Source organism: Rhamphochromis sp. 'chilingali', assembly GCF_963969265.1.
Source record: "Rhamphochromis sp. 'chilingali' genome assembly, chromosome: 22".
Classification (NCBI taxonomy): Eukaryota; Metazoa; Chordata; class Actinopteri; order Cichliformes; family Cichlidae; genus Rhamphochromis; species Rhamphochromis sp. 'chilingali'.
The window spans coordinates 27,749,623-27,819,993 of record NC_137950.1 but is presented as its reverse complement, the minus strand read 5'-3'; the positions used below and the strand labels follow the sequence as shown (position 1 = coordinate 27,819,993).

Sequence of the window (70,371 nt, the reverse complement as noted above, 5' to 3'; positions counted from 1 at the left end):
AAACACCCTTTTAACAGGGAGAAACACAGGGCAGAACCAGGCTTACGGAGGGGCAGCTGTGACCAGCTACATAATGAGTAAGGCTACTTTTGCATGGTCAGTGATGCGGGGGGTTGCCAGACTCACCGGGCTGTTCTTCTTGTGGCTCTGGATGGTGAAATCTGGACAGAAGAGCAGGTCAGCAATGGCCAGCAGCAGGGACTCAGCCAGAGGCCGACCTTCGTCATCAGCATCGTGGTCCAAGTGCTGGAGGGAGAAGAGCTGAGGCTGTGACTCTTATGGTACTTTTACTGTATCGTTGCTGGTAAGTCAATTTGTTGTTTTTGTGCCGCTCTGGATCCATTTCAGAGTTGGTTTTTATGTCACTTAAGTCCCAATTAGTTGCTTTAAATCACAGACTGTATATAGAAAGTAACATGTAGCGTAAAGCCAATGGCCCATCAACTTAAAGTTGATTCTTTATTATGGCCAGCAGGGGGCGTATACTCCGGTCAAGTCTAGTCCTATAGAAACCTTTGGGAAAATTACCCTCATTTCCTTTGCTATATCAACTCAGCGATATTATTCCTGATGACATTATAGGGTTAATTGCTTGCTTTACATTTTATTGACTACAGCACAATGATTATCTTTGAAATTATGGTCCCCATAAGAACAGGACAGTAAAGCTTTTCTGTGTGACAGACAGCTCATCACCCCGTGAGTGTAGTGTGTCAAAAAAGGTCTAATTCTTTTGTTTATTTGGTGGACCAGCTTCCAAAAATGTGCTTTTTTTCTCTCATGTCTTGAGTTAAAAGATGAGTACTGCTATTGGTTAACTCAAGTCACTGGCTGACTCAGCAGGATCCCTGAAAATGGAGGAAACACCTGGAGTGTAGCTGCTGTCACTCCAAAAAGCATGCATAATCTACATAACCCAAATAAACCAAAAGTCATTCTTATTACGTCTAACTTTGTGTCCTGGAAAGATCAATTATGAGTTAAACTGACATTTTATGCTATACTTTATTCAAGGCTAAGCTACCTAGCTGCTGGTTTTAGCTTCATGTTGAGCAAACAGACAAGAAAATGATGGATGGGTCATCACATTTAACTCTAAACCACATACACAGGTTTTTCCAAACACTGTCCACTTGTATCTTTCCACAGCATAAATCCATAATCAAATATAAGAGTTCAACCATCCGTTAGCCACACAGAGTCGTTTCATTCATACAATACTGAGTAATCAGCCTGCTCCAACCAGCAGCTGCTCTGCACTTTATTTCAGTCTCCCACTTTCATTAAGAGACATTCAATCCCTTCTAAATTCAACCGCTGGCCAGAAAGAGCAGGAGACACAATATGGGCAGTGTTTGGACGCAGTCCCCTGCCGACCGGGTAACCAGAGACCCAGCAGCCCTAGGTGGGAAACGGGGGGAAGGCAGGGAGAGGAGGGATTTGGACAGACACGTCAAAGCATCAGCAATCTCATCTCACACTGCAGAGTCTGTTCTGAAAATCAGATGGACCCATCGCTTTGAACCGGCGCAGATTATTAAAGGTGGAGATATCAGAGAGGCTCAAGTCCTCAGATATCCGCAGAGCCGACAGATTAAACCTAACAAACTGTCTGCAAGCTAAAAGATTTCCTCCAAATGCTTTTTCTGAGACGTGGCAGGAGTTCTTAAATAACTTTCTCCCTTTTCCCCTCTTCCTCTTCTTCTTTTGCAAAGATCAGTTTTATGAACTATAGATTCTGACTTTTCTGTCTCTACTTTTGTTTGAAAAGTTACTAAAAGCATTTAATCAGCTACCAAACTAATACCTGCAAAATATATAAATATCATCATTTCAATGATATGTGACAATAAAGCTGCAAATATTTGGTGTTTTTACTTGGAATAAATAAAATGGCCAGTATAGGTAAGACTAAAAACAGCCACGTAGATGAATACATTAAAAGATGTCAGTGCCGTACCCCCGCTCGGCCGGGGATGGTGGACCAGAAGAAGCCCCTCCAGTCGGCATCCTCGAAGATGTAGGGCAGGATGCGGGTGAGCAGGCGCGTGCAGTTCAACACGGTCTGGCGCTCCTTCTCAGAGGGGCAGCCGGAGTCTGCTCCCCGGACCAGCCTCTCCACCGCCTGGGAAAAACCAACACAAGTATCGTGCAAATATGAGATGAAATAACCAAGACAGACAAAAGTCTACTCTTATTTATTCACCCGAGGTGCCTGTTTTACCTGTCAATCATCATTTTATTTAAAGGCCACAAAAAGTGTTGGAAAATTCTATTTTCACCAGGCGACTGAAGCATCAAGCTTCTGATTGGTGAGTGGACTCATTAGTTTGAGCTTGTTTTTATTACAGCGACTCATTCTTCTAAACTCTACGTGACTTCATCGTACTTGTAAGTGTAAAACTATGTCAGCAAATTGGGTTCGGACCCCAACCCCAATCAGTGTGACCATCATGCATGACAAATAAATGCAGAAAATCTTCAATAGCATATCTTCTGACCAGCTAGCCTTTGTAGCTGCACTAAAATACATTAATACTTGCAGCTGTTTCTGTCCAGCAGCTACTTCTTTGAGGTTATGGTGAAAAGCATGGGTCGTTCCACATGAACCAAATAAAACCTCAGGAGTTTTTAAAAGCACATCTTTTTGTCACATGACCTTCAACCAGTCACCAAAGCAGCTGTCTGCCCTTTAAAACCTTAAACTACCAAATGATCTTCAGACTTAGTTTCTCTGTTTTTCTGCATTTCTATAAATGACGTTTGACCTTTGCCATCAAACTGTGGGAACAACAAACAGCTGCATTCCTTTGTCTCCGACTGTATCCAGGATGGACAAAAGCTGCTCTAAAGCAACGTACAGAAGTCCTCGCAGCTGGTGGCAACAAAGATCAGACAGAAGATGTCCTAAGAAGCCTTAAACATGTGAGAGAGGGCTGACACAGGGCAGAGTGTTTAAGGTTTCATTCCATGTGGGAGTAAAACTGATTTATACAGCAGTTTAAGACTGAAAGTAAGTCTGTGCAAAAAACTCTAAACTGACTCAGAAACAAGACGATTACACCCTCAGTCCTGATACTGAGTCACGCTTGCCCCAGTCCTGAGGATGTCAGGTTACCTTGTAGCAGAGGGTTGCCAGGTTTGACGGAGACTCCTCTCTGACGGCTCTGATCTCTGCCGCAGGAACCAGAGCAAAAACATCCTGAACCGTGGTGGAGGAGTCCACCCAGAACTGATCCCAGAACACGTCGTCTGAGGCTTCGACGGGCTGCAGGAGAGGAAACGCACACTAACATCAGTGTGTGTGTGTGTGTGTGTGTGTGTGTGTGTGTGTGTGTGTGTGTGTGTGGCTCATCTGCTGCTAAATACATTGTGTTGATGAGGAGGTACGATCTTTCCTTTTTGCTTCATGGCCGACAGAAAACATAACCAAGGATCAACAAGCTTATCCAAATTATTCACATAGAGTAACACATTTAATTCTCTGTCAATCAACTGATTGAATTAACAACATTTACATTATTGATAACTTAGTGATTTTATTTTCCCATTAACTAATTAACCATTTCAAAGCTAAATAAAAAAAAGCTGGACATAAAAAGATCTCAAACGTTTTGAGTCACCCTTCATTTCTTCATAATTTCCATAGGAAATAGGAGCAGTGACCTATGGAAACATCTGCAAACATGTTATAAGAGGCAAAAACAGAGTTTGACAGTAAATATTTGGTGTTACTGGCTTTATTCCTCAGCACAGCCTGAACTCTCTGAGGCAGCTTTCTGTAATTTATTTCAGGAACAGCTCTCTAAGCCTCTTGCATCCCAAAAGCTCTTCTTTTGTTCCATCCTCTGTCAAGTTTTCCAAGCTCTGGGGAGGCTACTCCATCACTGATAGTCTAGCCAATCAGAATGTACTTTTCTGTGTTCATAATCTCATAAATTCTCAGTTCTCAGTGTACAACACCACAGAGGGATGTAGCTGATGAGCTGTAGCATGAAGATATGGGACAGAGTTGTTGAAGCTAGGTTAAGAAGAGAGGTGACGATCAGTGAGCAGCAGTAATGCCGAGAAAGAGCCCAGCAGAGTGCACTTCGAGAGTATTGATGGAGAAGTAAAGAGAAGTTCACAAGGAGCTTGGCTGTGTCTTTGTGGATCAGAGAAAGGATAAGGATAAGCGAGGAACTGTGGTGCTGAATGAGGAAGTCATGTGAGACAGCGGTGAGGTGTGCTGAAGGAGCCAGAGATGGGATCGAGGTGGGACGACATCACAGATGTGCTCTGAGCCCCAGGCTGACAGACGAGGTCAGGCAGGAGTGTCTGTGGACTCTGATGTCTAAGCAAACAGTTGATTAATCAGACAAAGTCAGTTCTTTAAAGATCTCCTTCAGTCTGACCAACACTGAAAAATAAAGACGATGCAGGTTTAACCCAGGATAAATATACTTGAAAATTGATTCTTTTTTGTCTATTTTAGCTAATCAACCAATCACTTCTGCTTCGAACACAAGAGACCATATGAGCCCATAAACACCCAGATTCCAGCTTTACCAGCAGCTGACCTAACATCTGTTTCACGCTACAGCAAACCACCACCCACACACCACCTGGATCAGTTTCGATCACTCGACCAATCGATTAACGTTGCAGCTGTCCCGTCCAGCCCTGTTACCTTTAAACACACCTGTCAGCCAGAGAAACAACTGCTGGCCCAAAACTGATGCAATCTTTAATATTCCCATCTGCATATTAAAGCCGTTTAAGGATCACGTCACAGACAAAGTCCAAAATGACTGTTTGGAGTCCCTCAGACTGCATAAGAAAAAGAAGAAAATCCGTATTCTGAGAGGCAAGCTTGCTTTCTGTTTAAAAATCCTCGTTTATGAAATAACTCCAATGATTTTTTTCAGGTTTTTCTCTCCACTTTGTGTGACGTACGCTGCCATCTGGCACTCCAACTTTATCTCCACATCTCCACTAACGCTAAAAGCCAAACGCTCAGCGGAACTTTCCTCATGTCACCTTTTAAAGAAAACAAACCCCGACCTGAGTTTTGGTTGTCAGCTGGACCACCGCTTTCCTGAAGTGAAGTTTGCTGTCTGCGTTTCCCATATTTCTGTCTCCAGCCACCTGCTGCCTGCCTGCCTGGATCCACAGGGAGGATAATCTGCCTCATCCACAGCGCTGTGCGGCCACTGCGTTCAGGTGCAGCTCGGAAAAATCACGCTCATGCTGCTTCCAGCGTGTGTTTAATTCAAACACACATTTCATTATTTGTTTGTACTAAAAACAAGTATGAATATTTGTGAAAGTAAATTATACATAAATCCAGAGTAAAAATCAGCCTGTGCAAAACTGGGAGGAAGCTAAAGCCACGTATAAAGCCCCCTCGAAGAAACCCAAGCACAATAAAGTGGAATAAAATAACCTACACTTCAACTTAAATCTTAAATAAAGAAGCGAAGCTGCTTTATGAAGAAACAGGGAGATGCTGTAATATCCGTGTATGCATTTTCGTAGGAATATTGCAATATGGATTTTTTTCTTATAATTTCATGGAAAATTCCCAAACATTTAGTAAACCTCCCAAAAAGAAGAGTTTTTGTAGGACAGACACGAGAAGACAAACTCTTTTATAAGCCGTTTCATAGCAAACTGAACAAATGAATAAAATACTTTATTTAAAAAGTTATTTTAAAAAATTAATAAAATAATAATGAAAAGTTTTGTGGTTAAACACTGAGAGAATTGGAAATGGGAAACATGGAAATTATCCGAATATCTGCGAATGCATTACAAGCACGTTAGCTAAAAAAATGCCACAAAACAAGTAAACAAACAAATAAATAGATTCAGTATTAACGAATTAAAGGCACATTAATAATACCAAATAAACAATAAAACAATAAGGGTTTTATATGCTAACAAATATAAATAGAAATATATGTAGATAAAATAAGAGAAAACCAACCGAATATCACAAAGTAAAATAAAAGATATTCAATACCATTTAACGGATAAAACATGTAAAACCATTCTGGATAAAAATGCACATTTAATACGGTATCAATCAAATTATTGTTTATTATTGCGATATGTAATTAAAATCAGGATTTTCCTAAATTAATAGAATCTTTAATTAGCTCCTCTGTCTCAATAAGAGTTGTAGCGATTACCTCGAGTCCCTGAAGGCAACATCAGCCCAACAGGATCCAAACGAGGCGACTTCCGGGATCCTAATGTACATATTTGCTTTCCTGCTTTTCTCATTCTTCTTCAGTTTGCTTTCGTTTACATATGAGGGACATTCAAGAGACCACAGTCACCTGCATCTTCATGTCACCTGAAGGCAGGAAAGTGATGCTCGTTAACGTGCACCGTTAGCGCGCACAGAGCCCCTTCAGGTCCAGTCAGGATAAATGAGTTCTGGCGTTTATGGAGCAACAGCGACATCCAGTGACTTCACTACAAAAACAGGCCAATCACATACAATTAATGTCAGTACTGTTTATATATATATCGAGTTATTTTAACTTAAGGTTTAAAAGCAAATTATTAAATTTAATAGCAAAAATGCGTATATATTTATTTGTTATAAATTAGCTTCTGCGCAAATACATATGTTATTTTAACTTATATACTTTAGAGAAGCTGTGACAATGAACTCAATGCTGTAAATGACTCAGTGACAAACTAGCTCAAGGCCACTTTAGTTGTGTATGATCCAGTTTTGCAGCTTGGTACAGAGCCCGCCACTGTGTTTTTGTAAATCACTTTGCAGTGATGGTACTCAAGTAAAATTTGATGCTATCATTTATTTTAAATTGAGATAGAGCACCGTGAAATCTGACTTTTTTTTTTTTTTTGGAAAAACGGGTATAGCCCCCTGCTGGGCGTCAGAGGTAGTGCAGGTTTAAGTCTAACTTTGTAACATGGGGCGAATTTGGACATTTTCTAGTTTCAGGTCTTGCTAAATACAGCAGGCCTGTGGTCTGCAACCAGAATGAAAAGAGACAACAACAAATAAACTATAAAACACGACCTGTTTGACCAATGAACCACCAAATAAATTCGTAGTCTTCAGGAATAGTTCTCCAGGCTTCTTGAAGGACATTTAAAGCTCTTCTTGGGACGTTGGTGGTTTTTGTTAATCATCCCATCAAGCTCTAAAACACCACTGGCTGAAATCAACCCATGACAGAGTCTACACCATGTTGAACAGGTTTCACACTGTTGTACTTCTCTTCTGACCTCATCCTTACAAATTTTACTTTTTTTTTGTAAACCAAGAAATGTCAGATTTAGAGTCATCACTCCATAAAACCTGCTGCCACAGGTTTCAGTCCAGTTCTTGTGTAGTTTGGCATAGTCAGCCTTTTTCTCCCAGTTTTTGTTCCTTGGAAGCAAAATGTAAAGAAATGAGGGTTGACTCAAGACTTTAGCACAGCACTGTATACACATATATACATATTTGTGTCAGACCACACCCACTAAAATCCCCAAACCATTTCTTGGTACATCAGTAGTGTGAGTTTCCCAACAGATTATGCTGTATGGAAGCAAACACAGTGCAGTAATGTGATATTCAGACAAATATGAACATGTTTTATTTAATCAAACATCCTGATTCATTTAAATCCAATTATAGTTACCTTCAGCATGTAAACACCTGCAGTTCTAGACTGGCTGACATACCACAGATACTGATATGCTCCCTGAAAACTGATGGTGTGGATTACCAGTGATGACTCATTCACATGTACTGTAAACAGCTATTTCTTCACTCTACATCTAGTGGGTCAGCCAGCCAGCTGTCAGCCAATCAGGACTCCTCCCTCCACTGAACAGAATAAACCCCGAGGAGGCTGCCACTCTGCAAGCACGCTCATGCAAAGCCTTCAAACCGAGCCGAGAAGCATCATGAAAACAATGAGAAGCTTTTTCCTCTGCGCGCTGGCCTTCCTGTCAGCAGCTCAGGCTGTGAGGACAATTATTTTTATCTGTTTTTATTTTTTTATTAACTCCAATTTTATGTTAGTCTTCTTTCACGAGGCTTTATTTAACTTTTTAAAATGTTTTCAGGGCCTGCTGGATGAAAGGAGAAGGCGTGAGTTAGCTTTTTCCCCCCACTCCTCCTCTTCCTCGTCTTCGTTCTCCTCGTCCTCTCAGCGTTCAGGTGAGACGCTTTTATTCATCTCCTGAGCATGAAATGTGTAATTTACTTTGGCAGCAAATAAGCAAAGCTGTATTTAGACAGCACACTTCATTCCAGGTGGAAGCACAAAGTGCTGCTCCTATGATTACCTACAATACTGTGCAAAAGTCTTGAGCCACCTGTATTTATTTATATTTTGCCAGCTTGAAAGTCAATATTTGATGTGACTTCTTGTTTTCCTCAGCACAGCCTGAACTGAATTAGCTCTCCAAGCTTAATGTAGGAGATTCAGCGCTTTTGTGTGGCTGTTGGCTGCCGTCTGTTTCATGATCCCACACTGCTTCAGTAATGTTGCATTCTGGGCTCTGTGGGAGGCCAATCCATGACTGTATGACAGGAAGAATGTGAATGTAGGTCAGTGGCTTAAGGGGCTTAACAAACAACAGCAAACATTGTCAGCTACAAAGACTGGACTGAAAACAAATGAAACAGTAGCTTTAAAATAATTAACAAAAGCAATCACTGAGCCTCCCCCCATCAAAAAAACAAACAAACTAAAATAAATAAAATCACGCAGCAGCAGAAATAAAATGATCATTTGACCCATAAATAGAGTGCTGAAAGGTGAGTCACCTAATGTGAGTCACTGGGTCGTTCCTGTGGTTTGGAGCATACAGCAGCTTCACCTGTACTCACCTGGGAATAACCAGACAGGCTGTTCCAGATTACTTGTGGCTGGTTCACCGCTTACTCACGTATCAGAGAGATAGTGCGTGACCTGGATGTTACTGAGTCAGGTTAGGGTTAGGGTCCAGCCCAGGGTCCAGACTCCCGTTTGCCGTCAGAACTTCCTTCATTTTTGCTGACAAAGATTCAACAAAGCGCTAAAAACATTCCTCAGAGATTTAGTCCATGTCGACATGATATCATCATGGTGCAAATTTCCTGTTCCACCACATCCCAAATTTTATCTACTCGATCTGAGGATTGTGATATGGCTACTTATCCCCCTGGAGGCACTTGTTATAAGATGGGCACACTGTGGTTATAAAGGGATGGACGTGGTCAGGTAGGCGGTGAAACTGCTGTGATTGGCTGATTAGATATTTCTTCTTTCTTCTAATGAACTGGCCTGTCAGTCTTACTGCTATACCTTGTATTATATGACCTCTTATTTTCCAGCCACATTTCATAATCATAAAATATGCTGTCGATGTGGGTCTCAAAAGTGTCGTCAGCTTTCGTCTTATTTTGTAGGTGAGATTTGTCTCAACGGCGGCACCTCGGTCCCAGCGCTGATTTCTGGTTCACACCTGTTCTGTCGCTGCACTGATGGCTTTGAAGGCACACATTGTGAAACAGGTGAGCAGCTCAACAGCAAACCAAACGTTACTGATAGTTTTCAGATTTTCTAATCGCCCTCACCTGTCATACTGTCACTTCAGTAAAAGCGAGTCACTGCTATGAGGGAGTGGGACTGTACTACAAAGGCACAGCATCTAAAACAGTCAGCGGACAAACATGTTTGCAGTGGGACGAGGAGACCAGGAGGCAGTACCTGCATTTGGACATCAACGCCGGGAAGCACAACTACTGCAGGTCTGAGTTTGGATCTTTGAAGTTTCACATTCCTTTTGCAAAATGTTGGATAGTTGGAAGAAAAAAAATATCAGTGTCTCCCACTAATCAGCTGGGCTCCTTCATATTTTTAAGCGAGTGTAAAAACCACAGCACTTTATCTTCAGCTGTTCTAGCAGTCCGGCTCTTTTAATTCAGGCGTTCATCAACCATAATCTTTAATCGAATAATCTAAACACCAAACATTACAGTTCATGCTACAGATTCCAGTTTTGTGACCAACTAGTCTCAGCAATCAGAGACAGTGCTCATATCAAACCTGTCAGTGTTAGCAGAGACGGTTAGAAAATGTTTTCAGGTCTTTCATGGCCAGATTCCATCATTTATACTCCAACCATTTGCATATGTTCGTCAGGCTGGACTGTTTGTTTACTTGGATGGTTTGTTTTTTATTTTTTTTATTCAGAAATCTTCACTACAGACGTCGTCCATGGTGTAACGTTTGGAAAAACCTGCAGCTGGTGTGGGAATACTGCGACATGCCGCTTTGCAATTTCAAGCCACGTAAGTGTGTTCTCTGATAGGACTGTTATTAAAGTCAGTGAAGCATTTTTCATTGATGGTGCATCAGTCACTGGAGCAAAAGGAGCCAAATTTATGGGGACCAGGAGGGAGAATAAAAGTCCAAAATCCACCATGGATTCAAAGTATAGGGGTTTTTCCAAATGCAGATGAAAATGTAACTGAATTCTGGAAAATTGGCAAAGAAAAAAAGCTAAATAATCTCTTATTTTGTTTAGAAGGGCATAAATATATTTTCTCAGCAGTTCTTTAAGTCTCACTCTGCTCTGGTGCTGGAGACTTTGAGACTTAGAGTATATAAAAAATCTCCAATGAGAATTTAAAAAATAACCCAGAATTTAAAGGGTTAAATGTTCTGGGAAAATCAAATCTTTAGCATTAAAAAAACCCATTTCTGTCTTATAGTTCCACCTGTGGCTTCACCTGTCCCCACCCAGCCAGAGCACGGTGAGTCCTCACTAACGCCTGTGAATCCCATTCCTCGCTTCTCTCGGCGACACTTTTAAACTTTTTTTCATTTTCCAGTTGCAGAGATGACGACATGTGGCCAGCGCACCAGAAGAAAGCAGCTGAAGATCGTTGGCGGAACAGTTGCCACTGTGGAATCCCACCCGTGGATCGCTGCCATATTTTGGCGCCCTAAATCCAAAGAGAAAGTTTTCCGCTGCGGGGGCAGTCTGATCTCCGCCTGCTGGGTCCTCACAGCTGCCCACTGCTTCCCCGACGGGTAGGAAGTGAGATCATTTACTGGAAATGCAGCAGGTGCTGAGAAATAGCTGTGACTGGACTTGTTTTGTGAATTTGTGTTTCAGAAATAACACCATAGCAGAGCGCTTCACCGTCACCCTGGGGAAAAACGCCCTGAACGAGAGCAACCCGAGCGTGGAGCAAAAATTCAGGGTGGAAAAAATCTTCATCCACGAAGGGTTTGATAATAACGAGGGGAACTTCAACAACGATATTGGTGTGAACACACAAATTAAAACATCTTTTGAAACTAAGTTTTTAATCAAACAGAGCGTTACTCCAGCCTCACTGCCCACAGTTGCAATGCATCTGCAAGCTGCTTTGCAACCCACTTCCACCCCAGCTGTTGTTCTGTGCGTTTTACTGTCAGGTGCCAAAACAGTCAATCCACCAAATAGAAGTTTCGACAGTTAGAAATAACACTTATCTTTGACTATAATTTAAAATATGGAAAAAATATATATTTATAGCAATACGTGCTGGGGGGGTTTTTCTCAAAAAACTTGAAAAGAATGTTCTGATTTTAGTCTGTTTGCCTCTATCAGTTAATGAAATCTCAACAAAGAGACACTCATCCTTTTTTTAAAAATTGGTTTAGGGGTTAATGTATTTTTAAAATAATACTTGGCTGCTTAACACCGAGGCTGATACTGCTTCAGATCATTTCCCATTAAAAGGGAGTTCTTCCTCCATACTCTCAGCGAGTGCTGCTCAAAGGGAATCATGTGATCAAGTGTCTCAAATGGTTAAAAGTTTGATTCCTGCCTGAGACATAAATTCCAATTGGGGTTGTGTTAGGAAGAACATCTGGTGTAAAAACTCTGCCAAAATCAAACGTGCAGCACTTTGGTGACCCCTTGTGGCTTTATTTACTTTACTATGGAAACGCTCGGACCCTAAGAAGAATCTTAAACCAGCATCCCACATTAGATGGATTTTAGGATCTAGTTACCTGACAAATTTAGTCATTCTGCAATAAGATTTTAGAATTCTCTTGAATTTCAGAGGCCTTTTTCTTAAAGCTGTAATTCAATCAAAGGTGTGATTGTTGATAATTGTCTTGCAGCTCTGGTGAAGCTGAAGACCAAACTTGGTAAATGTGCTAAGGAGAGCAGCGCTGTGAGGACGGTCTGCCTGCCGCCACCTCAGCAGAGCCTGCAGCCAGGATTCACCTGTGACATTGCCGGATATGGGAAAGAAAGTCACGGTGAGGAGAGTCCTCTGAGCATTGTTCTTACATCTGACAGAAACAAACGTATATCAAGTATGTCTACACTAAAATATTACACCTGTAAGTGAAGCCTGAAGCAAATCGAACATTAACTACTTGCAGATTTATGTGTTCGATCCAATAATAACTTTTGTGCTGTTTCAAGTTGAGCTGATCTGTCCACTGAATGTTTGCACACCGGCTACAAAGTCGGGAATCATTGACACACTCTGAACTTTGTGCTCATTTTTCTTTTGTTATGGGAATATTATTGGAAGCCTTACAAAGACAAGTCACCAGCTATCAGTGTAGCAGAACAAGTGAAGGAAACAGAGGCTCATTTAAAATGCCTAATTTCTGTAACTGCAGCACATAATTATAATTATGTTCACCCTTCAGGGCTTTAACACTCCTCTTCTCTCCAGCTTTGTGGTACAGGTCTCAATACCTAAAAGAGGCTCAGGTGAACCTCCTCGCCGACAACGTGTGCCGAGGGAAGGATTATTACGATAACATGATTACTGATAACATGTTTTGTGCCGCTCGTCCCGACTGGAGTCAGGATGCCTGCGAGGTATTTGCACACGTCTGGTCTCGACTTTGATTCCAGAGGTCGGTTTGTCAGTTTCCTTCAGCGCTGCTTGTCTTTTCTTCCCCCGCAGGGAGACTCAGGAGGCCCTCTGGTGTGCGAAGTCGGAAGCAGGCTCTTCCTGTTTGGAATAATCAGCTGGGGCGACGGCTGCGCCAAAGAGCTGCGTCCCGGTGTTTACACCAGAGTGACCAATTACAACAAATGGATAGAAGCGAAGACTCACCTGGGGTCCATCACCGCTGGAGCCATGTTTCCTCAGAAATGACCTTTAAGGCCCGCCCACATGTAGAGGCATTTGCTGGAGAATATTTCAGGTTGTGGTTATGCATGTAAACCTGCATAACCATAACCAGTTTCCACTGGTTGCAGTACAAATTGTTGGTGGTGGTGCTGTTTTTATTGTTCTAGTAGTTGTATAGCAATAATATGTTTATTATTCGTGTGAACAAATCCCAAGACACAACAAAAACTGGCGGTAATTGTAGCCTACGGCCCTATATTTCGGTCTGAGATGTGGGAGTAAGCCACAGTATTAGTACAACATCAAAACATGGAGTCAGAAGACCTGTGAAGCCTTGGACTGAATGCGGTTTTCTAGCCAAGAGATGTTCAGTCAGAAAGAGATCAAACACATTTGTCAAGTGCTGTAGCTGTGGTGTAGCTTTAACACAGCCAGCGTCGGTGTAAATATGTAGCACTCCAGCCAGGTGGCCAGTCAGAGTACTGACACAGAGAGACAACCATTCACACTCAGAAACCTGTGGGAGTAAGCCACAGTATTAGTATCAACATCAAAGGTCAGAAGACCTGTGAAGCCTTGGACTGACTGCGGCTTTCCGGCCAAGAGATGTTCAGTCAGAAAGAGATAATTTGATACGTAATTTGAATGGTAACATCCATCCATCCATCTTCTTCCGCTTATCCGGGGCTGGGTCGTGGGGGCAGCAGCCCAAGCAGAGAAGTTCAGACCTTCCTCTCACCAGCCACCTCCTCTAGCTTCTCTGGGGGAACACCAAGGCGTTCTCAAGCCAACCAAGAGATATAATCTCTCCAGCGTGTCCTGGGTCTGCAGACCCCGGGGCCTCCTCCCAGTGGGACATGCCCGGAAAACGCCCAGAGGCGCCCAGGAGGCATTCTTGTCAGATGCCCGAACCACCTCAACTGGCTCCTTTTGATATGGAGGAGCAGCCGCTCTACTCTGAGCCCCTCCAGAATGGCCAGCCACCCTTCGGAGGAAGCCCATTTCCGCCGTTTGTATCAGCGATCTCATTCTTTCGGTCACTACCCACAGCTCGTGGCCATAAGTGAGGGTAGGGACGTAGATCGACCGGTAAATTGAGAGCTTCGCTTTTACACTCAGCTCTCTCTTCACCACAATGGACCAGTACAGCGTCCGCATCGCTGCGAAACATCTTTCTGAAAATTCGGCCATTTACCATGTGGCTTAAACATAATCCAGTGCTAACCTTGGAACGGTCGCCTGGACTGCAATAACTCAAAATCTTACCAAGTATATTTGTCTTATTTCTCATCAAAATTATCTCATTACACTTAAAATAAGACACAATCAGCTACAGAGCAACATTTCAGTAAGATTTCGAGTTAACTCGAAATTTTGAGTAAAGTAAGTCAAAATTTCGAGCTACTTTTCTCAAAATTTCGAGTTAATAAGTTGAAATTTCAAGTTATAGATGCTTTTTTTGTTGTTGTTTTTTTGTGGCAGAAACGGGCTTCCATACACCTGTGACCTGATGGATGTTAGCATTAAACACAAGAGACACTAAAACACATCATGAAAAACATGATTTAAGCCCTACAACAGAATAAAAGAAACAAATATAAGAATTAACCCTTTCACACATAGTGGTCACTACAGTTACAGCTATTCAAAGGCTGTGTTCTTGTATTTGTGTCAGTGTTGATGGTATACTTGCACATAAACCACTACATTGGACACTGATGTGTCACTGCATACCCTGCTACCCACTGGTCATTTAATGTTACTGTAGATGTGTGACGTGTTTCACTGTAATTATTGTTATTATTGTTATTTTTCTTAAGCATTTTTATTCATCTTTTCATGCCTAAAGATGATTAAAAATACTTAAGTAAAAAATCCTGATTGAGGTCGTCTTAATTCATGCATGAAACGGTTAAAAGACAAATTAAACATTAAGCGGTTAAGTTAGCATAACAACACCACACAAGTACACAAGCTAACACCAGTAAGCAGTGTTACTTGCTTCACTTGTCAGTGGTTTTAATGTTGTGGCTGACTGATGTGTCTCATGAAATAGAGTGAATACACACTCTGAGTCTCCTAATATGAAAACATGTTACTGTTTCACAAACACACGAGTAAGCAATGGGCTTCAGACTGAGTTAATGTTAGTATTAAAATGAGAATTCAACAAGTTCATTCTTATCTTAAGAGCCAGTGTTACCAGTGTTTTTGCTGGTTTTATCATCTTCCAGTCAGGTTTACCTTAGCTCAAAGTTAAGCACTTTAGAAATCACTCCTGTGCTTCTGCTAGTAAAGTGTTTTGTGTGGAAACTTTAAATCTGCTGTGTTTAAATGAAATGCTGATGTTTTTAGAAACAGAGTAATGTGTAATGCTGTGTGATGGTTATTGTGTCTGTATCTAGTCAGGTCCACACCTACTTATTCACTGGTTTCATTGTAGAAGTTAAGAAATCAAAACTATGTAGTCACACAGATACCGATGACAGACCGGGACACTATTGTTGGTGTGTTGCTCAGGTTCATGAGATCATACCTTGAATAATTTGAACACGGCTCTTCCAGTAGCTGAAACCTGTTAAAATTCAGGAATCTAAAATGCTTCATTTACACTTGCTGCAGGCTACATCCATGTGTCATACTATATATATTTTGTAATTCAAAGGTCTTCATCTTTGTTCTACACGAGGCTGAAATAAGCAGGTCTGCCCAAACCTGGTTACTGTATCATCTCGAGACATATTTTTGAATTTTTATGGATTCGTCTGCAGATTTTCTTCAGATATTTTCTTCTTTAAATGAAATAAACTTTATTTTACTGTTTTTCTAACATTATTCACTGGATATTATTGAACTTTGGGAATTTCCCTGTTGATGCAAAAACACAACTTTCTGTCTGTCAAACTTTGTTATCTTTAACATTTTCATAGATTCAATCAAAGAAACTGGAACAAATGCTGTGTTTTTCCAACAGACAGATAGTAACAAAGTGCCTAAAGATGCAATTTAAAACTGGTTCTTTGCAGATGGTGAGGGGTTATCAACCAGCGTACTCCTAGTGCTGGTCTGAAGTCTGATAAATGAGGAGCACTGCACCAAGCAGAGCATCGGCATAAAATCTTTACCAAATTAAACATCTGGATTATCAAGAATGGGATTACCTGATCGATCAGGGACCAAGTTAGCAACAACAACTGCTGGCACCAACAGGGTGCCAGTTGGTCAAAGATACAGGTGGAGGAGAGGGGGATGGCATATTTGGAACTAGTGAAAGAACATGCTGGTAGGCTCTTACATACTGTGTGTGCAAGAGCCTACTGTAGGTAGAAGGAAGTAAGGTAGGGAGTATGGCAAGCACGAAGATGCTAAGATTTGTGATCCTGAACTGCTTATCCTGAAGTGGATAAGCAGTTAAGTAAAAGGAGGTCTCAAAATAAAACAGAGCTATGATTCAGGGAATTTCCTGGACGAGCCCCCACTTATCTTACAAGCCTCTTGCATGTAAAAAGCCTAGGAGACACAGTGAGTGTAAGATAAAGTATAGGCAGTACTAACTATAGACTGAGCCTCCGAACAAACCTAACCATGTGTCAAATGAATTTATTTTACAAATTACGGTGGAGTATTTATAATTATACTACATTATTTAACATAAATAGGCAAGAAAAGAAAAAAGGAAAGAAGTTAAGGCCAGGGTCTCCAAGACCAAAATAAGCAACAAATAACCCGACTCTTTAGAGAGTAAAGAAACATATTTCTAGGTTAAAACCAAAAAATACTAAATACAGATAAACTTCCCAGCTGGCCACAAAACAGGAGAAAAATGCGCATAAACAAAAACGGTAGAGAACTCCTCATCTAGCTGCCACTAACAAGTAAAACACTTTACGGACACTTTTTACTGGGGCTATATACAAAGTTACACACAAAGATCTGAATACTGTTCAGCTGTGGCAGTCAGGTGTGAGAAACCTGGAACAGCAGCTCTCTTTCAAAAAGAGGCCAAAGTGTCAGTGAACCTAACCCAGGGGTCCCCAATCCCAGTCCACGAGGGCCGGTGTCCCTGCAGGTTTTAGATATCACCCTGGATCAACACACCTGAATCACATGATTAGTTCATTACCAGGCCTCTGAAGAACGCCAAGACATGTTGAGAAGGTAATTTATCCATTTAAATCAGTTGTGATGGATCAATATAAACATATTTAAAACCTGCAGGGACACCGGCCCTCGTGGATTGGGACTGGGACCCCTGACGTAACCGATTTAAATTTAAATTGAAACACTGGTTTGAATCAGAGCTCCTGTGGTTGGCGTCGTGGTGCAGTGGGAACGATTTTACACCGGATGATCTTCTGCCACCTTTCCTATATGATCTAGCTTTGAACTGGAATGAGAGTACACTGGTGTGTCCCCCCCCTCCAGTGGATGAATTAATGGATATAGTATAAAGTCATTAAAGTTCATAGAATGAGTGTCAGGAACACTGCAAACATGATCAATTATCATTTAAAAAAACTTCTTACTTCAGGACTTTATACACACAGTGACCACAGGATGGTGCTACACACACACACACACACACACACACACACACACACACACACACACACACACACACACACACACACACACACAAATAAGACTGGCAGCAACGCAATTATCATTTATCAGCCTTCCACCTGCCTTCCTGTGTATTATAATCAAATACATAGCTATGTAACCTCCAACTGCATACAGAGAAACTCAATACAAGTCAGCATTAAAACAACTCTTCTAATACATATCGATTATAGGAACGTTAAAAAAAGACTATTAGTACAGATTTCCTATTATAGAACAATAACCATTTATGAAACTTTTTTCTGGTGAAAGCACTACATGTTCATGTGTCACACCTTATCAGTCATTCAAAGAACGCAACATCTGGGGCTCAAGGTGTCTCCTGAAATCTCCAACAGGCTCATTTTTTAGTTTAGCATTCGCTTCCATATAGCAGACCTGCTATAGGCCTCACCTTCGCTATTTGAAGTCACTGAACTGAACCTCACAACTCTGCTTGTGCTGTGTTTTACTGACAGTTCAATAGATCTGTGCTTCTTTCAGATATTTTAGTTCTAGTTTTAATGTTTTTATTAGTTTGTCCTTTAATTAGGTCACACTTGTCTCGGTGCGCTGCAGTGTTAGTTTAAAATAGTTGATAGGTTCTTTTACTATCTTAAATCCAGTAGTCCCACCAGTGGTGACCGCCCCACTGTCTGTCTGTGGTAGAAAACTTGAGAAAAGACATACATGGTAATCGGAGCACTAGGTGCAGTGACTCCCAAGCTAGGCGAGTGACTCCAACAGATCCCAGGAACAACAAAGGAGATCTCTGTCCAGAAGAGCGCAGTTCTAGGAACATCTAAGATACTGTGCAGGACCCTCAAGCTCCCAGGCCTCTGGTGGAGGAGCTTGAAGGATAGCCTGCCCGCAGGGGTGGGCGGGGAACTTTTTTTAAAAATTGTTTTTACTAAAGCCGCATGTATTTATAGTCCTGTTGCTCTTTTTTTTTTTGTCATTTACCATTTCTTTTTGGTCACTTTGTGCTCCATTTCTATTTGGTTCTCATTGTTTGTCTTATTTGTACTTTTGCATGTTTATGCAGTAATTCTGCTTTTGTATTGTCATTCTGCAATTATTTGTTGGGTCACAGCAATCTGTAATCCCTCTTTGTGTTTTTAGTCATAATATGTCTGAATGTGAACTGCTGGGCTGGTAACTTTTCTGCTTTCTCACTTCCAGTTTTTGCATGTTGGGACAGGCTGCGGATTCAAACATCAAGGACAAACAAATATTTAAACATCCAGACCTTTAAAAAAGGGTGTGTTGAATTCATTTGTGTCCATGAATCATGAAACTGTTGCAAGAATGTTAAATCTCCTGTGAAGAGACAGACTGTGGAAACCCCCCCCAAAGAAAAGCAGAATTTCATGTCAGCTGCAAAGATAGACCGGTTCAGGTGGTTTAAGGATCGTGAGGTTTTGGGTGCAACTCTGCACTCGTTACCAGACTCGCAGGTACATGTGAAGTGATCACATACTGTTTGATTGAAAGCAGAGAGAAAGAGAAAGGCACGCCCACTTAACTGAAGCTCATGTGTTAGGTGTGACAGAGAGGGCGTGACTTTAAACTCATCTCCAAATCGAAGTCCGACCTGTTTTCAGAGGACTCTCTGCCATCCTGTGTGTGTCACCTAACGCGAAGTAAGTGCTCATTTCTGCAGGTGTTTTTGTCAGTTTGTGAAATTAGTGAATACAGATATTTAATAGTGACTTTTTGGCTATATGTAATGTTTCGTGTTTACTTCATCTTCAGTTCATATTCCAGTGTTTATTTCAGCAGGACAGCTAAAACATTTCATGACAGAGCTTTGCTGCACTTTGCACGGCTCACACCTGTTTTTCTTGTAGCCGTTACCAGCAGTCGTCACCATGGCTGAAAATGCAGAGGCCCACTCCACCACTCTTACCACCAATCGCAACTGCACCATGGAAATCACCAACATCACCACCGCCTACTGCCTCGTCAACCCAAAGTAACACAGCCCAAACTATTTCTCTTTTACTCCAGCATAAAGTTTTTGATTTCTTTGCTTATGTAAGAGAGCATTTATTGTTTGCAGTTAAACAAAAAAAAAGACATTTATCTTTTAAAATTTCAATGCCCGTGTGATGCAAAATTATCAAAAGTCAGACAAAAAGACCTGTCTATCACTCTTTAACACAAGTTATTTCTGCCATCCATCATTTGTTACTTTGTATCCTTGTGGTTTCTTGTGTCTGCATTTTAATTGTAACCAATATTTTTTTACTGATGTGTAAAAAATGGCCAGAATGATATTTGCATGTCCTTTGATATTTAAACATTAGTCCTGTTGAGTCTGCAGTTGATGAGCTTGCACCACCTCCAGCAGTGCCAGTGTTAAATGTCTGATGGCATCAACAGTCAGGAGGATATTGCACAGTTGACTGTTTTTACATCGAGGTGCATTAATAAACCTTTGATCGTTTCCTCTGCCCTCCTTCCTTTCAGGGTTCACATGGAAAGTGGCTTCGCCCACAGCCCTCCGCAGCCCACCGTGCGCACCACTAAGACAGAGGTGTGCTCTTTCACCAAGGATGACAACACAGCATCAGGTGCTGCGGGTGTGCTGACCTATGACCTGTTTGACATGCGCAGCCGCCGCTGCGATGGCATTGTGGCCATCATGTTCTCCGTGCCGTTCGACTACAACTTCTACAAGAACTGGCTCGGCGTGGGCGTCCTTGATAAATCGAAAGCTGTCGACAGCAAGTTGTTCAACTACATGTACAACGACAAGAACTGCAGCGACTTTGTCCGCTACGAGGCCAAAGGCTCAGGGCTGGTGTTCAGAGGCAAGACGGTGGATGTGAGGGCATGTATGTCCGATGAGGGCAAAGCTATTGTTAAACTGGAGCTGTATGACAGGATGGGCTAAAGAGTCTGGTTGTATTAGGAGTGAGAATAAAATGTTCGCAAACAAATGTGTCGAGTGTATTTGCTGATATTCCTGAAAACCAAAGTGCAAGTTGTCATCCTTATGGTTTAGAGGTGCTTTAAACAAATAAAAAACAATTCAACTGACTTGTTGTCCTCTGTGTTTCTTTGTTCAATCTAAAAATAAATTGTTGGACATGACTTCAAATGTTTGCATGCAAAAGTGAATAAAAATGTAGCTAATCATTCTCAACCCTTAACCCAGCCTGTGACTTGTCCCACTATTTTCCAGTTATTTACTGAGGAATTTCTTCTAAAGTTAGGGTTTAAGTTCACTGCTGACAACACTTCCTGCTTAGTAATGGTACGACGGAACAAAAGAGTATAAAACTGCAAAAAATACTATAAGTATTTTAAAATAATGAGTGTTTTAAAAGAGAGGAAAAGGGAGTTGGGATCATCATTAGTTCTTCCTCAAATTGTAGTCTTTACTTTTATCTTACTATCTAACTTATTATCTCATCCTTAAGACATCGTTTTCACTGTTGTGAGCCATTGTTATGAAGCTAATATAAAAGTTTTCAAATGATATAGTATTGAATAAGTGTCCTAACCTCCCCAAAAGTATTAAGGATGCATGCTTTATTCTAGAGCATCCTAATCTCTAATCTAAATGCTATTTCCCTGTAAAATCATCAGATGTTCATCTCTGACATGCTGCTCCTGTAATCTGCTCTGGACAGTCACACAAATACAGGCCACTAACATAACCCTGCTGTGGTATTTTGTTTGGTCATTGCATGTAATTTTATTGAGTTATTTAATATATCTTTTTAATAAGTTATGTTTAATGTTTAGTGCCTATGGCCACGGTGTATCACATCTTTTCTTATCTTGACAAGGATGAATAACTCTTCCTGTTCTTCCAATGGGATTACACAGTAATATTAGGAGTGCAGGGTCTATTATAAAGTATTATAACCTCTCCTTATTGGAATTTTTTAAGTTTAAAGTTAATTTTCTTGTTGGTTTGGATTGGGGAATAGGTTATTCATCAACCTTTCAACAGACATGTTTCAAACTGTCTAAGCCCTCTGCAGAGACGAAGCATGTTTGTTTCCTCATGCAGACAATGGAAAAACAAAATCACAGACCCAGAAAGAAAAGGTGTAGTGCAGAAAATCCCACAAACCTCAACAAACCAGTTCGTAGTTTCACAAATTGACAGCAGTGTGAGAACAAAAAGACTACAGTTATCCTGTGCTGTTATTGTTAGCTACACCCTTTGCTTTACACCTCTGCAGACATGCGATGGGAAGCAACATGGGAGGTGGATGCATGCTTATGGGTGGAGACACCTTTGGGTGCAACGCATTCCCCAACGAGACTCATGTAAGAGCTGAACTCAGTGTCTCAAATCTGTCCAAGCACGAGTCAGCTACGTACCAGTGATCCCGACAGGTAAGACGCTTCATTCCTGCTCAGTTATTTGAGGGTTTCAGATGGATTTGCATTTTTATTTCGATTGGTTAAACTCATTCGCAGATCTGCAGTTTACACTTCTGTTCTGTCTGTCACAGCCTTTACAAGCCACACCATGAGTGAATCTGCAGAAGCTTTGGCTGCCGCTGTCGAAAGCCGAAGGAACGTCACCATAGAGATCACTAACCTCACCAACAACTACTGCCTGATTGACCCTAAGTATGTCTAAAATAAATACACTTTTGCTCACTTTGTCTGTACAGATTAAAGTTAGAATATGCTTTACGTGCAGCTTGACAAATATCCAGTTAGGAAAATTCATTTTCAAATTTTGCTTCCTGCTTTCATTTTTTCCTCACTTTTGCTGCTGTTAAAAATTAAAGGCTTTTCCTGGAAAGTGGCAGCTGCCGCAGCCCCCCACAACCGACTGTACGTCCACAAAAGACTGAAGTGTGCAACTTCGGCAAGGGCAAAGCCAAAGCCACTGGGGCAGTGGGCGTGCTGACCTACGACCTGTTCAAGAAGGAGCTCAACAGAGCCGATGAGACACTCGCTATAATGTTCTCTGTGCCATATGACTATAACATGTACAAGAACTGGTTTGCCTTGGGAATCTACAAGAAGGGCAAAGAGTGCAATGAGAGCCTGTTCAAAGAGATGTATTACAACAAAGAGCAGGTGGGATTCGTGCGGGTGGAGGCCAAAGGCTCCGACCTCACCTTTGAGGGCGGGAGCCTGGACATCAAGGGTACCATGTCCCCCCTGGGCAGGGCCATCATGAAGGTGGAGATCTGGGACAAGCTCTTCACTCCCCACATGCAGCAATCTTACTGAGTTGTTGATTCATGTTTGTCAGAGTAAACCTGCTTGAAACACCACCGTGTAGCCAATTGTACACCTGTGCTACTGTATTACCTGTAAATGCAATAAATTCTTACTAGTCTGATGTGATAAAACACAAGTGTCAGTGATCATTTGACATGAAATACACACAACGACACACCAGTTGGGTTTAACTTGTGGAGCAGGTGACTGAGTCTGTTACTCATTACTTTGATTGGGGCATGAAGTACAAACAAAACCAGCAGGTTTGGGAAGTAATTCATTACAGTTACTCAAGTACTGTGTTTGAATATAATTTTAAGAGTCAAGCTTTACATTTTTAATCATCTGTGGAATTTTACAACATTTTGATTCAGACAGTGGAAGCTGATTTAGGACACAAACACTGCAGCAATGAAAATCTTTTCTATATTGATTTATTATAGTTTCTGTCATTTGCAGGTGCACATATTAACACATACTATGTGCTGTTAGATAAATCGGATATACTTTATGCACCCAAAAGGGAAAATTAGGACATTCCAATTTCTCAATAGTAAAAAATAAAAGAATAATACGTAGTAATATAGATGTTGCATGTAAGAGTTGGAGTCATTGCCACTTTTTCCTTTGGGGCAAAGATATAGAAGTTATAGATCAGGTTATGAAAAGTTTTCTTTGATACTTCAAGTATATTTGGCTAACAAAACATCTGTGCTCTACTTTGGTAGGAATGTGCATTGTTGTTTAGTACCTGAGTAGTTCTTACACCACTGATCATTATTAGTTATTTAGTGAATCAGAATCAGAATATGAATTAGTTTGATACATACATACAACTTCAGCCGAAATGTGGAGCTACATGTATTGCACAAGGACACCACCTAGTGGTTTAAAGTGTTTTGTGCATACTTCAACTCAGCGGCAGCGCGTTGTGTATGAGTCATTTCAGTAGTGGTCATTAATATTTGCACTTTGTGTTATTCTCCTCACAGAAATGTGTATATAACAGCATTTATGTATCATTTATGTATTTTCTGTGAGGTCTGATCCGGTGCACTGCTCATAAAACACACTAACAACAGTATTGAATCTGTCCTTCAAGTACATCTCGAGTGTTTCCAGGGACATATTTCTCACATCATATCCCCTGAATTGTTTCTTAACCGTCTTATCAACAGGCACAATCTCCTCGCTGCTGTTGGGGTCGTTGCGTCCGATGCCCGCGTACGTGGGAAAGGCGTTGGTTAGCTCTTTTGGAAGACTTTGGTTGTACTTTGGACAGCAGTAGGCAGACCACATATACTCAGGCACCGCCACGCGGTGATTCTTGAGCCAGTGCTCGTCATTGCGGTAGGGGATGATGCCCGTCACGACGTAGGCATCTCCGAGACAGTAGGTTGCTAAGGTGTGATTCACACTGTGCTCCAGAAGTTCCCAAGGCCCATCATTAGAACCGTTCTTTTGGGGAACCACGTTGGTGAGGGTGAAGGTGGATGAGCGGGTGTCGTGGCTCATGTGGTGGAGGCTGGGGTTCAAGTGGCCACGGGAGTAGGTGGAGTTGATGTAGTCCAGCTGCACTGCCTGGCTCTCCACGATGTTCTGATCCAGAGGGCCTGGGGGGAACTGTTCCATGTTGCCATCTCCCCCTGGGTAGGCTAGCTGTTTATCAGCAAAGGAAGAAACGGGGTTTTATTACAGACTTTACACTTCACTGATTTCACAAATGACTTTAAGCTGTTCGGCTAAAATGTTGTCGACACTCCTAAAGCTGCATTTGTACTATTATCAGCAATGCTTCAATGGAAGTACCAGGACTATGCTTTAAACTTAACCTCCCGGTCATTACCAGTCCACCTACGGTTGAGAGGGATTTGTCCTAGCCTCATGCTAAATAAGCAAATATTCACAAAATAAAAGATGCTAAGTTATGAAGTTTATTTTGGCATTGCCACTTGATACTGCCTTTAGTCCAAGACTATAAACATGTTTTCAGTGTGGCCTTCACTTATATGTCACTTTTTTTTACTCTGGGACTAGACAGGACATCAAGCAAGTGTCCTGTTAAAAATCCTTAAACTGACCAATCTGCAGAAATGAGCAGAAAGCTAAAACTCCACAAGTTGATTCTGTTCATCTGGATGTAGCGTTTTCAGTGAGAGAAATGTTTCTTCACTCATCCAAGTGACTTCTTCAGTCTCAGCTGACTGCAGGTTTCCCCAATCTTATAAACAGTACATTTGCATAATGACTGAAACCAGCCCACTGAAGAAACAATGGGCTGGGAGGTCCAGCCCTTTGTTTCTCCCACTGAAAACGCTACATCCAGATGAACAGAATCAACTTTTGGAGACGCAGAATGCTAAGGGTTTTTGCACAATGTCAGCGTCCTAATTAGAGAAACTACAGAAGCATTGCTTTATATTATTATCATTGCTGTATTTACTAAAGTAAGATCGTTTTTTTCTAGAAGCAGGTGTAAAAACGTATTTTACATGTTTAGCTCCAATTGCTCCTTCTCATTGAGAAGTGCTCTTGCTAGTGCCCCCTGCTGTTTGTCTGGATAAACTGCAGCCCATTTCTGTACATTCAGAAGTGTGAAATGCAAAGCAGATCATCACACTGAAATCAAAAGTGGGGACATAAATTAGGCAAATAGAGTCACAATTTCATTTCCGCCTTTGACTAATCAGAGGAACAGGGGGGTTTCCGTTTAGGGTGGAGGAGTGGGGTATCTCCTGCTGCACATGTGGCGCTTACTATGTTTATCGTCCAAAGAACTTTCAGGCTTTTCGTCATTTTATTAGTTGGGATGAGAAATCTTAACACTTTTATTTATTCATATCACACGGCCTTTAACAGGATGTCGTGGAAAGTTTTCTTGATATAAACAGTCAAAGGGTTACAACCACCACCCCCACTTCCTTACAGTCTCACATATTGAGCCAGTGTTGGATATTTTTGACATTATAAAAGCGAGAAAGTGTCCTACAAGAAATATGCGGCACAAAAAAAGAAAAAAAAGAAGTGTTATATCCCCTTTCAACCTGTTAACTGTACCGTAAAACAGATATGGCCCAAAGGTTTGGAAGTAGCACAAAATTTGAGTTTCAAACACTTTAACACTTCAGTTTTTATTCATTTATTTCTCTTTATTCACGTTTTTAGTATGGCCAGTCCTCAGAAAGCGATCAGTTTGCAGCACTGATTGAGGCAGGATCAATCAGGGTTTACCCTTGACACAGATCTCAGCCGTGCCACTGAAAAGTGTCCTGTTAAAAATCCCTAAACTGACCAATCTGCAGAAATGAGCAGAAAGCTAAAGCTCCACAAGTTGATTCTGTTCATCTGGATGTAGCGTTTTCAGTGGGAGAAACGTTTTGTCACTCATCCAGGTGACTTCTTCAGTCTCAGCTGACTGCAGGTTTCCCCAATCTTATAAACCGTACATTTGCATAATGACTGAAACCAGCCCACTGAAGAAACAAGGAGAAAGGTCAATACTGCAAATGCTGACTGTTTGCATTAATTTGCTTTATTTGTCAGTAAAAGTTTGACTTTTGGCCTTGACTTTGCTGCAAGTGAAAATAGGATTAGATAAGCGTACAAAGAGCTTCACATAACATAACAAAAACAAACTTCACAAGAGGAAGTTGGGAAAAGCAGCATTCAAATGAAATATTTGTTCTTCTGCTTCCCACTCCAACTCTACCAAACCATCACAGTCATTTTATTTTGCCTTCCCCATTTAACTCTTGTGTGACTCTTATATTTTGGGGTTTTACAGTGGAACACACATTTTGTGTGTATTCCAGTAATTTTATCAAATTTCTCCTTGTGGGACAATTAAAGGATTTACCAAGTCATCTTTTATCTCGTTCAAACATGCAGTGTCAAAAATATTGTGTACCAGCCAGCGCTATAGTAATTATGTCAACAGTCAACTTCCTCCCATAAACCAAATTCCTCTTGACTCACATGCTCGACAATCACATGATTTTCGCTGGCATGTCAACACACTTGGAGCGGTTAACAGTTCTGAGACGTGAAGTGTGCGGCGTGTTTGCACGCAGAGCTGACACAGCACAAAGTCTAAGTTCTGCTTAAACTCGGTTTTTTTCTTTTAGTTTAGTTTAATTTTTGTGTTTTGTGTTTTGTTTTTTACTTTGGCCTGTTTCCATTCCAGCTTCAATAATCACCATGATGCATGCTATCTATTACTTTTGTTGTTCTTTTTAATATAAACACACACGGATTATTCAAACTCTCACCTGTGGCTCAAACTTCCAGGATGCTGAGGGTCTCTTTCCCGCAGGTACTGTGTACAAATAGGCGGAAAACCAGGGCGAGCGGCGGGGTCGGCTGTACAGGGTGGCGAACCGATACTTGTTGATAAAACGCTGGCAGATCGGCGTCCCTGCCAGACCCTTAGGGGGCCAAGACCTGTAAAAGAACTGCAGGCACGGAGTGAAGGTCCCGACATCCGCAGCGCACAGCGAGCAGCCTGCAGCAAAGAGCAGGGCGAGCAGAGCGCACAAACGAGGCATTTTACCGGTGGCGAAGCGAGTCTCTTTAACCTCCCAGAGCCTTTTCATACATTCACACAAAGACGCGATGCCCGGAATCCACTCGTGGTTTTTCCCTTTAGATCAACACGTGACCTCCTTAAAGCAGAAACAGTTTCAGTGATAAAAAAAAGAAGTAAATAGGATTACAGAATCTGTCCACCGTGTCAGCGCCATCTCAGTAAATTCCAGCTGATGTAGAACATCTGTTCAACCATGTCAGCGTTTATTTGTGACGTTGTATTTAACAAGAAGTACAAAAAATAAAAATAAAAAACATCCATAAAAGCGTAAATTAAAATAAGAACACGAAACACCTCCTTGCTTTACACAGGTAGAGAATAGTTTTAAGTGTGTCTGGGTTGGAGGTATGGGATGTTGGATTGGCACATCAAAAAAAAAAAAAAAAATTTAGAACAAATTTTAAAGTCTCATTAGAGCCACCATCACACAGTAGAAACAACAGTTAACTTTACTTTGCAAAGAAATCAACAACTCCTCAAGACAGCAAGTGATTGATGTGTAATGATCAGCTCTTCATAGTGATAAACGTAAATATTTTATGGAGTGAGCCCAGTCTGCAGCAGGGACTGCAGGTGTTAAAGAGCAGCTGTATTTGACCCCGTGGGAATCAAAATGGCTCTTGTCATGGCTGACTGAGCACCTTGGGCACTATTCTGTGAAAGTCTGAAAAGAAACCTTAAAAAGTCGGGCCAGGTCTCATTTACATTTCACTTTCAGCAACAGACAAGAGTGGATGGGCACAGATTACCTTGACCTTATTAATGCTGTGAGCTGCTCAGTTATAAGATCATCCAACCAAAGCATCAGCATCAGCATTCACTGTCAAATGAGGACAAAATGATCAACCTTTCCAATGAAGAGCTTCGTTAATTGATAAAATATTTTCAACACAGCACTTCTAAAAATACTAGTTTTCTTTCAAAAACTTCAATAATTTGTATTTATTTATACACAATACCAGAATTATTTCAGAAAAACAAAAACTACCATGATCAATATAATCAGGCCTCAGGAGATTGAACCATGGCAAAAACCACTGCTGTTCAATGATGCGCTTTGACTTGGTAATGTTCAAAGCCAGTCTGAGCGTTACCTAAAAATGTTCTCACAGAATAAAAAACCCACCAAGGGTTTGGGCTATAACATTAAAAAGCTTTATGCCAAAAACAAAAGACATCAGTTTAGACTCAAGAAAAAGAATCGTTGACATCCACAAAGCAGAAAATAGATATATAAAATTATCTCAGTCTTTCCAAGTGTCAAGAACTGAAATAAGATGTATCAAAATCAAGAGCCACATAGTACAGAACACACCTGGCAGCAGTGCTTTAAGTGGGCCGGTACGCGCCGGTACTCAGTACCGCCACTTCTAAATATAGCTCTTGAGAGTACCGCCACCTCTCCATGCGCCCAGAACGTGCTTTTAGCGTACCGGTACTCTCATTTGCACATCTGTTATAATCGTTTGGCTGCGCTGCCGCTTTACAGAGCGCCCTTCACAAGCACGCTTCCTAATTCGTCCCACCGAGAGCAGAGACTACATTACCCATACACCAATGTGTTTTACAAGTGAAAAGCGCATGCGTCGCTTTTGCCGTTGTCATGTCAACAACTCAACGTGGTCCGGAGAGTGTGTGTAAAACGCGCAAACAGCTGCTCGTTAAAATACAAAAACAATGAACACTTAATATGCTCTCCTGGCTTCAGACTCTGACTAGTAAAAGAACAAGGTCAGAATCAGAGGACTCGCTGGCTGACACCCCACCAAGCCAGAATGATATCGCTGCAGGTCAGACGCAAGCTAACGAAAGCTGCACTAGTGTCGCAGCCGCGGACGACGGCACTTTTGGCGACGACGAGGACGAGAATGACACCATTTCTACCGACGACAACAGCCGCGTTAGCGAGCATGAGTGGCCAGAATGTTGGTCCCAAGCACAAGTCCGGTATTTCTCCACAAATTACAAGTGGCTGATCAGCAGAAATCAAAAGTTGGGTTGTAGTGTGTGTAGTCAAGTTTGTGCTCGCGTGGACATGCAGCAAGGGCAGAGAGTGTCGCAGGAGTGGAGTGGGTGCTTAATCTCGTCTTTTGGAAGGGACAAGGCTGCACAACAAAACTCACCACGAAAGAAAATAAAAGAGCACAGAGACTCAATTTATCACAAGAAAGCAGTTGAAATAAAAGAGAAGGCAACACAAAATACAATGCAAAAACACACTGAAGATATGAGAAAGGCTGACTACGCTTCAACTTGCAATGTGTTTAGAACAGCTTATAAGATTGGCAAGCATGGGCGTCCCTTTACAGACATGCCAGTCTTAAATGGTGTCAAGATGGGCAGAGTTTTGCACTCTAATAACTCATGTGCAAATATACTGGATCACATTGCAGCTGAAATGAAAAAGAAGGTAGTCAATGACATAGTGATGAATGAAAGAAAATTGTGTGTGCTCATTGATGAATCCACTACAATAAGTGGAAAGTCTGTGCTTGTCGTGTGCCTGCGGTCAGCTATTTCCAGTGAAAATCCAGACACAATACTTTTTGAACTGATTGAGCTGCAGGGGACCACAGCAAAGGACATCACTGAAGCACTGTTAGGATGTCTTCATAATAATGGCTTTGACCCTCACTACCTACAGGAACATTTGTTGGCATTTGCTTGTGATGGAGCCTCAGTGATGCTTGGGAGGAAAGCAGGAGTTGCTGCACAGCTTTGTTCCAAATTCCCTTACCTGTTTGTCTGGCATTGTTCCAATCACAGACTGGAACTGGCAGTTTGTGATGTTTTGAAGGAGGTAGGAGGAATCAACCACTTTAAAATATTCTTAGATCAGCTTTACTCCCTCTACCATGCATCACCAAAAAACCAAAGGGAGTTAACCGAGAGTGCTCACAATGTTGGACAACGTCTCCTTGTGATAGGCCGTGTTTTATCAGTGCGTTGGGTTGCTTCAAGTGAGAGAACAGTGAAAGCAGTATGGGAGAACTACCAAGCTCTGCAGTACACTTTACAAGTGCTGCTGCTGATAGCAGCAGTGACTCAAGAGAGAGCAAAATACAAATTAGTTTATATTTTATGTACATTTTGTTAAAAAAAATTTCAATACCTTTTTGCACATTTTATTTATGTTCAGTAGCTCTTTCTAGCCCAAGCAAATCCACAAACTAATAAAATGATTTATTATTTTGTATAAGGTTGTCTGTTGACTGTTGTATATAAAACCCATTCAATATAGTTGTTGTTACCTCAGGGGAGGCGGAAAAAAAATAGAGTACCGGCACCTCTTTTGGGCCACTTAAAGCACTGCCTGGCAGAGGGAGGAAGTACAAGATTTCAAAGATCTGGAAAGAAAATTAGTGAGAAATGTGTCTAAAGACCCAAGAACAACTTCAGAGACAATGGTGCATGGCTTAGCCCACTGTAGCCTCAAAGATGACAATGATTAGAACCCTGAACAGTAATAGACTGTCAGGTTGCAGACCAAGAAAAACTCAGCTTCTGTAGAAGAGACACCTTCAAGCCAGACTGAAGTATGTGGACAACCTGGAGAAGAGAGTTGAAACTGGAGACCTTTGCTGCTTATTCATGGAGAAAGAAGGCAGAGGTGTACAAGCCAAATAAAAAGGGTGAAACACGGTTGTGGAAGTATTGTGCTGTGGTGATGCTTCAGTAGTGGGATCTTGTAAAGGTGGCAGGAATCATGAAAAGGAAGGATGTGAAAGTTGAACTTTCTTGACTGGCCTACACAAAGCCCTGACCTGAGTCCTACTGAAAAACTGTGGGGTGACTAAAGTCCATGCCATAAGAACTTCAAATATGGAGGAGCTTGAGAGGTTGAAGAAAGAAGAATAGGCTGGGATTGCTCAGTATGTAAGACTTGCTGAAAACGACAACAAATGATTGTGGGCTGTTATCCAGTAAAAAGGTTACACAACTCCCTATTAGCAGCAGGGAGGCTAAGAATTGGGACCCTGGTATTCTTTGTGGAATAATTTAGCTTCTGTCTGCAAAGTTAAATAATATGAGCATCCAAAATAAAACTTGGGTGTTTGGAAGAGCCATTTGCCGCTCATTTGTGAGTTGTGACTGTGAGTCCAAATTATATATTTATATATTTATATTTAAGATCCACACGCCTCCCACCTTATGCAACACAATAATCAGGATTTGGGTTCTTTTCTTATGTAATCTGAAGTTGAGCTCCCCTCTTCCACACTAGTCTGAAAGTACTTTTCTCCACACGCTCGAGGATTGAAGGTAGGTTCATACGCCCTATGCTTCACATTAATAGTTAATTGAGTCAAAATGCTTACTTAGCAACTGTCATGCAGACAGGAAACAGAATACAAGGGTGTGTGTCTTCTTGTTGTTCTTTTAGCTTATTAGAAAGTCCCTGCTACACGCATATGATGAGATTAGAGACTGCAGGCAGGACATACCCCCCACTGGACCGTGATTTGTTGCAACATTTCATGTTAACTGGTTTGGACAGTGTAGCTGTGTGTATGTGTCTTATTATGGCAAAATGTCATCCTTAACAGAGCTCCTGCAGCGGGAACCACACCAAAAGGTTTTGAGGGCTTTGCAAGTATTTTGCGTGTCTATGAATAGATTTTGTCAAAGAAAAGAGAGTCCAAGCTACACAATATGCAGTGATGGATCTTGACAACTGCAAGGGTTGTCAAGATCAAGTTTAAGTATCTTGGGGTCTTGTTCATGAGTGATGGGAGAAGAGAGCTGGAGATTGGCTGCGGTGATGCGGACGCTGTACCGGTCTGTTGTAAGAGAGGTGAGTGTAAAAGCGAAGCTCTCGGTTTACCTGTCGATCTACGTCCCTACCCTCACCTATAGATACGAAGTGTGGGTAGTGACCGAAAGAACGAGATTTGGGATACAAGCGGCAGAAATGGGGTTCCTCCGAAGGGTGGCTGGCCTCTCCCTTAGAGATAGGGCGAGAAGTTCGGCCATCCGGGAGGGGCTCAGAGTAGAGCCGCTGCTGCTCCACATCGAAAGGAGCCAGTTGAGGTGGTTCGGGCATCTGACAAGGATGCCTCCTGGGCGTCTCCTGGGTGAGGTGTTCTGCAATGGGAGGAGGCCCAGGGGCAGACCCAGGACATCCTGGAGAGATTTTTATCTCTCAGCTGGCCTTGGAACGCCTTGGTGTTCAACCGGACAAGCTGGAGGAGGTGGCCGTGTAGAGGGAGGTTTGGGCTTCTCTGCTTGGCCTGTTGCTCCCATGACCCGGCCCTGGATAAGTGGAAGAAGATGGATGGGTGGGGACACACCTAATGATTGCCCAGTAGTTAATTAATATATTCATACCTGAATTCATATTCGGTCATCATAATGTACCGTTGAATATTGAAGAAAGGTTTGGCTGCTGAGGAATAATTTCTCCCCACAGTGCCTTGAAAATTCATGTAAAGATGAGGGTTTATATGCCTCGGAGCTGTGCTTAGAGTCCTGTGTTGAGCTTGTTTTTTTTTTCTTTTTGTACAGAAAAGTTGGGCGTGACAGCCCCCTTTTGATAATGGTCTAATCCAGTGGGTCCTGTAGCATAGCCAGGAGTGAAGACAAGCTCATAAAATAACTTAGAAGGAATTCAAGTTCTAATTTAGGCATCATTGAAATAATCATTATTATTATTTTTTTTGTTTTCCTCAGAATTGATCCATGGGGAGCATTCAAGGAGTTTCTCTGTTTCTTCTGGGCGTGACATTGTCCTTAACTGTAAGTCCTGTCCAAGGTGGAAAGATTCTGGTGTTCCCCGTTGATGGCAGCCATTGGGTGAACATGAACCTGCTGATCCAGAGCCTCCACGCCAAAGGCCATGAAGTCACTGTGGTCCGCACAGCCACTAGCTGGTATGTCAAAGAAGAGGCACCACATTACAGCTCCATCACTGTCACCTTACCAGAGGCTGTCTGCATAGAGGAGCAGGACTTCTTTGTAACTTTCCTGGTCAAGATACTGGAGATCCAAAAACAGGGGACGTCTTTCATGGCTGTCTTGAAGTTCTACTGGGAAGTGCTAGGTTCATTATCAAAAATCTACCAACAAGCTAGTCTGTTAGGTGTAGAAATATTTGAGAACAAGACTCTAATGTCGAAGATACGTGACTCTAATTTTGACCTGGTTCTTATGGACCCTGGACTTCCTGTTGGAGTTATAGTGGCCCACAAACTAAAGCTTCCAGTTGTCTTTAATGTTAAATGGATGACCAGTGGGGATGGCCATTTTGTGGTTGCTCCATCACCAACGTCATATGTCCCAACTTCTGGAAATGCCATATCTGACAAGATGACCTTTTCTGAAAGAGTCAAAAACACATTCCACTACTTCCTCAAAACCTGCATTGACAAGTTTATAGCATGCCCACCTTATGATAGAATAGTAGAAAAGTACTTAGGCCCAGATGTGAACTTCTATCAGCTTCTTCAAGGAGTAGACCTGTGGCTCATGAGAGTGGACTTTGTCTTCGAATTCCCCAGGCCTACCATGCCGAACATTGTCTACATTGGAGGATTTCAGTGTAAGCCTGCTGAGGCCTTACCTTCAGAGTTGGAGGAGTTTGTTGAAAGTTCAGGAGAACACGGCTTCATCCTGATGTCTCTGGGGACGCTGGTGAATGGTTTGCCAATAGAAATAACTTCAGAAATCGCAGCTGCCTTTGCTCAGCTTCCTCAAAAGGTCGTATGGAGGCATGCTGGTGAATGCCCCAACAATGTGGGGAACAATACCCTTCTGGTGAAATGGATGCCCCAAAACGACTTGCTGGGTCACCCAAAGATAAAAGCCTTTGTGGCTCATGGTGGCACCAATGGGATCTATGAGTCCATGTACCATGGTGTGCCAATTATTGGCATTCCCCTGCTGTTTGACCAGTTTGAAAACATTTTGCGAATGGAAGTTCGAGGAGCTGCTAAAATGGTGGATGTAACAAAAGTCACCCAGCAGAATTTCCTCAAAGTCCTACAAGAAGTTCTTAACAATCCCTCCTACAGAAACAACATGAAGCATCTGTCTGCTCTCCACCGAGACAGACCAATGCATCCTCTGGATGCTGCAGTTTACTGGATTGAGTTTGTTATGAGGCACAAAGGAGCTGCACATTTACGCACCGAGTCTTATAAGATGCCCTGGTATGTGTATCATTCTGTGGATGTTATAAGCTTTTTGTTGGTCATCTTGTTTATGCTGACAGCCTGTGTAGTGGCAGTCATACGATTCACGTGGCTTCGAATGTGCAGGAGGAGGAAACCAAAGCAAGAGTGACTCCTCGAATGAAGATGGATCCAATCAAAATGTTGTATTGATATTCTAGATTTTTCTTGTTGTCGACCAATCGAAAATAAAATACTAAACTTTAAAGTCCTGGAATACTATTGTTGCTGCAATGCTTATAGGTTTGTTTTTCTTTTTTTTGGGGGGGGGGGGGGGGGGGGGAGTTGCTCCAGAAAGAGCATCCACTGTAACAGAAATGTGCCAAATCAAAGATGGGGAGCTTCCTGCTATGGTGAAAAAGAGAGCAGTCAAAATAGCTTCTATTTCTTCAGATTTAATATTTCAAAATGAATTATCTAATATGTACCAGTTTTTCTTTATTGTATTTCAGTCATATCTAAATAACAAATTACTTTTAAGAATTTCAGATAGGACAGCAGGTGACTGACAGGTGCAATAGATTGAAAATAAGTTCAGCAAGACATTCTCAGAAGACTTAGTCATTTAAACATGAAATTTCAATTCAAAACAAACATATTTCCACATTTTGTGTGAAAGGGGCAGGAATTTCTGCATGTGTAGTCTATGAAATTAAAACACATTAAGAAGTTTGAGGTTGCATTGTTGTATGTGTTGCATGGGATTTTAACATATATTATAAGACATTTCTTATTATTAAAAAACTTTATTTACATATTGAACACATTTATGTTTTCCACATGTAAACACACGTGGTTTGTATGTTTTGTCTTTCACCTTGCAGTTAGCTACCAAAATGAGTTCAATAAGTAATTCTCCAATAAACTTAAGAAAAGTGAATAGCATGTCATGCAGTTTTTGTGTTATCCTTGCGTAGACTGTCTGCTGTTATGTGCTGTGCTGCACAGTGATGCATGAGTAAACATATACAATTATCCCATTGATAGTGGGAGGAGGTAAAGGTTGGCTTAATTTGTCTGACTAAGCTTTAAGCACAGCATTTGAAACTTATCAACAAAGGACCAAACCATCAGGAAGCCTAATGCTTAATAATTAAACAGAGTGAGTCTTCAGGCTGAATCCTCCCGTGGTTCCTGTTCTGAAATACAGTCATTGGTTAGGACAGAGAAAAAGGCAGAAAATGTTAGACACATCTCTGCAGGCTTGGACAGGTAACACATTCTCACATCAATCAGGCTGCTGAACAAGAGCATCATAAGAAGCTTTTCATAAGCAATTACTGCTGTATTATTATTTTATTAATTCAGCACCATTACATTTCTCCTAAATATGATTCGAGTTTATTACTGACTTTTTACATGGAGTATTTTTTATTGGTGTTTTACCAAAACAGTAATTCATTTTTTATATAATTGCATAAAATTAAAAAAAAAGTCTAATCTGAATTTATGTCAAAGCATCAGTTACACTTTAATTAACAGATTTTGAAACATAAAGCCACTAATATATGATGCTGTAACATTGTAGACAAAGCTAAACAGCAGTATATAAGTAATTATAATCATCTCCAGCTGCAACACTGACATGATATACACACCAATAAATCAATAATTATCATCAGCACAAGGAGTTTTTTTACTTAAAGAACATTTACTGTGGGTATGTAATAAACATTTTGCTAAAGCTAAATTTTGTGTCATAATTTCTGCATTTCGGCTGAGCATTGTGCTCATGGCTACCCATCTGAAATATCCTGGAAACGTCCTCGGTTTCTAAGACCACATTCGGTCATTTTTCACACACAGACTCTAAAAGTATGAATGTTACCAGCTCCATGGTCACAGCTCATAAGAGGAAACCCTTTCATTGTTTGAATGAACTTTTACTGCCTTGATTCATTTCAACCTTATTCCACAGTTCCCTCAAATCTACAGAGTTTTACAGCTGATTATTTCGCTGATATCAACACCATTTTACAAACAAGATCAACATTTAGCCCCTAAAAAACCTGGTACCTTGTATTGATTAGAGAAAAAGAAACCAAACTCTAAATTATTTTGCTGTTTTATTTCATTTGTTTCATATGAAACTCTGGTGGTCTGAATCTGTGCTTTGAATACTGAAGTTGGTATAAGGGAAAAACCCTAAACGGTGGTGTTGACTGCTCAACACTTGTGGGTTTTGATTTGAAATTAAAATGAACACTAGATATATCTTTTAGATATATTTTAATCAATGGGCAATAGTGGTTTACAGGAGTGGGTGAGTGGGAGGATTATAAGGTTCAAAAATGAATAAGAAAGTGTTTACATGTTTACATGTGCAACTTCTGCAGTTCCTCTGCTGTCTCCAAACGCGAGCCAGTCCTCACAGACTTTACAGCAGAAGGAAAGATGTTTACAGCTTGATACATGAAACCTTTTTTTGTTTTCTGGGGGTAAGGTCTACCTTTATAACAACTGCATCATGGGAGACGTTTTCTATAACTTGTATTTTTACATTTTTTTAAGACTCAAAGTTTGGAGAGTGGCTGGCTTTTGACACGTGTACCAACACATGTATCCACTACATGATTATTTCTGACTCCAAGAAACTAAAATGCAAGAGCAACACCGAATAGCAGTCAAAATTCAACGTGAATCTTTCAGCCCCTGCTGCTAGTATCAAGAAAGCTCATGTCTCCCATTTCATGCACACAAATAAATCACATTTATGCTCATATTTTATGGCATAGGTATCGTCTTTGGTTTGATCCATTAGCCATGGCTGTGTGTAAGTAATTATGAGAATTAAGTAGGTAAAGTCAGTAGCGGCTGCGCACCCTGCAGGTGCAGTCTAATCACTATGAATTTCCATTCGAGGGGTAATTATTTGACCTCTAGTAATTTTCCACACTTTTTTCGAGAGCTAAAAAGCTTCACATGTTCCCAGATATTAAAGGATATATATTTATGCTACTTTTATAGATTAAACAGGCATTCATTCTGATGAGTCTGATTCTGTCTTTACCTTGTATATCAGCAGCACTGTGGTGTTGGGATTAACACTGATTACTATACAAATGCAATCATATTAAAAACTGTATAAATGTTGCACCTCTTTAAAATGTTATTTTTTGTATTGTTCCACTAAGGTCACAGGAAGCTGTGAGGGCTGCTGTGTGCATTGCTCCAGTGTCAACCTATTGGTTCTCTCAAGGTTATTTCCTGAGAATGCCGAGAGCTTTTGCAAACTCCCAGAATTTGCAATTCCAGGTTTTTTCTTTTGTCATTGGAATGTTCTTACTTTCTAGGAACAGGGATATCTCACTGGTTGAGCTCATACAGATCAAGACCACACTGGCTTTATTCTGTTTAAGAAGATATTGTGTTACTCCACAGTTTTTGTGTGTGTGCCACAGAGTATGTGCTCTGTAGGAAGACTACTTCCCTTTCCTCTCCCAACCCTAAACTGCGCACATGCATATGAAACCCACGGGTTACACACTCCTCCCACCTTATGCAACACAGTAATTAGGATTTGGGTTCTTTTCTCCTGCACTCTGAAGCTGAGCTCCTTTCTCTCAGAGAGGATCCAAAGTACTTTTGTCCACATTCTCAGGCATTTAAGGTAGGTTACAACACTTTCTATCCTTCACAGTAACAGTTAAACTATTATAAATGCTTACTCAGCACTTCAAAAATAAACTCAGAAGACTTAGTTGTTTTTTCTTCAGCAGCTGGCATTCAGAAAAGAAACTGAATACAAGGGCATGTTTCTTCCTCTTTGGTGTTTTTAGCTTGTTAGAAAATCCCTGCTAAATGTAGATGACGAAATTAGAGACTGCAGGCATTACTCAGGACATACATACACCCCCTGAACTTTGATTTGTTGCAACATTTCATGTTACACAGTGAGGTTAGCCTGTGTGTGATCTCGTTATGGCAAAGTGATCCTTGAGGGAGCTCCTATAGCAGAAACTACTCCAAAAAGCTCTGAGTTTGTTGCAAGTATTATGTGTGCCTGGACAGATTCAGTCAAAGTAACAAAGTCCAAACTAAACAATATGCAGTGATGCATCTTTCTAGGTATGATGTCATGATCCAATCCAGTCAGAGTTCAAAGAGGTGTGGGTGTTACTTAACCTCTGTTAAATGTAGCAATAAATAGAGCACAGGTTGGGCATTTAGTGGTTTTTAGTATGGTTTAATTTACAAATGATAGCTGCAGAAAACAACAGGAAATGTGGCTTAAAGAAGAATTAAAATGCTATATTACACAGAACTGTATATTTAGAGTTAATGCACACAGTGTGCATTTATGAGCAGAATGTGACAAACCATTATTTTAATAACCAGAGAAGATCTTGTGGGGGCATCTGCCTCCACAATGATGTCAGCCACATACCTCTAAGATTCTGCGACTTTATGTTACACGATTGTTGCAGACACAAAGTCACTGCACAGAAAGAGAAACAGACATATATTAATCAACTGCTCGAGTTTTAAAGTGATTCAACACATACGCAGAGTAAAAAGCTCCACTGATCTCTGACATCTGGCAAAAATTCTTCTCTTGTTGTTGTTGGTCGCTCAGACAGTGATGTTATTAAACTGTTCCAAGTCATTTTAAATGCAGTGTTTTGAATACACGCAGTGTGAGCTCACCAGTGGTACACTATAGGTGCTTTGTACATTGAATACAACCTTTGAAGTATAGTATGGTCATTTAATAACAAATAGACCACCATTATGATGACAGGGACCTCCAGGCGCAAAACCAGTAATCATCAGTTGTCCATGGATGTTGTTTTTGGACTAAATAATGTTATGATTTGGCCCTGTTTGGCCAAAGTCAAGCTTTTTGGAGCTGTCTGAAGTACATGCTACCGGAAAAAAAACACAAAAACAAAACAAATAAAACTTTAGACAGCTTTGGCAGACAGCTCACAACCTCAGAAAGTCGGCTGAAATGTTCAAGGTGAAATGAGATCTTTTCAAGTTGTGGAAAAGACATTTAGAAAAGAAGACACGTTTACATAGAAACCAATTGATTATTGATTGGGTTATCTCTGAAGAGACGTATTTCACTTTACAAATATCGTTTCCATTTAGTTTTTTAAATGAGTTGTTGCTGGATGTGACTGTGTCATTGCATTATTACACTATCAATGTTCTGTAAGGAGTGACACACTATATATCCTACATTAAGTGTTGTGGAAGATTTTCCACTGATACTGTGCAGATCTTCCAGATGACTCAAAATGTGCATAAAACACCAACTGTAGTGGAAAGTCACTGTGTGCACTAGTTAGATGCATTATACTCTTATAGCTTTGCCAACATTTTATTTTGGCCCAGGGCAAAAACAGCCATGGACTGATTGACACACACCAAGAAAGTGGCATATTTAGACACAATGGCTCTTCTCTGTCTTGCTTATACAGAGCCTTCGGTCCTTTTTTGTGTTTCTTGAGTAATAGTTTATTGTGTTTGTCTTTGCCAAGACACAAGTACAGTATTGGGTCTCTAATAGACACTTGGAAACACCTCCCCCTGTATTTAACTGCTGGATTTCCTCACTGAGAGGCCACCAGCAGTTCAGGTCAACAACAGCACATCAAGCAGGGATGTCTGCTGAGTCGTCTTCTCTTCACTCTGCTGACCCACAACCATACCCCACACTACAGCAATAACCTCTTTATTAGATTTGCAGGTTTATTTATGGTTTATTTATATTTATTTTTGGCGTTCAGTCAAATTAACAAAGTCCAAACTAAACAATATGCAGTGATGCAACTTTATAGGGATATTGTCAAAGTTTGGCACACATACATACATTATTGTGCACATCCTGAAATTGTACATATATTTATTCTCATAATTCTCACATTCCTGCTCTTATAATTGGCTTGTTTCTTACATTTCTTTGTTTTGCACACCACTGTTGCTTGTGAAGCTTGCAGAAAAGAATCTCACTCACATGTGCTGTACCAGTGATGTGACGTGACAATAAAAGTGATTTGATTTGATTTGATGATACAACTATGGTGGGTTTCAACAGCAAAAATGATGAGACATACTACAGAAGTGAGGTATCTCAATTAGTATGTGGTGCAGTGAAAACAATCTAGACAAGTGACAGCCCTAGTACCCATCATGTGCACCTTCTACTGAGGCATGATTGAGAGCATCTTCACCAGCTGCATCTCTGTGTGGTTTGAAGACTCAACCACCTTGAGCCACAGAATATAGTAAATGGAGCAGGGAAGCTATCTGGGGCCTCAATCTTCTCCCTCCCTCTACAAAACTGTTAGTATTGCGGGTGATCCCACAAACCCCTCACACAGCTTTTTTAGTCTCGTGACCCCAGAGAAAAGTTCTGGGTGGTTCCACCAGGTTTCATCAGCCAGGCTGTCGTGATAGTGAACTTGCTCCCTCACCTCTTTACCCACTCAGAGTTATCTGCTCTCAAAAAGATGCTCCATGTCTTAGCCTTTACTTTACATGAAGGACTTTCATTCTGATGTTTCCTCACTTGCAATAATTGATGGAGGCTTTTAATAAATCATTGATACTTTATATTTTTACATAAAGAAATGCAATAGCGTATATACCTTTAAGAATTCTTGTAAGCCTCAAATGTATTTGTGCATAGAAAGCAATAATAGAATCTAGGCTTTAATGTATCTTGTGTAATTCATTTTAATATGCTGAGACCTAATATGTAATTTCGAATCTGTATCTGTATGCACACTGTGGATCAGGAGGATATGACATTTGATTTCTGTGTATGTCCTGAACATAGAGCAGAACTCACAATTAAGTTGACTTTGACTTGAAGTATTTAACCTTCATACATGGATGCATTCATTCATATCAGGTCATGACACAGTGCATGCCTATGTCTTACCATTATATGGTAATACATATCTTACCATTATATTCAAAACTTTTGCAACAGTATTAGATGCTGAGAGACAATTGTTCGCCCAAGACCTACAAAATCCATGTAAAGACATGGTATTGTCTGCCAGGACATTGTGATTAGAGTCCTGTGGGGTTTTTTTTGTTTTGAACTAGTATTTGTTTTTCTTCTCTTTTTATTTTTTACCTTTATTTTTGCACACCTGCCAGGTTTAGGCAATTTTAACTACCTGCTTAGAAATAAGAAAGCTATCTAAGTAGCACCATTCAAAAAGACAACCCTTTCAACTCAATCAATAATTCTGTAATCTGGTGGGTCCTGCAACTTAAATAAGTTTGCCAGTTGGAAGAAATTCAAGATGTCATTTATGCATCACTTGTACAATCATACTTGCAACATTGACTGTGAACTTAACAGTTAAATTATAATTGTTCTATGGTTTTCCTCAGACTTGATCCATGGGGAGCATTCCAGGAGTTTCTCTATTTCTTCTGGGGGTGACTTTGTCACTACTTCCAAGTCCTGTCCAAGGTGGAAAGATTCTGGTGTTCCCCGTTGATGGCAGCCATTGGGTGAACATGAACCTGCTGATCCAGAGCCTCCACGCCAAAGGCCATGAAGTCACTGTGGTCCGCACAGCCACTAGCTGGTATGTCAAAGAAGAGGCACCACATTACAGCTCCATCACTGTCACCTTACCAGAGGCTGTCTGCATAGAGGAGCAGGACTTCTATGTAGCTTTCCTGGTCAAGATACTGGAAATCAAAAAACAAGGGGCATCTTTGATGGCCTTCATAAAGTTCTACTGGGAAATGATAGGTTCATTATCAAAAATCCACCAACAAGCTAGTCTGTTAGGTGTAGAAATATTTGAGAACAAGACTCTAATGTCGAAGATACGTGACTCTAATTTTGACCTGGTTCTTATGGACCCTGGACTTCCTGTTGGAGTTATAGTGGCCCACAAACTAAAGCTTCCAGTTGTTTTTAACGTCAGATGGATCACCAGTGGGGAAGGTCATTTTGTGGTTGCTCCATCACCAACGTCATATGTCCCAACTTCTGGAAATGCCATATCTGACAAGATGACCTTTTTTGAAAGAGTCAAAAACACATTCCACTACTTCCTCAACACCTGCATTGACAAGTTTATAGTGTGTCCTCCCTATGATAGAATGATAGAAAAGTACTTAGGCCCAGATGTGAACTTCTATCAGCTTCTTCAAGGAGTAGACCTGTGGCTCATGAGAGTGGACTTTGTCTTCGAATTCCCCAGGCCTACCATGCCGAACATTGTCTACATTGGAGGATTTCAGTGTAAGCCTGCTGAGGCCTTACCTTCAGAGTTGGAGGAGTTTGTTGAAAGTTCAGGAGAACACGGCTTCATCCTGATGTCTCTGGGGACGCTGGTGAATGGTTTGCCAATAGAAATAACTTCAGAAATCGCAGCTGCCTTTGCTCAGCTTCCTCAAAAGGTCGTATGGAGGCATGCTGGTGAATGCCCCAACAATGTGGGGAACAATACCCTTCTGGTGAAATGGATGCCCCAAAACGACTTGCTGGGTCACCCAAAGATAAAAGCCTTTGTGGCTCATGGTGGCACCAATGGGATCTATGAGTCCATGTACCATGGTGTGCCAATTATTGGCATTCCCCTGCTGTTTGACCAGTTTGAAAACATTTTGCGAATGGAAGTTCGAGGAGCTGCTAAAATGGTGGATGTAACAAAAGTCACCCAGCAGAATTTCCTCAAAGTCCTACAAGAAGTTCTTAACAATCCCTCCTACAGAAACAACATGAAGCATCTGTCTGCTCTCCACCGAGACAGACCAATGCATCCTCTGGATGCTGCAGTTTACTGGATTGAGTTTGTTATGAGGCACAAAGGAGCTGCACATTTACGCACCGAGTCTTATAAGATGCCCTGGTATGTGTATCATTCTGTGGATGTTATAAGCTTTTTGTTGGTCATCTTGTTTATGCTGACAGCCTGTGTAGTGGCAGTCATACGATTCACGTGGCTTCGAATGTGCAGGAGGAGGAAACCAAAGCAAGAGTGACTCCTCGAATGAAGATGGATCCAATTAAAATGTTATATTGATATTCTAGTCAAAGGAGCTTGCAAAGAAAAGTGTCTGGACTTCTTTACGTTACCTTCTTTACGTTTTCAAGTAACTTAAAGAAGTCCAGACGCTTTTCTTTGCAAGCTTCTTTGACTACGATGACCTGGATGACTGAGAACCTTCACAGACATATTGATATTCTAGATTTTTCTTGTCTTTACCCAATCATATGAAAAGACCAAATCTTACTTGAGATTTCTCCTGGGTTAGTCGTTCTTTACTGCTGCTCAGCCTAAAAGGAACAAATAATGAACAAAGCCAGCCCGGACATTCTGTTGCAGTTATATCTCTTGGCTTTCCTGGGAACACCTTGATGTTTTCCTGGACAAACTGGAGGAGGTAGCTAGGAAGATGGAGGTCTGGGCTTCTCTGCTTAGGCTTCTGCCCCCGCGACCTGGGCCCAGCTGTTATAAAATGGATGGATAGAAAGTAAAAAGTAAATATGGAACACAATAAAAAAAACATCCTTACACTAACTTATCCTCCAAAGATCGTGCATCCTAATATAGGGACAGAGTATTTTTCTTTTTGGCCTGTTCCATAAACTACAAAGGTTTTAGGACTGTCTATTTGATTCAAATCACTCTGGTGCTGTCACTGTCACTTAATGCTAATACAAAGTAAGTGATGCAATATTAAACTTCCAATGGTGAGCAATATCTGACTATGAAAAGAAATTTTTCATAGTCAGATTTTCTTCATATTTTGCTAGGGACATATCAAAAGCTTAGTGAAATGTGCAAACAATAATGAAAATACAGAATATACAGCCTGCCTTAGCAGCTCCAAACCGGGCCCATGACTTATGTCTGTGAAAGTTCTCAGTCATCCAGGCCCATGACTGTACCTCCACAATGTTTTACAGTTGGCTGTAGACACTGTTCTACCTTGTTCCACATCCTCTTCTTTACTTACTGCAGAACCAAAAGTTGCCACTGATTTTCTGTCTAATTTTTATGTAATTTGGGACACCTTAGCTTTCATTTCCTGTTTCCCGTCCTTGTAAATGGCTTCTTAACAGCCACCCTTCAACTTGGGACCATTTCTGATGATAGATTTTAGGTCTGATACTTCATTGTTTGTCTTCGCTTGTCCAGTTTCTTCAAATTTTTTAAGAACACACTGCACAACATGACAAGATACGTCAGGTTTTCAGCTAATAACTCTTTGGGTAACCCTTTGTCCGTGCGAAAATACTAAACTGGACTGAAAATGAGTGAAAAAGCCGCTGAAGAAAAACACAAAAGCCTGGAGAACTATCAGTCAACACCACTTTAAATTGCAAAAAAGCCTTGCTCCTTGGAATCAAAATATAAAGAAATGAAGGGTGGCTCAAGAGTTTTGGACAGTACTGTGGCAGCCAAACACGAGAGAAAATAATCTGTTAAATGTGAAGATTTGACTTTTATGGATCTGACTGACTTTTAATGTTCTGTTCAATAAGAGTCAAAACGACCAGCTAAGCTCATCACTAAAGGTTTTATAGTAGCCAATCTCTGTTTCCCCACAGAACTCACATTTAAGGCATTTCTGAATGGTCACACATCTGTGTTCAGTCTGTGTTTATAACCGCACAAACAGCAAATGCACCTCATGCTCATGTTTCAGTAATTTTACAATACAGTAGTGTCCAGCTGTTTTAGTAAGTCAATGGGTCTTGTCTAAAATAACTATCTGAAACAAAACACAAGCCTTGCTGCGAGCAGTTGCATAAAGGAACTATATTCTTTCTACTGTTTACATCCACTAACCAATAGAAGTGTGGAGCCAGCTAACATTACAGAGGAAGTACAAGCTTAACTACCCAGAACCATCCTTTGTTCTTGAATAATCACAAGGTTTGTGGATTATTTTTAGTAAATGGGTTATAATTCACTGCTGTTTTTCAAATGTATTTTCAGCCATGTTAGCCTCAGACTGAAGGTAGATGGATAAAAGGAGACGGATATGTACATTTGATTATCATATTTACATTTACATTCAATAAATAAATTCACATTTAATAAATGCTGGAAAGCTGAATGCTCGGTTACTGTTAATGTGGAATTTTGACATAGAATCAGTGAATGTGTAATTTGTAAGCCATGAGTGTGTTTTTAGCACTGTTACTGTGAACTGATGTGTAGTTCTGATGTTTAACAAGCTATGGAAAAACTGAATAATTTACCTTATTTTAATGTTCTTTCAATATTTATGTGATGCAAATGTATGTTGTTTAATAACACTTGAAGACAAAATACTTGATTAAAATTTAAAAAATGAAACTTTTTGTCAGAAGCTTTATTTGTTCTGGAAAGTCCGGCATGAGATAAATAAGGATTCTTTTAAAGTGATAATCATGAAAGGCCACTCTAGCAGAATCTAAGAATAAAAAAATAGAGCTGGAAATGTGTTTCTTTACTATTTATCAATGTAAAAGTTACTTATGATCTGCTTTGCTGAACTCGCAGAGTCTGCAGGAGGCTGAACCTGCAGACAGGCCGTCCTAATATCAGAGACGAGCTGCAGCAGCCATACACAAACAGAAAAGTGCGATAAGCTCAGTTTGAGTCATGTGGACCACAGTGGGGGGCTTTGTTTTTCTGAGCTGAGGGTTCATTAGAAAGAAGAATGCACTACTTGTTTTTCGTCATCAGCCCACACACTCTCGCTCAGACGCACATTTTGCGTGTCTAGACTTGAAATATAGGCAGAACCCAAGAGAAAAAAATAATTTAAAGACTTCCTAACCCACAGAGACAGTGAGTGTGGTTTTCCTGTTATGTATCATAAAACAGTTTCTTTAGCATGACTTTACACGGTATACACACACAGGCAGTTTCAGGGTAAAACAGGTACATTTGGACACTGCATGTATATGATGTGACTTTGGGGTTCCTTAATGCAACGTTAGAGGGAATACTGCCCTTTACCTTCACCTAATTTATCTGTCTCTGATATAATAAAATAAATATTTTAATTATTAGATGTTTATTTAGAATTAATTAGAAACAAAAGATAAAAAGCCTGACTATGATGGCGTTCGTTATCATTTGTTATTGATGGAAATCTTACAGAGTCATAACTTCACCTATAAGAGCGATATTAACATACTGCAACGTATCGTTCACTCAAACATACTTTAAGTTTTAAATCCAATTTTTTTCCTAATGTGAATGAAATAAATTACATTTTTTGTAAGAAGTAGTCAAAGAGAATTGGCTAAATAATATTTTTCTTAATGTATAAAAATAACAAACCAAAACAACATTAGTACATTTTAAAATATGGGTCACTGGAGTAGATAAATGAAACAGAACAGATACTCAAATTCATTTTCTGGGTAAAAAAAGAATCAAAACTTTTACTGAATTTTAACCAGAAGGTGGCAGTGCACCCTTCTGCATAGCAATTTAACTGACACACACACACACACACACACACACACACACACACACACACACACACACACACACACACACAGGTGGGAGCTAAAGGAATAATTTATTTTAAAGATATTTAGATTTATGATACCCCTATTGTTTACTTTTGATAAGGGAGATATTAAAAATGTTCTTATTTCATAAATTATATTTCTCAATCATTTTTAGCTCAACCCGATCAGCTCAGGCATCAAATCTCTCTCTCAAGGCTTCTGCAGAAACCTTAAATATCTGTTAGCCAAAACAACACAGTATAGTGGCTCAGAAAAATGGAAAGTGTTAGCAAAACAAAGCTTAAAATGTTTTTAAAAAGAACAAAAAACCCATATCTATATTTCAAACAACTTTCCTTTTCACACCAATTTGCCAATTTTCCAGTGCTCTTTTACGTTTGGCTCTCCTCCCCATCAGTGAGGCTCGCCAGAACTTCGAAAAGCTGAGTGGACTGACTGGTGCCTCTTAGCTCACATAAATAAAAAAGTCCCACATGCAGGATGGGTGTCAGAATAATTTAACAAAAGATGAACTTCAGTGGCTACAGAAAGTCAAAGACTCATAGATAAATCTAAAGCACAGCAAGAGAAACAGGAGATTGAAGAGGCGATGTAAACAGCCAAGATAAACTGAAGACATGACTATACACTCATGTGCCACTTCATTAGGTACACCTTGCGAGGACTGAACCCTGTCTTTGCCTTTAAATCTTTGTAGCATTGATTCAACTACATGTTGGAAACATCCCTCAAAGATTTTGGACCATATTGTCATGATAGCAACCAGTGTTGGTCAAGTTACTTGAAAAAAAGTAATCAGTAACTAATTACTGATTACTTCCCCAAAAAAGTAATCCCGTTACTTTACTGATTACTTATTTTCAAAAGTAATTAATTACTTAGTTACTTAGTTACTCTTTAAAAACATGATTTACAACCTGAATAGGTGATAAAGCGATAGATCTTTCAGGTCAATTCTACTTTTTCTGCATAATCCATCATACAAAATGTAATCAAATGGAAAAGTCTCCTTTTAAAACTTGTTTTATTAGTTTTTCTTTTAACTTTATGCATCAAGCAAAAATGTAATTATATGCAACATTCTCTGACTGGAAGAAATTTGTTTAATATTTAAACCTATTTTCTGCACATTCCAGCTCATAAAATAAAATATTTTTTGTGTTTACACTCAGTCTTTCAAATAGATGCAAGTAAAACACAGCAGAAAATAAATAAAGTCAAAGACTCAGCGGTCCTGTTGCTCTATTTTCACCTGTAAAGCAGGAGTGGGGTAGGCGGAGGTTTACCCTGGTGCAGGTGTGCCGCGGTCAGTGGAAGAATCCGCGAGTTTCTCTGTGAGTTTCCCATTACGTCGTAGCTACTCGGTGCTTGTTGGAAGTTTAGGGGTTTTTTTTCGCTGTAAAAAGAAGTTTTCTTCCCACGCACAACGGACACTAATGTTTTTGTCACTTTTTATGGAATCAAGCTCAAAGTAAGGTCAGTACTTCCACGCTTTAAACGCTGCACGCTCACACTCTCTCCCCACTCGATATATGATCCACTGTTGATCTGCACACAGCTGTTGCCACAAACGTCGCACTCGCTTACGTCACTGTCATGAGACATTCTCGCAAAAAATCACGGTTTTAGTAACGCAGTAACGCAGCGTTCCTACGGGAAAGTAACGGTAATCTAATTACCGTTTTTGCAACAGTAATCCCTTACTTTACTCGTTACTTGAAAAAAGTAATCGGATTACAGTAACGCGTTACTGCCCATCTCTGATAGCAACACACAGCTGCAGTTGTTGGTTGCACATCCATGATGGGAATTTTCTGTTCCATCACATCCAAAATGTGCTCTGTTGGATTGGTCAGTGTGGAGGCCAAAATTAAGATAATTTGAACATCACCGTGATGGATTCCACCATCAGAGGATGGTACACTCTGGCCATAAAGGAATGGACATGATCAGCTACAATACTTTAGTGTTAAATAAGGCTCAGATGTATGCCAAGAAGATATCCCCCACACCATTAAACAGTAGCTTTTGATCCATGCATTTATGTTGTTTATGCCAAATTCTGACCTATCATCCAAACGTTGGAGCACAATTCAAGAGTCACCAGAGCAAGCAACAATTATTCAGTCTTCTATTATCTGTTATTATTATTAGTGGTGCAACGGGTCAAAGAACTCACGGTTTGGATTGGATCACGATTTTAAGTCATGGATCGGATCGATTTTTGGATCAGCAAAAAAAGAAAAAAGACAAGAAAAATGTAACTCGCCATTTATTTATTTACATATTTTTTGCCCATTAAAAAACATTCAACGTAAGACTCATATAAAAACTCATATAAAACAAATTAATGTGCAATATAGGGCAGTACAGAGCTTTGTATGTACCACTCTGCTGTGATATAATGCACGGTCACGGTCACGGTCACGTAGCTTTATGTTGCCCTGGAGATCCACCCATCTGTAGTTAGGGAAACAGAAGAATCCTGGGACAGTTCAGCCATAACTTTAGACTTTTCCTGCTCATACATGCTTTTTACTGAAGTGGACGCGCAACAGGATATCACAGCGTGGCTCAACCATGTTCATCATATGTTTAAACCACTTGTTTTGCACAACGGAATACGTCCTCATGTCTGCAGCTATAGACCCCAATAGCTTTTGTAATAGCTTTAGCCCGGTCGGATTGGGCAGCAAAGGGCTGCTTAAATGCCGCAAACTCTGCTCCTCGACTTGGACCGCTTTTTTTTCTTTTTCGAATCTTTGGATCACGTGCGTGCCAAACCGTGGAGTGGGAGCGGTTCGGATCACGGATCAACTGTGATCCGTTGCACCACTAATCATCATCATCATCATCATTATTATTATTACTATTATTATTGTGAACCTGCGCTAATTGTACCTCCTGTGTCCTGTTTTTAGCTGCAGGAGTGGCACCCAGGTTTCATGTGTTTGATGTTTGATGTGTTAATAATCTCTGGCTCTCTTCCACAGCATGTCTTTGTCCTGTTGTCATCCACTCATGCCCAACTAATCCTGGCAGATGGCCGCCCCTTCCTGCCCTGATTCTGCTGGAGGTATCTTCCTGTTAAAAGGGAGTTGCCAAAGGAAGTGCTCCTAGGGGGTCATATCGTTGTTGGGGTTTTCTCTGTTTTCTTTGCATTATTGTAGGGTCTTTACCTCAACAATATAAACCCCCTTGAGACAATTGTTGTTGTAGTTTGGCATTATATAAATAAAACTGAACTGGTTCCAGAGATACTTTGAGATGAGTGGTTATTTAAGTTTACTTTAAACCTTACGTTAGGCTCAAAGCAGTCTGGCCATTCTCCTCTGACCTCTGAGATCCACTTCCCCCAGAGAATTGCTGCTCACTGGATATTTTCTCTTTTTCAGACTAGTCCCTGTAAACTCTGTAAAAATTAGTAGGTCAGCAGTTTTTGAAGTCACTTAAATCATCTTCCTTCCCCACCCCAATGATCAGTTTGAACATCAGCAGGTTGCCTTGAGCATGACTACATGCCTAAAAGCATTGAGTTGCTGCAATGTTATTGACTGATTAGATACTTGTGCTGACACATAGCTGAACCTAAGAAAGTAGCAGGAGAGCAAGTGAAAACTAGGAGGCAACAACAGAAAGTGACGCTCAAATGAAAATTAAACCTCAAAGCAAAACAGGAAATAACAAACAAAAAACAGAGGCAAGAAGAACAAGTGGTAGTGTACAGAAGAAACACAGTGTGGAACTGAGAGAGGAGCCTAAAACACAAGAAGCATAGTAAGAAAATCCAAATAGAAACCAAAGCTAAAAAAAAAAAGCTTAAAAACAGCAAGACAGTAAAGAAACCTCATTTAGTGCTGTGTAATTAACACATTGCAAACCCATATCTATTGGACCACAGAAAGCTGATAATGGCCCCGGGGCCTTATGTTTGACACCTCTGACACTGAGCTGAACTTTCTTTTGTGGGGCACAATGGTATCACTGAACTTCCCCAGAAACTTTCATTAGGATTCTTTGGGGTGAACAGAAAGGGAGGGCCGACTTGATGTGTGGTTTTGGGTGCTGTAGGTGTGCAGAAGGAAACTGTGGTTTTCCTCTGAGATGACCTGGAAATTCATTAAAAGCTGTTAAAGAGAGGTTGTTCCTGTGTGTTTACGATTCCTATCATCATCTGCTGGAGCCAACAGATCATAGCTTTTGAGTATGAGGTTAAGGATTTTGAGTGGTTGATGGAGCTCATTAGTCCTTTTCAAGTCAGTGAATTTTCGCCTGACTGTTGATTTCTTAGTCAGATTAAGTTGCCATAAGGTCACATAACTATAAATCAGATTTTAACAATGCATTGCTTAATATTTTTCAGGACAAAAACAAAGAAAAAGTTTCAGTATTTGCTTTCTTCATGCTTGCAGGTCTCAGATAACTATGTGAACTTTGTGGTCAGAAGTATGTGGACAACTCCTGATTTTAGTGTGTGGTTTTGGGTGGTGCAGTAAATGGTTTCATTCTCAGTGTTAAAATGAATAAACATTTTAGTCAGGGTTAAAGGTTGTTCACACTACTGTGTACTCATAGGTTAGGGACTTGCAAAGCATGGCCTGCTTTATCATAGATCATAATAAAGTGAAGTGATTAAAACACATGTAGCTGCTATTAGCCTCTATTACCGTCTGTTAGCCTCTATTAGCTGCTGTTAGCTACTGTTAGCACATCTAACATTGTTGAAGTTGGACACTTATCAAATAAGCTCTCATATGATGTGATGTTTTCAGAAGGAAAAAGTGTTTTTTAGAACAGTCAAGTCCAACATTAGCTGGCATAATGTTCGCTTATAACTAGAGATGGACCGATCCGATATTACGTATCGGTATCGGTCCGATACTGACCTAAATTACTGGATCGGATATCGGAGAAAAATAAAAAATGTAATCCGATCCATTAAATATCACGAAAGCACCTCACAAAACTTGCAACACGCCGTAACTCACCTCAGAACGTTAGCACGTCGGAGCAGTATGCATCACGTGATAGAGCGGCTGTGGCATGCGGGACCTGTCGGTGGTCTGGATAGCATGTGGAGCTTCGCTAGCAACCCGGCATTTCATCTCCGACAAAGTTATCCCCGAGAGAAGTAAAGCAAGTGTGTAAGTCCATCTCTGAATGTTTGTAAAGCATTCCTGCGTTAAGCTTAACAAGCGATATATGGAGCGACTGCCTCTTCTTGCTGCTACTTCAATCATGAAACTGCTTAATGATCAGCTGATCGGCTTTTCTGTCGCGAGTCCATCTCTCTGGTTTGTTTTTGGCCCACTTTGCACCAGAAAGAGGAAACCAGCGGCTAAACAACAGCAGCACGTTTAAGCTTGATCAGCTATTGTTAGAATGTATTTAATATTACTTTCTACTCCAGGATCTTTTTCTACGTAGCTGACGCTGGTAACTGTGCAGGGGCGGATCTAGCAAAGTTTAGCCAGGGGGGCCGATAGGGCATTAACAGGGAAAAGGGGGCACAAAGACATACTTTTCTTTCTTATTCTCATTTAAAATGTCTAGCTTTTAATAAATAATTATCCGAATCTTACACCGAAAGTTTTAATTTGATGTAAAATGAATAGAAGTCAATTACTGTATATAGTGACTATTAAGTCTAATATACCCTAGTAAGCTATAGTACTTTTTCCTTTGGGAAGGTACCATCTGTGCAGTCTGCAATTTTGTTGAAGAAAGATGTTGAATCTATTTAATATTTCTTGAAAAATAATTGATTTCTGTGCATTTTTTTTTCACACTGCATCAAATTAAGGTTGATTACGTCGATTAAGCATCATGAGGTGGAGCGTGAGGGGTGGTTCCCTATTTTTTATTTATTTATTTTTGTTGTTGCTGGGAGTTGGAACCCTATTAGTTAGGTTGCTTAATATTTACGCTAAGTACTCTTTAAAATACCAGAATAGGGAGGATGGTGTAGGTCTAAGTTTATTAGATTGATCAGTATTGCTGAACTATGAAATATTTTTTTTTTGCATATAGGTATAACAGAATAGCTTTAGTGTAGTTGTTGTTTTAAACTTGAGTATGAACTTATACAAAATGCAGCAAGATATTTTTAAAAAAACAGTTTTATTGATTAAAACACACTATATCGGATTCATATCGGTATCGGCAGATATCCAAATTTATGATATCGGTATCGGTATTGGACATAAAAAAGTGGTATCGTGCCATCTCTACTTATAACTAGCTGTTGTCTTCATTTAGATAGCTCATTGTTAGCTCTCCGGAGACGTGAGGGTGATATGTTTCATCTGCTATAAGTATGCATGACAATAAACATGTTTATGCATGCTTTCACGTGTTAGAGCCCTGAAATCAGTTCAGGAGATGATGATAATGCACAAAGGAGTTAGGAGGAGAAAGACATAGTAGACAAGAAATTATGAAAACATCCATCCATCCATCCATCCATCCATCTTCATCCGCTTTATCCGAGGCCGGGTCGCGGGGGCAGCAGCCTAAGCAGAGAAGCCCAGACCTCCCTCTCCCCAGCCACCTCCTCCAGCTTATCCGGGGGAATACCAAGGCGTTCTCAGGCCAGCCGAGATATATAATCTCTCCAGCATGTCCTGGGTCTGCCCCGGGGCCTCCTCCCAGTGGGACATGCCTGGAACACCAACCCCAGGAGGCGCCCAGGAGACATCCTTGTCAGATGCCCGAACCACCTCAGCTGGCTCCTTTCGATGTGGAGCAGCAGCGGCTCTACTCTGAGCCCCTCCCGGATGGCCGAACTTCTCACCCTATCTCTAAGGGAGAGGCCAGCCACCCTTCGGAGGAAGCTCAGTTCCGCCGCTTGTATTCGCAATCTCGTTCTTTCGGTCACTACCCACAGCTCGTAGCCATAGGTGAGGGTAGGGACGTTGATCGACCGGTAAATTGAGAGCTTTGCTTTTACACTCAGCTCCCTCTTCACTATGACGGACCGGTGCAGCGTCCGCATCACTGCAGCCGCCGCACCAATCCGTGTGTCGATCTCCGGCTCCCTTCTCCCATCACTCGCAAACAAGACCCCGAGATACTTGAACTCCTCCACTTGTGGCAGGAAATCATCCCCGACCTGGAGTGGGCACTCCACCCTTTTCCGGCTGAGAACCATGGCCTCAGATTTGGAGGTGCTGATCCTCATTCCCGCTATTAAATGCACATATACAGTTGTAAAAAGTTATTTAGGATGTTTCAATTAAAAGTAACTTATCAAATGTGTAACATATGCGACCGGTCTCTTTCGTCAAGCAGACTGAGATCCCTCAGTTCAGCTCCAACATGAAACAAAGGCCTAAAATCCAGCTTGTGTGTGGGTGATGGAGCACAGAGCAACAAAATGTAATATATGTAATTTTTTTGGTTCCAGATTTTGTTTGATGTCGATTTATGTAAAAAAGGTTTTTTGAAGTCAATAAATGTCACAGTTTGGTTCTTGAATTTTATCTCCACTTCAGATCTCTTTGTTTAAACTTTGAAGCTGACTTTTACTTCCTCTTTTATTTTGGAATTCAGATCCTTGTGTGGTTTTCTGTGTGTTCACTTCCCTCTTCTCTTATTTACCTGCTACTTATAGTGTCTGAGTTAATCTATTCCTTTTTATGTGTCCCTCTGTCTTTATAAAGTAGACCGTGTCTTCGTTTTTTTTCCGGCTCTCAATGTTTCTGGATTGATCTAATATTCCTGTTTGAGATTGGGGGGGGGGGGTTCTGCCACACCTTTATGAACAATGAACATATCCTTTATGTTCTTCAAAGTTAGCAGTTTTAGCAGTGCCATATTGACTTGGTCCATAGTCCCATCAGTATTTGAGCCCCCTCCAGAAGTTGTTGCAAGACAAAGACATCAGTATTTCATAGTAGCAGAAGAATGTAATTGAATGTACAAAGTGTCCACTCATTAAGAAGGGCATCTAAACAGCTGCTTTAACCTTTTATAATGTTCTAGAAACAGTAAATACAAAGTCATCAGGCTACAAATGTAAGGACAGGTGGTGCAACGGTTCCCTGGCAGACCACTGGTTAATTTTCGGCTGCTGAACTTTCTTTTGTTGGGCACAATGGTATCACTGAACTCACCATAAACTTTCGTTGGGATTTTCTTAGGTGAACAGAAAAGGGAGGGTTGGCTTGGTGTGTGGTTTTGGGTGCTGTAGGTGTGCAGAAAGAAACTGTGGTTTTCCTCTGAGATGACCTGGATTAAATTTAAAAAATGTGCTAAAGAAAGGTTGTTCTTGTGTCTTTATGATTCCTAGGGCACGTAAACCACATCTTTAACCTTTTATAGGGTTCTATAAACAAGAAATACTAAATGCCCCAGCAACTCATCCTAGGTGTTATGAACCGAGTGGGTCTGGGTTTTTGTTTTCTTCTTCCCTTTTCCCTTCTCTCTCTCTTCTTCTCTGTCTCTCTCTGGGTCAGCCCTTCCTCACCCATTGATATATTGAATCATCAGGCTACAAGTAAGACTCTTAAGCCTCTTTTCCATTAGTACCTACTTGGACTCATCACGGTTTGCCATGGTTTTCAGGGTTTTCCATTAGGTCATAGTACCTGGTACCAGGTACGTTTTAGTACCTGTTTGTCCCGGGTGCCAAGCAGGTACTAAAACATACCTGCTTGGTACCTACTAAGTAGTAAAATGTGAAGTTGTCACACGGCATGCCACCGATTTGCTGGTCGAGTCAGTTGACGAGTCATGAAAGTGTCTCATTCACAAAAATTAAAACCACCATTTTTGAAACAAAAACAATGGGGCAAATGGTTGCAAAACCCCACTGTGGTCCCCGAGACTGACGAAAAGCCACAGACCAAGCAGCAGGTATATTCTTGCCTCACTGTCCACCATTGTTGTAGCACTCGTGTTGCATATTAATCAATCACACCCAGACCCGTAGCTATGATGGCAAACACGCACACTGGGTTTTAATGGAAAACCAGTCGATCTGAGTTGAGTCGTGTTGATCCACGGCAAGTCGATCCGAGTAGGTTCAAAAGGAAAAGGGGCTTTAGGTCGCCCCAGTTAGCAACCTGTCTGAAGACTTCACAATCAAAGATCACACATAGATTTACCTGCAGTTTGGGAACAACTCCACTCCACATCACCACCTGAACTTCCTAAACATCTGTGATCCACACTCAGCCTGCCTGCTCCCAGTTTCTTAAAAACACTTTGCCACAATAAAGATCAATACAGTTCAACTTAAAACACGTTGTTGAGTCTGGTTTGTGGGTCCTTCCAGTTCCTGAGGAGGCCTCGATGAATCACCACCTTGTGATGGTGCAGGGGGGTGACATATGTTGACCAGCGCAATTTGGTGGAACGATATGGTCAGGTGCTTTGAGGAGTGGTTAGTGGCGGAAGTTGGAAGCCTTAGTGGTTTTAAAAAGTGTCCATAAATAAACTTTTTGGTCTGTGATAAATGACAAAAATTCTTGCAGAACTACACGAGTATCATGTAAATACTTTTTTGTTTGTTATTATTATTCTTAGGGTGACATTTTGGGGGAAAAAATCTGTCTTTCTTCCAGTTACACTGAAAAAAACACAGACTCATATGTTATATATAGACACAAAAAAGATGTTATTTTAGGTAGTATAGTTTATTTGCATATACATTTTCCCTCTATATAGATTACACAGTCAAACTATGCAATTAAATATGTTGCATATTTGTCAGTTAGACAAAAATGAAACAAAATAGCAAACTCAGTGCTGTATCATTGTTTTTTAAACATCATGTTCATAACATCTCAGCCAAATTGTCTTTCAAGCGCTTATGCATAGCTGCTGATGTCTACCACGCAAAGTGAAAGTGTTACAATACTCGTAAAAACACAAGATGATTTAACAAAGCACATTTTTAACCACATTTAAATGTATGACTTAAATCTTGTTAAAAAAAATACACACATCAGCCTCTGGAGTAAATTCTTGTGTACAACAAGTGCACGTCTAACTCCGAGCAACCATATAAACCATGATGGGGATGAAGCTCACAGAAAGGAGAGTGAGGCCAATCACCACCTTCTGAGGGGCATCTTCAGTCATCGGATCATTCTCATTGGTGCAGTTCTGGAAAAATTTCAAATGGATGTCGATAAAGAAGTCTTGAATATCAGGGTTTGGGAAGAAACAGCTGGTAATATTAGCCAGAAATTCCACGCAGTGTGTTAGGTCACTGTAAGCTCTGCAATAGATGGAGAAAAGTTAATGATGGGGGTGAAACAACTCCTCTGATAATGAAGAATATTTGCTCAAATGTGTTAATGTACTTGTATTTGTTTTTTCATCAGTTAAAGTATGAAACTTGCAATGTTTGAAAGTGTCTTATTGAGCCTGCAGTCACAATTTGACTTGAATGCAGCAAAAGTACGTAAAAAAGTAGAAACCTCAACAGAGTCAGATATAAAAACAAAAACAAAACAGCACATAAAATATGGGTGTAGCCACTCTTACATCTCACATACGTCCTTAGTTTCCTTCTGTCCCTTGTTGCGATCTCCCTCTATGCTGTGTTTGTCTAGTTCTGGTTCCCTAAAGTTTTAAATTTTTCTGTTGATTTAGTTCCTTTAAAGCTGACGATTTTCTTTCATCATCCAAAAACCTCCCATAACATTTAATTTCTTAGTTTTTATCACAAACATACACCAATAACTTTTAATTTGATATGCTTTTGTGTGGGGTGGCGGCATATTTCATAAGAAATTATAAAAACATAGATTTTAAGATTATGAGATGAAACTGTTGTGCTGGACCCCCAGGCACTGAAACTGAGCAGCAAATCAACCTTGAGAAAAACTGTTGTGGTTAAACTGCTTCCTGTTTGAAATTAAACAGAGGAGAGAGTGGGCTGAAGGAAGAGACCACTGCTCATATTAACCCTTCGGCAGGAGAGGCACTCGTTCTCTTTAAGCCTGTTTGGATGTTGAATATTTCCCTTTGTGACTTGTTATCGACCTAATGGGCTTTTTGACTTCTTTCCTACTTACTTTGTAATTTAGATGATATGATCACTGTTTTACAGTAAAGAACCAAAGCAAACACTACTATATTTGAGTATTTCCACATATATTTAAAAACTGTAGTAGCCAGTGACTTTTAAGATCAAAATTTACACCCAGATGACGCTCACAAAAGTCACATGTCAGGAGTTGTTAAGCACTTCATTGAACAGTCATTCTCTAAAACACATGCTTTCATTTGAGTAAACCTTCAGATGATCTGAAAATTCCAAGGTTGGATATTCAAAGCCAAAAAACTTTTTGCAGTGACTCCCAAGCTAGGCGAGTGGCTCCAGCAGATCCCGGGAACAACATCGGAGATCTCTGTCTAGAAGAGCGCAGTCCTAGGAACAGCTATGATACTGCACAGGACCCTCAAGCTCCCAGGCCTCTGGTAGAGGACTCGAGCTTGAAGGATTGACCACCCACAGGGGCAAGTGGGGATTTATATATATATATATATATATATATATATATATATATATATATATATATATATATATATATATATATATATATATTTAAATACATATATGAATTTTTAACTTCTTAAAAAACTACTACTGCTACTAGCATGCATGTTTCATTTTGTTCTATTTAACAAATGAAACAGCGCCCCTCTGGTTAGAGGTCAAAAGGGGTACTGCAGACATTCATCCGGTATGTCGAGTCAACTGAAAATGACATCAGTTGATCAAAGTTTATCACAAAAATATTGTTTAATTATTCATTTGGTGTCATGTATTATTGTAGGGTCTACCTTAGAATATGAAGCACCAATTGTTGTTGTGATTTGGCGCTGTATAAATAAAGTTGAAAGGAAAAATTTTTGCCACTGGAAACTGAACGAAAGAACAAGCTGCAGAGTAAAGTGAGAGATGAAGAAAATAAGCGAGAGGTTAGCTTGCAGGAACTATGGACCACTTCAGAAGAAATGGGGCTTGAGGTAAACACTCTCTGCATGCTTTCCTTCCTGCACGTGGACAGTTATGGCCTGCTGAGGCCAACTGTTGATGTCACTGACAGGAGTACTTTGATACTAAGGTACATTTGGCATGTAAACTGTTAACACTGACTTTGCACTCTGACAATTATTTTTAATTTTTCATTAGTTCATGATTGTTGAATTACATGTACAATGTCACTCAGCAGTCCATCTGCATCTTAAGGATAAAGGACACTCTTTCGAGGATGCCAATGTTCACATTTTGGACAGAGAGGACAGATGGTTTGAAAGAGGAGTGAAAGAAGCCCTCTATGTCCACTGTGAGCGACCATCTTTGAACAGAGGCGGGGGTTTACGACACCAACTCTCTGCCATCTATAATCCAGTTTTGAGGTCCCTTCCCAGACGCCTTAACGCCCACTCACATCCTGGGCCATCTGACCTCAGGAATTCGCATGATAAGGTGGGGCCAGGTTTCACAATGAACACACCCGAAACTCTGGCTGATTGGGACCCACGCCCAGTTTCCCACCTTGGCTCAGGCGATTAAAGGATCATCAGGGGGTCCTTTTGTCCCTCTGTGGGGGGTCTCTCCCACTAGGTTTATATCTGGGACTCTCCACCATTTGACCTTAGAACTGAAGAAGCTTCTCGCATGAGAGGTGAAACGTCTTCAAGCAACTTAAAGAAGTCCAGACGCTTTTCTTTGCAAGCTCCTTTGACTACGATGACCTGGATGACTGAGAACCTTCACAGACATACATGTACAATGTACATGTAAAAACACCTCTGTCCTCACCTAGTCTTCAGGCTTGTTCTAATTGGAAGGTTGGCGCTTTGATCCCTCTCTGTTCCAGTCTGCATGCCAAATACCCTTGGGAACGATACTAACCAAGTTGCTCTCTGATGCATCCATCTGAGTATATATGTGTGTGTGAATGTTAGGCTACGTCTAATCCAGATAAATTTGAAAAATGTGTTTTCGTCTAAAAACGCTCAGCATCCACACCATAGTTTTTCCCTCGTTTCCGAAGAGTTCAGTTGAAACGACTGAAAAAAGACGATTTGACCTGCATCATTTCCGTCTGCCGTTTATTTACTTTACGGCTCTTTGAAACGTCGCGGCAAAATGTCGAGAAAAAGCGCAAAATTTTTTAAAAGGACTGACAACGCTGCAAGTAACACAAGAGTACAAAGTACCGAAACCAAGTCAGAATTAAAGAATTTGAAGAAAAGCTATCTGGAGCATGTACAGACTGATATTAATCTTTAATAGGGCTGTCAAAACTGAGAGCAAACAAAACAGCTGCTGTCCACCATCTTAGTTGAATTGGTCACGTGACTGCATCACATGACTAAAATGCTTCATCGTTTTCAAAAGGCTCCATTTTCGTCCCCACTGCGACTCGAAAACTGTCTTTTTAAATTTACCCACTTTGGAGAACATTTTAAATCTCAGTTTTCCTTGACCAAAAACGCCATCGCAGTGTGGACGGAAGGTCAAAACGGAGAGAAAAAGATGCGTTTTCAAACAAAAACTATTTAGTGTGGATATGGCCTTAGACAGAAAGAGCATAGAAAAAGGTGCTTGGATAAAAGAGGCAAGTTTTGTGCTCAGAGTAGCAAAGCGCTTTAAAACAACCCGTCCATTACCATTTCCTTTTAAAGCTCTGTATGTAAGTATGGACATTTTTTTTTAATTAAAATTGACTGGGTATTGATGTGTTTTCTTATTCCCATAATTACATTCCATAAATATTAAAGGGGGCCCTATAGAGCCCATCTGTGGCAGCATCCCACTGCAGTTCCTCGAGTGGCCACATGGGGCTGGCACCAAAAGTGAGTCAATCCCCAGAAACACTCACGTTCAAATATGTGAAATTTCCATCCAGTTTATGTTTTTGGTGCCTTTTGAAGAATTTTTAATCGAATTGACTCTTTAAAATTGAATATGTGAGGCTGTCCAAAACATTTATAACTTTTGTGAGTGAAATTCTAGTATTTTATTAGCCTGTTATTCAACACTCTATAGACCAGAATTATGGAATATTTTACAGTTTCAGGAGCAAAACTTCACCAGTTTCATGTCTATGACATAGATTTTAGTGAAACAGCACTACTACCCTGAATCTTTGTGCTTTTTGAAGATTTTCTGAAGAATAAAGATTAAAAGGTCACGTCATGTTTCTTTAATACTGAAAATTAATGCAAAGAAGTCCAGAAAAGATGATTACATATTTCTCAGCAATAATTCTAATCATGCTGTTTTGTCCTTCAGAATATTGAGTTTTTAAATGCATAACGAGTATTATTCAGTGTGTTAAACATGGAGGTTTGTGGATATATTTATTCAGTTACCCGATGAAACGTTCCTGGACACACCAGTTATCTCTGCCGATATTCCACATGTCCTGGTGAAAATTTTCACCACAGTAGGTGGAACTGAAGAATTGCAGTGACTTCCAATCACAGTTTTCCCCAGTAATTTTATTTTCCTCATCCTGGAAACTCTCTGCAAAGTAATCAAAGATTTTTCTGACACATATGAACTAAAAGGAGGACACACGTAGAAAACAGAAGCTGACTCTCCGACAAATTTTTCATGTTTAATCTGCACTATATGCAAAGCACGTAAATAAGACGCGCTGATAATCATTAACTTACCTTCACCTTCTGCGATAACAGAACCTTGGTTACTTTGCAGTTTTTCCTCGACCGCCTTCTTCTCTTCGTAAAATGTGGATGTCACATTCTTTGGTTTCAGTGTACCTGCAGGCAAAACATTTTGTTTCACTCTAGGTATTATTGCACCTTGAATTCATAATGGTTGTTTATCCAAAGTGGAAAACGTTTTGCATTTAAATTTGATTTATGCATCAATAAGTCCTGTTTAGAAACAGATATGTAATTGGTGGACTTACAACAATACAAAATTCCTTTAAATCTGCATTCTTCCTTATGTTCAGAAGGGGGTAATTCCCTCTGCTGCAAAACAACTAGATGTTTCCAAGTCTATGAAAAAATAGTTCCCAACTGCCTTGATCTGTGTCTCAAGCAGACAATTTCCTGGCTTCCTGGCTGACTTAATCACTTATTTATTCTGTCCATTATGAAGACAGTTGCATGTCATTTATCAAAATCACCGTATCAAAGCAGTCCTGTCAGTAACTGAAGAAGTCACTTGGATGAGTGGCGAAATGTTTCTCCCACTGAAAAGGCTGGAACAAAACGCTCTGCAATTATTTAGACAATCCAAGGTACAGTGCACCAAACCTCTATCGCCCCCTCCTGCATCGTGGGCCCATGCCTCTCTGTTAGGCTGGGTTGGCTTTGTCTCATGGTCTAAGGCCACCAAGTGTTTGGTTTGAGCCCATAAACCTGGCCCAGGGCTGGAGCTTTGTAACCCTGTTCTGAGCAGGATGAACTGGTTTTTTGAATTGCTCTTTGGCTAGCTAGTATAACACACTTTTTGTGATCACTCAAGCATCCAAATCTGTCCAACACAGGATCCAGTCATTACATGTGCTGTGTTGGACAGGTTTCTTTTAATCCTAGTGGCATTTAAATGATTATGAATATATTCTGCAGTTTTGCAATTAGATGTGTTAATCACAGCCCATGTCTTATACAGTATGTTGGTCTGTTACACAGAAAGAAATCAGTAAATATCTGTATTAAATATCCTGGATGTGACCTGTGACATCTTGGACAAGAGCATTAAATGCATAAATGTATGAATGAAAACATTTGTGTGCATTTAGTTTGTATAGATGCCATCTTTTCAGATACACTACTGGAGATCAGTCACTTTCTGCAGTCAGGTGCGCTCTGTCCTCAAAACACATCATCAGTGTTTACAAACATCAAAAAGGGTGTAAAAATATTGATAAGGTAATGAATTTGCCAGACAGCACGTTTTCTTACTTGTTTAATTATGTTGCTGCATTTTATGAGCAATCTGTTTATAAAACACCTCAAAGGTTACAGTCTACTGTCATCAGATTTATGTTACAATTTATAGGCAACAGTTGCATTTTTCTAATGGAAAAACAAGAGTAAACCATTCACCAGACCAAAATGGAGCCTTTGATGGTCTATTTCTGGCCTCCACTTCCGTGTTTGACACTGTTGTACAAAGTATTTTAAGTAAGAAATGAACTTACTGTTGAATGTTTGGTTCCTCACAACTTCATCGAGCTGTCCCGCTGTGCTGTTGGCTGATTGTGATGTCACAGTACCTGCAAACAACAAATTCAAAGATGTTCCTTACGATCAGCTATGCCAGTCGGGCCACTTTTAAAAGGAATGCTCTCACTCTGACTTTCATTTGCCTCTGCTGTTTCCTTCATTACGCCCCCACACAGGGGGAAAACAATTCATGGAAATGTTAAAGCAAATCCAAAAAGCAGGAAATGTCCACAAAATCTAAAGAAAAACTCTCAAGTGAAGGCAAACACATACCGAGGACAAAAGCAGGCAAGAGCAGGTAGAGGATCATTGTGGACAGCAGTCGAGGCAGGTCTGTGACCCAACGTGTCTTTAGAGGCTATAATTTCCCTCCTGGAGCTCAGAGGAAGAAGGAAACCCAGCCCTCCTTATCTCAGCTTGCTGCAGATGCATCTGAGTGTATTTGTGCCAGGGTGTCATTGAGAGATCCTTGTTAAACATGCCTAGTGTTGGAAAACGAGCAGATGAAGATGCTGATCTGACAATGACTTAACATGATCAGATCAAAGACGAACCTACCAAAGTTAGAGAAAGAGCTTACCGAAGAAAATAAATCACAAGTTAGTTCAATTGTTACACAGTCAGAAAAAGCTTTGACTGCAACCATTTCAGCCTTGCGAGTGTCCGAGTAAAACCCCCGCATATATTTTAGTAGCTAATTTTAGACACTGAATGTTGAGAAATGAGTAAAAAGGGAAGCGCAGATTAGCTTATAAAGTGAAATTCACTGATCAACAATGTTTAGTTCAGTGGTTTTCAAATTGTGGGTGGAAGCCACAGCAGCTGCAATGTGATAGACAGGGCAAACTTGTGGTGGCTGCTGCTAAAATAATATTAACTTGGGTGATAATTTTGTATTAATAATGGGTCAGAAAGTAATCTTTGTTTAGCTTCTAAAGGTCGGCGCACCAGAAAAAATGTTGAGGACTCTGCACTTATTCTGCTCGAGCCAGTCAACATAACCCAGCATGAAAAATGTGTATGTTGTAAAAGGTTTTAATTGGTAGACTTTTCAGAAGATTCACTTCACAGTTACAGCTGCTCTGCATCACAGAGGCTTTCTAATTAATGCACCATCAAATGCAGCAACCTGCTTGTTTAACTGTTAAACAAGCAGGTTGTTGCATTTGAGTCAGAGTTGGATTTTCTATGATGTGTTCAGTAAACATCATCTGAAAAGTGACTGAACTTCCTTAAGTTTCTTGAAATTGTTTTAACCCTCATTTTTTTTGAAGTGTTTTCAGTTTTAAGACCAAATGGCAGAGATTCCCAGGAATTTAAAGAAGTCCAGTTGCTTTCTTTCTAAACTCCTTAGATTACTATGACCTGGATGAATGAGAACCTATACAGACATATTACCATGCACTTTGGGAGGAACATTCTTGAACTGCTGTGATATGAAAGGGAATCAAGAAAACTAGCAGATTATGGAAACCACCTCCACTTTAACCTCAAACGCAGACAGAGCAGACTTATTCCCAAGAGTTTGCACCATGGATCCACGGTCAGGGGACATAAAGTGAAGTTGATTCTGCAGAGAGCACAAAACCAGCTTCAAAGTGAAAAGATAAGACACTTCTCAGAAGACCCTTATGAGGAAAACATCAAGGGAACAGTTTACCCTGCCCGGGATAGGGTTACCGGGGCCCCACCCTGGAGCCAGGCCCGGGGAGGGTGCCTCAGGGCGAGTGTCTGGTGGCCGGGCCTTAGTCCATGGGGCCCGACCGGGCATAGCCCGAAAAGGGGACATGGGCCCATCCTCCCGCAGGCCCACCACCCACAGGAGGCGCCGTTGGGTGCATTGTGTGCTGGGCAGTGGCCAGGAGCGGAGGCCCTGGCGGACTGATCCCCGGCTACCAAGACTGGCAATTGGGACATGGAATGTCACCTCTCTGGTGAGGAAGGAGCTTGAGTTAGTGCGTGAGGTTGAGAGGTACCGGCTAGATATAGTCGGGCTCACCTCTACACATGGCTTGGGCTCTGGAACCAGCCTCCTGGAGAGGGGCTGGACTCTCTTTCAGTCTGGAGTTGAAACTGGAGTTGTTCGATCATAAGACTGTCCATAAGTGCACGTGGCACCAGGACGCCCTAGGCCACAGGTCGATGATCGATTTTGTTATCGTATCACCAGACCTGCGACCATATGTTCTGGGCAGTCGGGTAAAGAGAGGGGCTAAGCTGTCAACTGATCACCACCTGGTGGTGTATTGGATCAGGTGGCGGAGGAGGACACTGGACAGACCCGGCGTGCCTAAACGTGTAGTGAGGGTGTGCTGGGAATGCCTTGCAGAGGCCCCAGTCCGCGAGATCTTCAACATACACCTCCGGCAGAACTTCAACAGTATTCCAAGGGAGACTGGGGACATTGAGACCGAATGGACCATGTTCAGCATGTTCTTTGGCGAAGCTGCTGCAATGAGCTACGGCCACAAGGTGGTTGGTGCCTGTCATGGTGGTAACCCCCGAACCAAATGGTGGACACCAGAGGTGAAGGGAGCCGCCAGGCTGAAGAAGGAGTCCTATTGGGCTTGGTTAGCTTGTGGGACTTCGGAAGGAGCTGACAGGTACCGACAGGCCAAGCAGGATGCGACTCAAGCAGTGGCCAAAGCAAAAACTCGGGTGTGGTAGGAGTTCGGAGAGGCCATGGAAAAAGACTTTTGGACTGCCTCGAAGAAATTCTGGCAAACCGTCAGGCGACTCAGGAGGGGAAAGCGGTGCTCTACCTGCACTGTGTATAGTGCTGGTGGAGCGCTGCTGACTTCAACTGAGAAAATTGTCGGGCGGTGGAAGGAATACTTTGAGGACCTCCTTAATCCCACTGAGGAGGAAGCAGAGTCTGGGGATGAGGGGGATGACCCGCCAATTTCCAGGGGTGATGTCACTGAGGCAGTTAAACAAGTCCTTGGTGACAGAGCCCCTGGTGTCCACCCCGTGTTCCTGAAGGCTCTGGATGTTGTAGGGCTGTCTTGGCTGACACGCCTCTGCAATGTTGCGTGGAGATCAGGGGCGGCACCCCTGGACTGGCAGACCGGGGTGGTGGTCCCCATTTTTAAGAAGGGGACCACCACCCCGGTTTTAGTCACGGTTTTAGTCTCGGTTTTAGTAACGCAGTAATGCAGCGTTCCTACAGGAAAGTAACGGTAATCTAATTAGTAATCCCTTTACTCCCTTTACTCGTTACTTAAAAAAAGTATTCAGATTACAGTAACGCGTCCATCTCTGGTTATGACCAGAAAAGAACTGACTTATTTCTGATGTTTTTTAATGATAATGAATGCTTTATTTATGGGTGGACATGTGAGTGGAGAACAACAAGGAGCCAAGGATGGAGCCCTGTGGAACACCCCAGAAATAAACAACTCATTTCAGTAATGACGTTTGAGCTGGAGTGTCATTAACAGTCAGTCCTGTACGTCTTTACCATACAACCCCAAGTTAGTAGTCATACTAAATAATTATGAATTTTTTTTTCTGTTGTCAGGTGGCAGACTGTATAGTCATATTATTCTGGTTTTGCATTAAGTAATTGGATGCACTCTGTCCTATCGACATATGATAGGCCTGCTGCAGTCACAAAGTTTCTAATTGTGCTGGGACTGCCCATTAACTTCCACTGGACTCCCAGTGGAAGTTAATGGGCAGCCCAATTTCCTGATTCTTCATGATCCTTCATGTATGACTAGTAAAAAACACTCATAAGGGATTTCTTCTTTCAGGAATCAGGAAGAATGTGCAGCATGAATGTTAGACAGGAAACCCATAAACTGTGTGCCTGTCTGGACCTATTTACTAACACGACATGTTGTTGTTTTCTCAGTATTGTTGTAGAGTTTACCTTCACTTTACAATGCAAAATGTCTTGAGGCAACTGTTGTTGTGATTTGGTGCGATGTAAGTAAAACTGAGTTGAATTGACCTGAATTGCTCATATTGTCATGATAACTTAACCAGATGTTGGGAAAAATAGGCGGCCTGAAAGTAAGTTTACATTTCACACAGACAAGCTTTTACCCACTACAGATACACACAGAGGTATGAAAACAACAACTTCCTGTGTTTTGTGGTATTAAATGTGCAGGATGTCAGTTTTTTTCAGCTGGCTTGTCGGAGACAGGAAACTAAACTGGCATTCGGGGGTTTGCTGCTTGTTGACAGACATTAAGGGACAGTCGAAGGGTTTTAAATGGACATCTGCATCCTGGTTACAATCAGGTTTTTAAAGCAGTGCTTTTGTACTTCAGAAACCTAGTTTTGAGGTACACAGTATGACAGCAAGAGGAAAAGTGAGGGTGCTATTCAGGTGTATAATGCTGCAAAGACAGAGTTCCAGCCAGGTGACAACGACTGAGGAAGCATGAACAAGAGTGAAGGTTAAAGGTTACAGGAAGCCAGGATCTTAATGCAAACAAGTGCAAGTTAAATGAACAAAGTCAGATTGATTTCAGATTAACAGTTGCAGGAAAGAGAGCTTGATCGATCTAATTTATACATCACAGGGGCCTGCTAAATTACCACACTGTAACTGGATACTAATATTTATTACGCGTGGTTTTGTATGCATACTAAAATAATTTTAAAGAGCATTTGATCCTTCCCAAAGAGGAATAAACAGAAATAAAATTTTTCTTAAATGTGAGTTTATCATGCAGATCATTTGTGCTTATAATAACCTGTTAAAGGCCCCTAATAAGCCAAGAAAAACTCTGATCGGTTATACAAAGATATGCAGAACTAACATGTTAACACGTTAAACCTTGTAACAGAGTTAATCATGTTCATCTAGACGTACTGTCTTCACTGACACCACACAGGCTGTCCCTCTACTAGATGAAAATCTGGTATGTGGTGAAGCTGTTTTCCCCCCTTTCTTAAAGAAACCACTTAAATGCAAGTGAGACGTTCAGGTGTTTCGAAGTAATTTTTCCCCACACGTCACTTTTCACATGCGTGAAATCTTTCAAAGTCAGTCTTTGGTGGTTGATTTATCAACCTGAGTAAAACAACAACAACAAAAACTCTGCTTTACATTATTTGACTGAAAGATAAACTGACACAAATAAAGGATGTCTGAGTAAACAAACAAAAAAAACATGTTGATTATTTATTTTCAACTCATGAAAAACACAATTGTGCATTTGAGCTTTATTGATTAAGGAAATGATTGAACTAAGTATGAAATATGATGAGTGGTCACTTTTTTTAATACATAGTTTTTATGTAATTCAAGTTCCTTTAACGCTAACACTACATTATAAATGCATATCTATATTTAATGTACATCACCCACTAATAACGGCCTGTTGTTATTGCATATTGAATTTTATTATTTTCATTTGTTAGTAATAGTAGTTCTACACTACATGAAGGGTTATGCGTGAAAGCCACTAATCAAAGAAATGTATCTGCTTAAAATAATTATATGGGGAACATGAAGGATTTTCTGGCTTAAAATAGATCTTGGGGGCGGAGGTGTGACGTTGTGCATAAGTACCATAGTTAAGACACATTGTCAAGGCAGAGAGTGTGTTTCCTGTTATTTCTAAGAATTCAATACACAGTTGTGTATTTTTGGATGATTTCCCTTTAGTTGAAAGTCACAACCTCTTGTGGAGCAGCCACAATTTCTGTATGAATGAAAAAAAAAAACCCTGTAATGGTGAATGCTCATATTAAACATACAAACCTGTCAGACTGCTCCAAACACTTTATTACACTTTGATTCTTGGCTCTGTATGACATCATTAAAAAGGGTTATCCCAGGCACACTACTCTGTCTGTGAGCCAAGACACCCCATCAATCTGGTGTTCAGATCTTCTACTTGTGACGTGTAGCAAATCAAATATGATCTTAAATGCATTGAGGAAATCAATGACTGGTTGTGCCACAATTTTCTCCAGCTAAACAAAAACAAAACTGAGGTAATAGTCTTTGGCGCCAAAGAAAAACGATTACAGGTCACCAGAGAACTTCAATCTATACATCTAAAAACCACAAACCAGGCGAGAAATTTGGGTGTAGTGATGGATGCAGACCTAAACTTAGAAAAACACATTAAGACAATAACAAAGTCAGCTTACTATCACCTCAAGAATATTTCAAGGATAAAAGATCTGATGTCTCGACAGGACCTGGAAAAACTAGTCCATGCATTCATTTTTAGTAGGCTTGATTACTGTAACAGCATCTTTACAGGTCTACCTAAAAAATCAGTCAGACAACTACAGCTCATTCAGAACTCTGCTGCTCGAGTCCTCACTAAGACCAAAAAAGTGGACCACATCAGTCCAGCTCTGAGGTCTTTACACTGGCTGCCTGTCCGTCAGAGGATAGACTTTAAAGTTCTGATGCTGGCCTATAAAGCTCTGAATGGTTTAGGACCAAAATACATCAATGACCTCCTGACCCAGTATGAACCATCCAGATCCCTCAGGTCATCTGGATCCGGTCTTTTATCAGTTCCCAGAGTCAGAACCAGACACGGAGAAGCTGCATTCAGCTTTTATGCTCCTTATATCTGGAACAAACTCCCAGAAAGCCTCAGATCAGCTGAAACACTCAGTTTATTTAAATCCAGGTTGAAGACTCACCTGTTCTCAGCTGCATTTGAATAAAGCACCAAATCCACTTTGAAGCACTTTGAATCACCTTGTTGTTGAATTGTGCTATACAAATAAACTTGCCTTGCCTTGCCTTGCCTTAAAGGGGGAGGAGCTAAAAAAGGTTGTTTCAGACAGAGGATGAACTCTTCTAAATTGTGAATCCTGCAAAAGCTGCTATAGTAGAGTCCTTAAAGGACATATGAAGCTAGAACTGAGTACTAAAGTTTCCCTTTTGTACGTATATACATAATTTAAAAAAATCACCACAAACACAACTTTTCTGTGAAAGTATTCTTTATTATTGTGTTACAGGCTTTATCTGCACAGCACCTGTCACGCAGTTTCATGCAGTTGAAAGTCTTTCACGGATGACTGAACATCTTAAAAACACTGATGGAGAACGTCTGTAGGTGACAAAGATTGACTCATA

General features: G+C 40.7%; 8 protein-coding genes across 9 annotated transcripts in view; 5 read left to right on the top strand and 3 right to left on the bottom strand.

Moving 5' to 3' along the window:
- Positions 1-5,169, bottom strand: part of hid1b (HID1 domain containing b) — a 13,367-nt gene extending 8,198 nt beyond the window's left edge. For both annotated transcript variants that reach the window (XM_080873876.1, XM_080873877.1), the window contains exons 1-4: positions 5,044-5,169; positions 3,119-3,268; positions 1,961-2,125; positions 127-246 (exon numbers count right to left, since the gene is read on the bottom strand). In XM_080873876.1, the coding sequence (XP_080730002.1) occupies positions 127-246; positions 1,961-2,125; positions 3,119-3,268; positions 5,044-5,109 (501 nt within the window). In that variant the 5' untranslated portion in view covers positions 5,110-5,169. The remainder of the gene's footprint in view (positions 1-126; positions 247-1,960; positions 2,126-3,118; positions 3,269-5,043) is intronic.
- Positions 166-13,192, top strand: plaub (plasminogen activator, urokinase b). Its single transcript, XM_080873879.1, has 13 exons — positions 166-304; positions 3,184-3,298; positions 7,793-7,977; positions 8,080-8,173; positions 9,410-9,514; positions 9,598-9,751; positions 10,197-10,294; positions 10,718-10,759; positions 10,838-11,039; positions 11,125-11,276; positions 12,126-12,266; positions 12,695-12,843; positions 12,932-13,192. Coding segments are annotated over exons 2-13 (1,518 nt in total). The 5' UTR covers positions 166-304; positions 3,184-3,297; the 3' UTR covers positions 13,127-13,192.
- A 6,034-nt stretch (positions 13,193-19,226) lies between these two features.
- LOC308390700 (uncharacterized protein) lies at positions 19,227-20,743 on the top strand. The gene is made up of 3 exons (XM_080872943.1): positions 19,227-19,347; positions 19,555-19,679; positions 20,177-20,743. The coding sequence occupies exons 2-3, from the start codon at positions 19,576-19,578 to the stop codon at positions 20,601-20,603; spliced, it is 531 nt and encodes a 176-aa protein (XP_080729069.1). The 5' UTR covers positions 19,227-19,347; positions 19,555-19,575; the 3' UTR covers positions 20,604-20,743.
- Positions 20,744-21,942: 1,199 nt separating this feature from the next.
- Positions 21,943-23,029, top strand: LOC308390383 (DELTA-stichotoxin-Hcr4a-like). Its single transcript, XM_080872329.1, has 3 exons — positions 21,943-22,063; positions 22,183-22,303; positions 22,468-23,029. The coding sequence occupies exons 2-3, from the start codon at positions 22,200-22,202 to the stop codon at positions 22,916-22,918; spliced, it is 555 nt and encodes a 184-aa protein (XP_080728455.1). The 5' UTR covers positions 21,943-22,063; positions 22,183-22,199; the 3' UTR covers positions 22,919-23,029.
- A 286-nt stretch (positions 23,030-23,315) lies between these two features.
- LOC308391380 (endonuclease domain-containing 1 protein-like) lies at positions 23,316-27,569 on the bottom strand. Its single transcript, XM_080874006.1, has 2 exons — positions 27,178-27,569; positions 23,316-24,568 (listed from the first exon to the last, which is right to left on the bottom strand). The coding sequence occupies exons 1-2, from the start codon at positions 27,499-27,501 to the stop codon at positions 23,933-23,935; spliced, it is 960 nt and encodes a 319-aa protein (XP_080730132.1). The 5' UTR covers positions 27,502-27,569; the 3' UTR covers positions 23,316-23,932.
- Positions 27,570-29,107: 1,538 nt separating this feature from the next.
- On the top strand, positions 29,108-34,787 carry LOC308390587 (UDP-glucuronosyltransferase 2B31-like). The gene is made up of 2 exons (XM_080872764.1): positions 29,108-30,294; positions 33,165-34,787. The coding sequence occupies exon 2, from the start codon at positions 33,174-33,176 to the stop codon at positions 34,773-34,775; it is 1,602 nt and encodes a 533-aa protein (XP_080728890.1). The 5' UTR covers positions 29,108-30,294; positions 33,165-33,173; the 3' UTR covers positions 34,776-34,787.
- A 3,350-nt stretch (positions 34,788-38,137) lies between these two features.
- On the top strand, positions 38,138-45,921 carry LOC308390663 (UDP-glucuronosyltransferase 2B31-like). Its single transcript, XM_080872894.1, has 2 exons — positions 38,138-38,273; positions 42,020-45,921. Exon 2 carries the CDS (start codon positions 42,029-42,031, stop codon positions 43,628-43,630), a length of 1,602 nt encoding a protein of 533 aa, XP_080729020.1. The 5' UTR covers positions 38,138-38,273; positions 42,020-42,028; the 3' UTR covers positions 43,631-45,921.
- A 10,845-nt stretch (positions 45,922-56,766) lies between these two features.
- LOC308391002 (uncharacterized protein) lies at positions 56,767-63,703 on the bottom strand. The gene is made up of 5 exons (XM_080873415.1): positions 63,576-63,703; positions 63,278-63,352; positions 61,779-61,883; positions 61,473-61,626; positions 56,767-57,354 (listed from the first exon to the last, which is right to left on the bottom strand). Exons 1-5 carry the CDS (start codon positions 63,610-63,612, stop codon positions 57,120-57,122), a joined length of 606 nt encoding a protein of 201 aa, XP_080729541.1. The 5' UTR covers positions 63,613-63,703; the 3' UTR covers positions 56,767-57,119.
- Between the last annotated feature and the right edge of the window lie 6,668 nt (positions 63,704-70,371).

Coding starts and splice junctions, on each gene's coding strand:
- LOC308390663 (XM_080872894.1), top strand. CDS start 42,029: ATGGGGAGCATTCCAGGAGTTTCTCTATTTCTTCTGGGGGTGACTTTG.
- LOC308390587 (XM_080872764.1), top strand. CDS start 33,174: ATGGGGAGCATTCAAGGAGTTTCTCTGTTTCTTCTGGGCGTGACATTG.
- LOC308391002 (XM_080873415.1), bottom strand. CDS start 63,612: ATGATCCTCTACCTGCTCTTGCCTGCTTTTGTCCTCG. Junction 61,884..63,277: donor GAGGAACCAAACATTCAACA/GTAAGTTCATTT, acceptor TTTTGCCTGCAG/GTACACTGAAACCAAAGAAT. Junction 57,355..61,472: donor GTCCAGGAACGTTTCATCGG/GTAACTGAATAA, acceptor CATCTATTGCAG/AGCTTACAGTGACCTAACAC.
- LOC308390383 (XM_080872329.1), top strand. CDS start 22,200: ATGAGTGAATCTGCAGAAGCTTTGGCTGCCGCTGTCGAAAGCCGAAGG. Junction 22,304..22,467: donor TACTGCCTGATTGACCCTAA/GTATGTCTAAAA, acceptor TAAAAATTAAAG/GCTTTTCCTGGAAAGTGGCA.
- LOC308391380 (XM_080874006.1), bottom strand. CDS start 27,501: ATGAAAAGGCTCTGGGAGGTTAAAGAGACTCGCTTCGCCACCGGTAAA. Junction 24,569..27,177: donor CCTGGAAGTTTGAGCCACAG/GTGAGAGTTTGA, acceptor GCTGATAAACAG/CTAGCCTACCCAGGGGGAGA.
- plaub (XM_080873879.1), top strand. Junction 11,040..11,124: donor GCCCACTGCTTCCCCGACGG/GTAGGAAGTGAG, acceptor TTTGTGTTTCAG/AAATAACACCATAGCAGAGC. Junction 12,267..12,694: donor ATATGGGAAAGAAAGTCACG/GTGAGGAGAGTC, acceptor TCTTCTCTCCAG/CTTTGTGGTACAGGTCTCAA.
- LOC308390700 (XM_080872943.1), top strand. CDS start 19,576: ATGGCTGAAAATGCAGAGGCCCACTCCACCACTCTTACCACCAATCGC. Junction 19,680..20,176: donor TACTGCCTCGTCAACCCAAA/GTAACACAGCCC, acceptor CCTTCCTTTCAG/GGTTCACATGGAAAGTGGCT.